At 34.8% G+C, this 72089-nt stretch overlaps 1 protein-coding gene across 1 annotated transcript; it reads right to left on the minus strand.

Annotated features, from left to right (window-relative positions):
- Positions 1-10210: 10210 nt before the first annotated feature.
- On the minus strand, positions 10211-34683 carry LOC132304948 (carbonic anhydrase 2-like). The gene is made up of 10 exons (XM_059802645.1): positions 34544-34683; positions 34429-34455; positions 13322-13390; positions 12652-12783; positions 12483-12531; positions 11973-12089; positions 11785-11838; positions 11557-11633; positions 11333-11438; positions 10211-10399 (listed from the first exon to the last, which is right to left on the minus strand). Exons 1-10 carry the CDS (start codon positions 34681-34683, stop codon positions 10211-10213), a joined length of 960 nt encoding a protein of 319 aa, XP_059658628.1.
- Between the last annotated feature and the right edge of the window lie 37406 nt (positions 34684-72089).

Genomic DNA, 72089 nt, shown 5'->3' on the forward strand with positions numbered 1-72089 from the left:
AAAATATAATTACACAAAGTACCACAAAAGCGTAAATGTTTCCGAAGAAACAATGCATCCATACCCCTACAGGAAAAGTAAAAACGTAGCATACTTTTCTACAAAAGTAAGACTATGCATTTCATGGAATTAAAATAATGTAAATGCACGTGAAGTCGGAAGTCAAATCCGAGCACAAAATCGAAGTCAAAACCCTACCTCAGGTCTCCAAAACACTAAGGTTACTCGAAAAAAAAAAAATGCCAAAAAAAAGGAAAAAAAGAAAATAACTAGGTCATTACAAATTCTATATGAAAGATAAAAACTTTATTAGGTTTGGTTTTGGTCAGAGATGATCTGTTTATTAGTTTTTAGAGGCTTGGAAGAGAGAGCTTGCTCGTTGGTTTGACCCACTTCATTTTTATCTTTCAGGTTACTAGAGGTTTAAGTCTCAAGTTTGATAATCCACAGCTGGGAGACTTGTCTATTCTTTCTATTTATTTCAATGTAGGACATTATTACTCTATTTAAATGTAGTATTTGTTTATGGATTTTCTGGATGGTAACCTTTGGTTAAGGGGTTCTTGAATTAAGGAATTCCCGATTTGTAACTGTTGGAGGTTTATTAATTAATGAAAGTATTATTTATTAGTTTTCTTTTGCGTATTATTTATTCTTTTATTTCATTTTGTAATCTGAACTTGTTTGAAATACTTTAATTGTTTTGCAATCCCCTGATTTTGTGCATGGATTTGATCAACCCGTGTTCTGAAATTAGGGGGTATCACAATACCAATTAGAGATAACACCACTGTTGGGATTTAAATACCCTGGCATAGCAAATTCCTATCTGGATTATAGTGACATATGTTCTTGACGTTTCTAAAATATTTATGCTTTATACAATTGGTGAATTCAATGTATTATGTTTCGATTCATTATAGAATTGATAGTGTCCACTTGATTATAAGAGATATTTATATATGTATGTGATGGCGATCAATACATGAATATAAATAGTAATCATAAATTGTTCATAGTCGGTAATTATGGATGGACTCATAATTACTTAAGACTTAAACTGGATCTACGTTAGGTTAAGATATATTGCGAGAGCCGTCGTATGCAATTGCTCCCTATCACTGTCATGGCATTTGACTCTTAAGCATGAGAAAATTATAAACTTTTCTATTAATTAATAATTACTTTGATTTGTTCGGCGGATACTTCGGGATCCTTAGACCGACACTTTGGGTAGTTATGTAATTAATAGTTAGAGGGTTATATTTTCAATATTTGCATCATTACTACTTGTATTTATTTTGTATTGATTATGGTTGATCACAAAGTAAATTCAAAGGCTTTCGTGTGTTTTTAGACAAAATGATTTATTATATATTTATTTATTTAAATTATTATTTTTGTCAAACAAATATTTATTGTGATCGAGCCAGATATAATCAAAGATACCAAAATAAATATATTAATTAAGTAGTCGGATTGATGGCTTTATTTATCCGATAATTAATTATGTATAAAGGGGTCAAAGTGCAACATTGACTTAGAGGTTATTTATTATTTAATTGGAATTCAATTAATTTCTTTTAGTGGAGTAGAAATTAATTTATGAATTAATTGAATTGGGTCCATGAACCGGGCCAATTATTAATTCATTATAGCCAATAAAATAATAAGCCCAAAAGATTCTCACTCATAGCCCAACTTGATATTAGAATCATATTAGATTTAAGACATGTGAATTAGAGATTGAGAAGGAGTTATTATTTCCTTTTCTTTATCTTTATGTTGCCTATATATATACATGGTCTATGTATATTTTAGGAGTGATTTTTATGAGAAGAAAAAAGGAATATATTTTCTCTCTCTAGAATATTAGGGTTTATGTTCTCATCTAATGGAGGCTCCCACAAACCTAGTTTCCAAGGTCTTTCATGGAGGCTTATGAGTGATTCTTAAAGGCAAAACAATTACCAAGAAGATGGAGATCCAAGGAGAAGGCATCTTGCTTGGGGATCTACAATAAGTGAGAACATTCACTTTAGAGGAAAGATTTAAAGGTTTACTCAGACCTTTGATGTAACTATTCAATCTGTTAATTGAATGATACATCATGTTTTATTTTTGTATAATACTTGTCTCTATGTGATGAATCAAGATCTATGAATCAAAATCTCTCGAAAAGTTTTAAAACTTGCACGTTTCCCAACAGTGGTATCAGAGCATGGTTTGATTCATTACGAGAGATCATATTTTTATCAAAATTCATCATTCATGGATCCAATTTTAATATGCATATATTTATTTATTGATGTATGAATTAATATATTAATATATATTGATACATGATGATGTATGTATAATTATGAATGGATGATGATGTGTGATTGGGCCATGGATAAAGCTTATAGGTTTTCGAATGTAATTTTATCTTTGGATGAATGTAATTAAGGCTTTGATTTAGCCGTTTGAAAGTTCAATGATATAATTTAATTTTTTCCATTGTATTTCAAATTGTAAATATTTTCAAAGGCATGTAATATTCATCAAAGGATGCTATGAAGCTTCAAAAAGGTCCGAAAGGGTTAAATTATGTTTCAATAATTTTCTGGAATTTTTCAGAATTTTTCTGGAATTTTTTGGGCTTAAATTTAATTTTTTGGAATTTTTAAATATTTTTCTGGAATTATCGGCGATTTCCGATGACCGGAGTATGGCCGGTGGCAAGGGACGGTGCCGGAAGGTGGACGGATGATCCGGTGTGGTGCGGTACATATGAGCGCGCATCAATAATCGTCAGATCAAAGATCAGCGTGGGAAAGATCCAGTGGAGCGCGACTGGAAGGTGCTCCATGCACCACCAGTAGTAAGGCGCGTGCATGACATGCGCCGGAACCAAGTTAGCCATCAGGCTCGTGAAAAGCACGCGTTGACCAAGTCAGCTGCCTCAAGGCACGTGAGGAACACGCGCCAATTCATTGTGGCGCGTCATGGTGCGTGGAACGCGCTGCGCACTCCCACACGCGCGTGAGGGCGCGTGAAAGACACTCTCAACTCCCTCTAGCACGTGCAAGCGCGTGGGAGCGCGTGGCATGAGCTGGGAACCTTCCAAGGCGTGTGGCTTCTCGTGCATTACCTTCCGGGCGCGTTCGAAGCGTTATTTTATCTCTTCAGACGCGTACCAACCTCCTGCGGGTGTTTGAAAGCCGACGAAGGACCCTCGCACAATACTTAGAGCAATTGAATGTTAAAAGCTGATTCCATTGGCTATTTTATTTGCTTTATCTGTTATTTATTGATGTATGTGATGCATGGAATATATAATCATTGATTAATTATTATTCATGCATTGGATCCATGATTTTTATCTAAATGGCTTGATTTATATTAATTAAATTATGAAGATAAATTGGATTAGATTGTTAATTAATTTGAGGGCATTTATTGGGAAACGAAAAATTATTTTTGCAAATTATTTTTGCCTCAAATTAAATATTAATGAATCATTTAAAATTCATATATTTTCTAAATTTAATTGCATTAAAATCAAGGCATTTTGCATGCATTAAATCATAAATAGAAAACCTTAATTATATATTGTTAAAAATTGAGTGGGAGCGGGAATTTTTATACATTACCCCATGACCTTCGTTATTAAAACCATTGTAATTAGATCTTCAAAAATAAGGCCCCACGCATGATTTGAAGAGTCTTAATATTACAAGAATGGTTGTCTCATAAAAATAAAAATATTAAATGTTCATTGTAATTGGATCTTTAAAAATAAGGCCCTACGCATGATTTAAAGAGTCTAAATTATAATGACAAGATATTTAATCTTTTATTTTTCATTAGAGCTTTAATAACGTTATACACTCAATCTAAAATCAATAGTGTTAACTCCCCAACAGAGTGGTCTACACTAGGTGATTTTAGAAAGGCTAAACCAAATCGGGAATCATTTCATATAGATAGACAAGACATTGTCTTAAGAGATATGAAAATGATAGGATTTGCCCGCCAATAGTAATAATGAACTTCGCCAACCGAATAAGTTATTGGCGTATTGGTTATCTGATTTTTCATGCAGTGGTTAAGCGACCCACATATTTATTTTAATGGAAGTGCTCGCCTAATAGCAAATAAATCTCAACAATAGTAATAATGAACTCCTCTAACAGGATAAGTTATTGACATATTGTTTGTGTGATTTATTATGCTACGAAGTTGAGGGACCCGCATTAATTAAAAGGGATTGTTTCACCAATAATGATAATGATCTTTTATTTGAGATTTATTATATTATGTGGTTAACAAACTCATTTTAATTTTAAATATGCATGATAGTATTAATAATTCACCTTGCATATTGTATGAATGCATTTATATTCAGATTCATTATGCCTAATCCATTTTATCTGCTTGCTAACATATTCAATGTATGTGGACCTCATTTATAATGACAGAAAAAGGAACTTAGATATTTTATTCACAACGTAGTGGTACAAAATGTATTTATTACTCCTAAACCTAATCCTTTTACTTTAAGATACCCAAGAGAATATTAATACTTTTAATAAGTGAAATAAGGCAAATAATATGACTTGGTGCAATATTTTAGAGTTTATCTCGAATACGCTCCAAAGCTAACATTTACATTTTTTTATTTTCTTCAAGCATCATGTTAAATGTCAATAACATGTTTTGGTGAGATTAGATAGAGAGTATGCCAGAGTACTTTATCAAACTTGAATACCATTAAGATAACTTAAGGAACTCCAGTATGAGATCAAATTTTGAAAAATGATTGTTTATTATTTAAAAATTAGCTGGAAATCAATAGGCCTGACTTGGGTGGTAAGTTTCAAATTGACATGATTATTGGCTTGTTACCAAGTTGGTTCGGCTCTTTCAGAGTAAACTAAATAAGGAATCAGTTTGAGTTCACACTCGTTGATATTCTTATAGAATTGGTAACAGATGAAGGGATAATCAAAAGTATGGGTGTTCCTATCAATCTAACCTAGTCTATACCATCTTCTTTTAGGACCAAGTGGAAGGGCAAAGTAAAGAAGAAGGATGATAATAGGACTAGGCTAGCACAAAACATGGGTATTCAAAAAGGTTAAAAGGAATAAGGTAGTGTATGTTGAGGGCGAAGAAAACTGTTTCTTTTGTCACTAACTAAGACACTAAAGGACGAACTGTCTAAGCAATGACGTGGCATAGGAAAATGTATATTTAATCATTGAGCCATGTTATGTGATTGTATCTATTAATTCTTGATGGATAGATTCTGGAGCCACTAAACATGTTTGCAATTTGTTGCAAGGATTTCAGGAATCCAGAAGCCTCAATGATATGGATAGATATTTGTCTTTTGACCTGATGTCGAGGTTGTAGCTAAGTCAGTGGGAGTATTACATCTGAAATAAGAGAGTACGAGGATATTAGTATTAGAGAACTATCTTTATGCACAGAAGTTAGACGCTGTCTAATTCTTATGTCACTTGTGGTTTATAAAAAAACTAGATTATTATTTTGTAAAACTGGTTTTATAAAATTGAATAGATATGCGATTGCTTCTAGTGCATTGAAAGATAGTTAATGTACTATAATCACAAACTCTTAAGATTTGCAGGATATGGAAACTAATGTTGCATCTTCTAGATTGAATGTTAAGAGAAAAAATTGTTATTCCTGACTCATTGTATTTTTAGTGTCTATTTTTGGGTTATAATCAGTCAAAATGAGATTCAAAGATTGGTCAAAGAAGGTTTATTACCTAGTGAGGCAGAGGAGCCTAAACCAAACCTGTGAATATTGTTTTGAAGGATAGATAACTCTAAGGGCTTAATCAGCCAAATGAAATAGACATAAAGAACAATTGGAGTCGGTACACACAGACACGTGTAGTCTTATGAACATCCAAGCAAGTTTACTCACGTTTTGGATAAATTTATCTGATGCGACACGAGTCTTAAACTTTTGGTACATTTTGAAAGTGTCAAGACTGATGTGGAGCACAGATTAGGTAAACTTATCAAAACAATCCGATCTGATCGTGGATATGAGTATTTCTTAGGATAGTGCAAAGACTATATGGTCAATGAAGGTGTGGTGTACCAGGTTTTTCGCAATTGACACTAAATGGATTTAGGTGTCAAAAAGGAATAACAGAATTCCGCTTAACATGGTTAGATTTATGATCTATTATGCTACATTATCTCTTTCATTTTAGAGTTTAGCTTTGACGATATCAATTCACAGTATGAATTGCATTCCAGCTTAGTCTGTCTCAAGGATACCGTTGAGCTATGTTTTTGACTAAATCTTAGTTTGAATCACATGCATATATGGGGTAGTCTTGCACATGTGCGCTTGATATGGACAGGTAAGTTGGAAATAGATCATACGCATGATAGATTTGATAGCTACTCTAAAAGTCACTAGGACGGATTATTTTATGATCTCAATGATAAAAGTTGATTGTTTACACTCACTGTTTATCTATAGGAGAAACATATTATGAATCACATACCTAGTAGCATAGTGTTAGAGAATTTGGTATGAGTACCAGATGTACCATATATGAACACACTTATTATAGAGATTAAGAATTATAGATGAATTCCGTATTCATGCGTCAACATCATCTAGTACACAGATTCCTGCATCGGTACATTGATGTAGTGGGAGGATTATCATCCAATCCGATAGAATCATGTTTTTAGGTAAGACCATTATGAACATCCCTATTAAACATGAGTTGGACCAAGTAAGCTACACGGAAGCGTGAACCGATATGGATACAAATCGTTTTGGTGAGATGCTATGAAATCCAAGTTGGAATCTATGCATTCTAATAAAATCTGGAATCTTGTAGAACTTTCTAGTAGGGTGATACCTATGGAAGGCAAGTTAATCTACAAAAGAATATCAGAGGATTTCTTAGTAATTAAATCACGAGTGTATAAGGGAATGTCATTATTTTTCCTAATTCTATATATTGATGACATCCTACTCATTTAAAATGATGTGAAAGTTTTGTCATCAGTAAAGAGGTAGTTGTTCAATTATTTTGAAATGAATGATTTTAAAGATGTAAGCTATATTCCTAAAATCAAGCTTTTGCAAGATCAGGTTAAAAGGAAAATAGGCCTATCTTAATAATCCTACATTGATAAAATTTTGACCAGGTTTGATATGCATAACTCAAAGAATGAGTTCTTGCTTTATTGATATGGATTGCTCTCTCTAGTAAGTAGTTTTCCAAGACTAGCAGAGGAGATTGAGCAAATGAGACTGGAACTATATGCTTTGGCATATGGGAGTCTCATATATGCCATGGTCTATACCAAACAGGACATCCGCTACATAGTAGGGATAGTCAGTAGATATCAGTCCAATTCTGGACTAGATAACTGGTCTGTTGTGAAAAATATCATTAAGTACCTTAGGAGAACTAATGATCTCATATTCATTTATGGATATGATGATATGGTCTTAGCCAGGTATGATAGTTCTATTTTCCAATCAGAAGTAGATACTATGAGGTTCATGACTTAGTGTATGTTCACTCAATGGAGGGGAAATCAGTTAGTAGATTGTTAAACAGATTTCAACTGCTGACTCAAACCTGAAGGTGGAGTGCAATGTAGCCTTAAAGGCAGCAATGGAAGCCTTTTGGTTTGATCTCACTGATTTAGAGGTTGTGGAGCATACTAGCCTAGCTATCGAGCTATATTGTGACAATAGTGCAGAAGTAGTCCAAACCAATGACCCAAGGTTCCATAGAGGAACAAGGTACACTAAGAGGAAAGTACCATGTCTTACATGATATTTTCCGGCAAGAAAATGTACTTGTGGCTAGAACGTTGCATTGGAACACAACTTTGTTGATCTATTAACAAAGATATCATTGATCAATAATTTTAATCGTCATCTGGATAACATTGGAGTTAGATGCAATTTGAATTAGCTATGAGGGCAAGTGGGAGCTGTTGGGATTTATATGCCCTGGCATAGCAAATTCCTATTTGGATTATAGTGACATATGTTCCTGACGTTTTTAAAATATTTATGCTTTATACAATTGGTGAATTCAATGTATTATGTTTCGATTCATTATAGAATTGATAGTCTCCACTTGATTACAAGAGATATTTATATATGTATGTGATGGCGATCAATACATGAATATAAATAGTAATCATAAATTATTCATATTCGATAATTATGGATGGACTCATAATTAATTAAGATTTAAATTGGATCTGCGTTAGGTTGAGCTATATTGCGAGAGCCGTCGTATGCAATTGCTCCCTATCACCGTCATGGCATTTGACTCTTAAATATGAGAAAATTATAAACTTTTTTATTAATTAATAATTACTTTGATTTGTTCGGCGGATACTTCGGGATCCTTAGACCGACATTTTGGGTAGTTATGTAATTAATAGTCAGAGGGTTATATTTTCAATATTTGCATCATTACTACTTGTATTTATTTTGTATTGATTATGGTTGATCACAAAGTAAATTCGAAGGCCTTCGTGTGTTTTTAGACAAAATGATTTATTATATATTTATTTATTTAAATTATTATTTTTGTCAAACAAATGTTTATTGTGATTGAGCCAGATATAATCAAAGGTACCAAAATAAATATATTAATTAAGTAGTCGGATTGATGGTTTTATTTATCCGATAATTAATTATGTATAAAGGGGTCAAAGTGCAACATTGATTTAGAGGTTATTTATTATTTAATTAGAGTTCAATTAATTTTTTTTAGTGGAGTAGAAATTAATTTATAAATTAATTGAACTGGGTCCATGGACCGGGCCAATTATTAATTCATTATAGCCAATAAAATAATAAGCCCAAAGGATTCTCACTCATAGCCCAACTTGATATTAGAATCCTATTAGATTTGAGACATGTGAATTAGAGATTGAGAAGGAGTTATTGTTTCTTTTCTTTATCTTTATGTTGCCTATATACATACATGGTCTATGTATATTTTAGGAGTGATTTTTATGAGAAGGAAAAAGGAATATATTTTCTCTCTCTAGAATATTAGGGTTTATGTTCTCATCTAATGGAGGCTCCCACAAGTCTAGTTTTCTAAGGTCTTTCATGGAGGCTTATGAGTGATTCCTAAAGGCAAAACAATTACCAAGAAGATGGAGATCCAAGGAGAAGGCATCTTGCTAGGGGATCTACAATAAGTGAGAACATTCACTTTACAGGAAAGATTTAAAGGTTTATTCAGACCTTTGACGTAAGTATTCAATCTGTTAATTGAATGATACATCATGTTTTATTTTTGTATAAAACTTGTCTCTATGTGATTAATCAAGATCTATGAATCAAAATTCCTCGAAAAGTTTTTAAAACTTGCACGTTTCCCAACAACCACCACATATTAGCACTTTACCTTTCCCTTACCCAGACGATGTGTAATTGTGCACCCGTAACTCGCCCAATATGGTAGTCTGCCAGTATTTTGCATCAGCTCACGACACACCTGCCCACAAGGTCGCCACAAAACTTGTGCTTTAACTTCATATTCATTAATGTTGAGTTCCTTAACAGTGAAAATAGACACTATGAACCTTCCTATATACCTGAGTATAGATGTTTATCTGAAATGAAACACATTCGAATTTTAATTTGTCAATGTCCTACGTTAATTAGATTCTAATTCTTCAATAAGGGAAAATGAAACACATTCGAATTTTAATTTGTCAATGTCCTACGTTAATTAGATTCTAATTCTTCAATAAGGAAAACATCGACCTTATCTCTTGCATGTGCTTAAGAAATATAATTATTGGAATGAAAATTCCAATAACCATTCGTGTATAATCAACATTCTTTTATAAATATATTTTTAGATGTCTATGCTTCTTAACCTAGTATTTCAAATTCAGTATGATCATAAAGACTTAATTATATATTATCTTATCCCCAAAGGAAGTTAATACACAACAGTTGCTTTTAAGCTACAATGAAATACCAAAATATGGTAAAAGCACACCAGAGGTGCTCTATCTTATTTAACATGGATTATTGCTCATAGCAACACACTCATAGCAACACACAACACACATATTTAGAGAGAGAAAGTAGGAAACTATATATATATATATATATATATATATATGTATATATATATATATATGTCTTGACATATAATGTTCAAAACTCAAATTTCCAGAGGCGAGTTGAAGCCGAAGTCGAGAGTGGGTTTGAAGCCGAAGTCGAGACCCCAGAGGCTAAAAGTTCCGTTGTCAAAGTCGTAATGTCCACCCATCAATTGTAGAGTTTTGTTAGCTACTCCATCTCTCACATATGGATAAGTTAATAGGTTCACCAATGACAAATTCACTGCCTCCTGCATAATTGACATTTACAGATAATTTGTATTTTTAGTATTAAATATCATCAACTCCTCTGAAATTTAGTTGTGCAATTGGGTTTATGAATGCTGTGTGAAAAAGGTTTATAGATAAATAAGATATATATTTTTTTAAAGTAATGCCTCCTAAGAGATCTATCTCATGGGAAGAGCTATGAATTCTCCTTTTTTTTAACTTGCATGTAGTATATAATTTATTTGATTTTTTACACATCTCAAAAACTGTTCAATTGCAAATGACTCGATAACCCAGTGAGTTAATGCGTTCGGTGAATTTTGAAGTGTCACTCTATATTTACTAATCTAACTTAAAACTCTTCAGTCTAGTGATTAAATCGGAAGAATTCATGACTCTTCATATGAGAGAGACCTCTTAGAAATATTACTTTTTTTGTTTAATCAAAAACATATTTAGTAACATTTGTCACGTTTTGAACTAAACAAAATAATGCTCACACATATTTTTTTTTTTTTTTTTTGGCTACCATAGCTAAATAATTGTAGCCAGATTTTTTGAAATAAAATCGTAGCCAGATTTTTTGAAATAAAATCAGTATAACGTAATTATCAAAACATTTTTCTTTTTATTTTTTGGCATTGATAAATTGTGCAAACAAACATATTTCTATTTCAAAATCAATCACAATAAAATAAATTACATTTTCTTTAAATGTAATTGAAAACAAAAAAACGAAAAGCCAAATCAACCCAAACTATGTTTAAGGGTACCGAATGAGCGTCTTGGATTTTGAATTTAAAAAAATTTGGTTGAAATTGTAAACTAAATTTCCTCCAAAATATTGATTCTATATTCTTACTCGCAACATTAATATTCATTAAGGAGAATGTCTATAAAGTATAACAAAATGGGTGCCAAAGGGGGTAAGAAGGTCAAAATTGGGAGATTACCTTTTCACAAATATGGCATTGGTCGTCAAATGATAAATCGCCGGACTCTGATATCACCTTGGCCTTAGCCGGTAAGCCAATTTTGACCCAGTCATTTATGAAGTCACTACACATCACAATAGATTATTGCCTAAAAAAATGTTGAACATGAATAAAGTTACAACAATTTAATGGTGAAAGATATATGTATTTTTAAAGCCACGTCAATGTGTGACAAGCCTTACTTAGAGGTTGTTTCATCAGACATAAGACCCTTAATTCCACCACAATGACTGTGCCCTATGACCAGAATAATCTCCACCTATAAATTTTTTCAATATATTAATAGACTTGGACATTCCCCAAGAATAAATGTGAAAATAAACTAAAAATGGTTTTCTTTTTTTTTTTTTTTTTTTTTTTTTGGAAAATAGAGTTTGGAAAATAAAATTAAAAAATGAATAAAATATGACCTGAAGAGACGTGAGTGCATATTCGATGATTGCACCAACTCCACAATATCTAACCTGTGTAGTAGATATTAAACATTTCCACATTATCAGTGTGTGAAATAAGACCATGCAAAGTAAATCAAGCAGGACTAAAAAAATATATCGTTGAATTATCTTTAATAATCTGGTTTAAGGGGTGTTTGAAAAACCTGGTTAAATTCAGGGACCAAATTAGCAATGCTTCGGGACATGAAGGCTTCCCCTGGCCGAAAGTTTAGGATTCGAGATGGGCAGACTCGAGAGTCTGAGCATGCAAACACTAAAAACTGCATAAAAAATTTATACCAAATTTCAAAAAATTAGTCACTAAAAATACATATTGTTAACAATCATGTAGATGTAGAAAAGAATAAGTCACTCCACCTCTAATTATTAAGGTAGCCCTGAGATTTGAACTCTAATCTTATCTACTTTTAAAGCATAATTTGAAAGAGTGTAATTTTAGTACTTAAATTTTCAAACACATATTGGCGGTATGATGTTTAGAATATTAGAATTGACAAGGCTCCAAAAAATAATAATAATAATGGTTATAACACTGGGGCTCTTCACTTAAAAAAAAAAAAAAAAAAAAAAAAAAAAAAAAAAAAAAAAAAAAAAAAAAATAATAATAATAATGGTGACAAAATAAATAAATAAATAAATAAAATTATTATTACCTTGGGGTCCTGGGCTTCTGCAAGTTGACTGTAATATTTTGGATCTTGGCTGAAAAACTCACCCAGATCCACATCAATAGGTAAAAGTAAAACAATTTATCGAAAGTAAAGTCATAGCATTAAAAAATAATAATTAATTCTAGTAGCCATAACCCTTTTGTTAACATACTCGAATTCGTTGGTCTTGAATTGCATAAACCCTTTTTTAATCCTCTCAATTGGATCAAACGAGTCCAAAGTGGCCTCATTCAAAGTGGTTATCCATTTCCCAGCTTTGGTCTCATCCAAGTATTCTTCCTCTCTGCATTCAAAAAAATTAGAAGGTCTAAGGCCGTTTTTCGTATTGTGAGAGAGAAATGGTATTAATCTTAAATTGCATAAAAAAATAATAAAAAAAAAACACCTTAAATTGAATTTGAAAAATATTATAGAGAGAATGAGAAAAGAAATAAGGAGTATTATAAAGGGTTTATGCAAAAACATGTATGTGTGTAGGGTCAAACTAATAATATTACAAATTAGGAGGAGTATTTTCTAAAAAGTAGGGGATGTTAACATCAAAAATTATAGAAAAATGTGTTTGGCTAAGAGTTTTTGAAAAATTATTCTAAAAGGGGTTTACTTTAAGATCATTCTCAAATCCTTTAATTCTCCTCTTTCTTCTTTTTTTTTTTTTTTAACAAATAAAAAAATAATATTTTCTTTCAAATCGTTTCATTTCTTTTCCTTTTATTTCGACAATCTACACTAATCCATCCGAATATAATAATTAGACCTATATACAGAAAAATTTGATTAAGTATTTATGATTGTTAAATGAAATGACAACTAAAGAAAACCTGATAAGGTGATTCATTTGTGCAACAGCCACCTCACTTGAATCCTCAGACATTGTATGTTCCTTATATCTGCAAATTTTCATAATCAAGAGAAACTATATTAAGGTGAAATTCTAGATTAGGGTTTGGAATTTTCCTTATTAAGTGGAATTTAGTGAAAGCACTCTGACTAAATTCTTTGGCTTGCCTTATAGAAAAATACAATAATTTTTATTTTATATTTTCCTAAAGAACTGCCCTTTTAACAATCAAAAGAAATGACTAACCGAAAACAAGACTAAATAATTATGTTGAATAAAATATTAATCCTTCACAAATTTACTATTAATGCTGTAATTATTATAAGGAAATGAATTAAAATTCAAAAGATTTTGATACAATTAGCCATATAAAGTATAGTAATTTAATAACATATTGAAATTAATATCGTAGATAGCATACTCGTGAAAGAATTTGAAATCAAAGCTTATGAAGAACTCATCTTTTCTAGGATTGCCATTTATAGGTCCAAGTATGCATGGTACCATAACAACAGCACTGAAACACAGTAAGGAAAATTCCAAAATAGACAATAAAATATTATTGTCTATTGAAAAACAGGAAAATTCCGAGACACCGATTCAACCGACACTTAAAAATGGCCAATAAAATATGTGGTGTATGTAGGCCATGTGGTGGGCACAAATACATGCTCACATGGAATCTTCCATTGCACTTATAGAGTCCCGATGGGCATAAAAGTTAAAAGTCTCTGTGCTCGCGTTTGGCATGCATTTTATTTTTACTGTTTTATTTTTAAAATATTATAATGTTAATTTTAACAATTATAGTATGTTTGGTGTCACCTTATTTTATTTTACACAGTATTAATATATTTCGTGAACAGTGATCCAAAATCAAAAAATTAAAAAATTATTTTGATAACTGTCCATGGCCCAAAACTATAATTATGTATGTTTTTGTTTCTGACATTTCCACAGCAAAATATTATTCCCAAACGTTCTTTCGATTTTTTTTTCCTAAACACTCGTACAACAAAAATACTATTTCGATTTTATCCAAAAACAAAATACCTAAAACAAAATGCATGCTAAATGAGTCATAAGTCACATTTTCATTGCTCATTTGAATCTCTATAAATGTTTCATATCAAAGTTTGTAGAAAAAATTTGCTGACAATTATTGCTTCTGTGATAATAATAAAAATTTAAAAAGAAAAAGAGAAAGAAAATTATTGGTGGTGTGCAGTGCAATGAGAGAGTAGGGCAGCCCTGGGCCTAGACGGTCGAGGCAGTTCCCTAGACCTCGAATTTGAAAGGTCCTCAAATTTAGGATATGGGCAAAAAAAAAAAATATAAATAAATAAAAAAGTTACGAACAAGCTTAAAAGGCCCAAACACACTAATCAACCAAATCAAAATCAAACACACATTTATTTGATATCGCTATTCAGTACTTAACACAGAACACGGTAAGCTATTTTTTAAAATTAGTGTGTTTGATTTACCACTTAAACTATTATGCACTAGTTTAAACACAGACAAAAATTTTAAGCCACACGGTCTTGCTTAACGCTTATTGCAAAAGACGATAAATGATTTCAATGTTACCATCAAATATTATATTTTTAGGTTCTCCATCACTTGTTCACTCTTAAATTAAACTTATTGAAGTACTTTCTATTTCAACTTTGCATTTCTATTCCCTCTTTAGGTTCCGATAGATTTTTATTTTTAGTTTACTCCAATTTCTCAAATGTTTCATTGACTTAAAATATAGATAATATTTAACAATATATATATATAATCATGCAATGAAACCCTCACACCATTGTTATAATACAAATATCTACTATATAAATAAAAATCGAATGATTTGTGCGTGAAATCTAATCTCCTCCTAAATATTTCATTTTCATAAGTTATTCATTTTATATGTTGATTTTGAATTTTTATACTCAGTTTTGAGATTAATATCCATTGTTAAATTAATATATTTTATTGGTGAAATTCATTATCTTATCCATATGTTTATGTTTTAATACAGCATATTTTATAATAATATTATATATAGAAGATATTGAAGGCAAAAATGTAATATATACAATATTCAGATTTTAGTTTTTGCATTTAATAAATAATCTTAATGAATTCAGCACTTAAAATTAATACAATATCAAACAAGTTTACCGATTAATATATTCAGTATTTAAAATTTCAACGCTTAAAATTAGTATTTGAAACTTTTCGTGCTTAATTTTCAGTTTTATCAAACGGCACCTTACTCTCCTCTTTTATTCTCTTTCGTGAACTAGCCCTAGACATTCGGATTCAGCTTCAAATATCAAAGCGAAAGTTTGCCGATTCACTCCTCCTTCAACAGCTCCAAAGCTCGCTCAATCACAACTCAAAGTCAAACTGTCAAAGGTGTGCTTCCTTTTTTCCAACTTTTCTCTCTGTTTAGTATATATATTTTTTGCTGTTCAATAACAATATAACTTCATTTTCTTGAAGTTTATTTTGCAGAATCTGGAGTTGTATGAAGTTCATACTATGACTTTGAGTTGTAGGAATCTAGAGTTTGATTAAATAATTTGTTTTAATATTCTGAAGTATAATTTTGTTGTTGTTCTGTCTCTGATCTTCTTCCTTAGTGATTCTATTTCTTGTGTTTATGTTCTATTCGTTACAGGTTGTGAGTTTTTTTAAACGTTTTTTGTTGTCCTTTTCAAACTGATTGTGAATTTTTTTTTTTTGTTTTTTTTTTTTTAATTATTATTTTTTTTATCTCTCAACGTTTTTGACATTTTTCTGTTGTATAATTTCTATTTCTGCATTTTTATGACAGTTTTGTCCGCTAGAAATTTTGAATTTTGGCATAAAAAAAAAATGAAAGGAAGAAGAAGAATTGATTCAATTTTAAAAAAGAGCTTTTCATAAGTTTTTGAGCAATACAAACAAAAAGAGTTTAGTTGAACATTTAATTTTTGTGACTAAGTTATTTTGAATATTTTCTTTTAATTTTTTGATTTAAATTATATTGTGCCCTTTATAAAGCACGAAGATCGAGTTTTATTTTGTATATGTTCAGTATTAATATATTTTATGTGCTAATTGTCTCATTTTAATAAAAATTTCGCACTCTTATAATTTTTTTGCACTTGCGAAACCTTACGTATAAATGGCGTGCCATTTAAAAATTTGTTTAGGACCTCTCAAAAATTGAGAATCTCCAGGCCGCCCCTCTTAGAGAGGATTGAGTCCTCTACATAAGTGAAGGTCGGAGATCATTCACATATGGTATGGTCTCAAAAACAAAGTAGAACTCACCCCATATGTAAGTACTGATCTCCACCCAACCTTGTGCATATATAATATGTAGTACCGTGGTGTGCCCATTAGAGGATCTGTGCCAGAGGGCGAAGCCAATTAATGCCTAGTGGGGCATGTGACGTCTGGCTTGGCTCGGCCACTATAATATATATTGTATATATATATATATATATTTTACATTATATATGAAAAATTTATATAATGCCCCCTAAAGTTTTTTTATTTTTTTAAATTGATCTCCTAATTTTTTATTTTTTATTTTTACTCTTTTATCCTTTAAATTCGTTTAATTTCCTTACAAAAAATTAAAATTTCTTTTTCAAATCAAACTCCTTTTTTTTTTTTTTTTTTTTTTGCCCTTTCTAAGTTCTTTTATTTTTCTTATATTTGTTAGATATTTATTTGTCAAATAAATAATTTTTTTTTATACTACTCATTAATTATCATATTATTTTGCAATAACTTTTTTCTATTTGCCTCATGATTTGAAGAATCCATATTTGTTATCTTCACTAATTTTAATTAATTAATTAATTGTTATTTTTAACATTGTGTTGTGCCCCTGAATTGAATTTCTGACTCCTATTTGATGCAAGAACATCTAAAAAGAAAAACGTAGTGTTATGAGGTGAGAAAAAACTCCCTTTTTTTCTGAATTATTATTATTATTATTATTTATTATTATTTTTTTCACTTGAGTCTCTTTATAGGAATTTACTCACTCTTCATTTTTCCTGGATAATGTAATAATATATTGGAGTAATTACATATCTGATAAGATTTTAATAATAGACGATTTTCTCATGCATTTTTTTTTTTTATGTTCATGTAATTTTCTTACTAAACAATTAGTATTGTAAACTTGTTTGATTTTAAAAAGCGTAAATTTTTTAATTCAACTTTGTTTCAAGGCACAAAAAATAAATACCATCACAATCACTAAAACCATGAAGTGGCAATTACTAGTATTGTACAGAAAAATAATTAGTTCTCTCTCTCGTAAAATTTACCTGTGTCACTACTGATTATTGACATAATTTTTAAAACTCCTTAAGAACGTAAAACATAAAGAAAAAAAAAAAAATAGTAGGATAATATATGACATGGTGGTTGATGGAATTTTAGATAGGTGTGGTATATGATTTATATATTTAACCGACATATAGATATAGAATATATATATATATACACACACACACACAGAAGTCACAGGTTAAATTCGAATTGACTACCTCAGTTAAAGTCGAACACAAAACTTCACGTGCTTGGAGTTCCTTTGTCCAGCTTGCCGGTTTGGACTTTAATAACTTTATAATTATTTTTTAGTGTATAAAGTGCTCTTGTAATGTGAAGAAACTAGGACACATACAAAAATACAAGATACATATTTTTAATGCCCACCTCACCTCAGTACAAGTTGAAGAACTCAACACTAAAAGAAGCCATTAAAATTTAAATAGCACAAGATTTTATCTGTCAAAATGTAAAACTTGATTTAACCAAACGAATCATTTCAATCTACGAGTACGATGCTTGAATAATTAATAAATTAAATTAAATTAAATTGTTGGATTAGTACACCACTACAAGTCTACACCCTCAAGGAGATGCTTTGAATAATTTTAGGGTTGAGGTTTCTGATTATATATATATATATATATAAATTTGAATAATTTTAGGGTTGAGGTTTCTGATTATATATATATATATATATATATATAGGGGAGAATGACAGCGCGCAAGGCAATGCACATGAGATACTCCTCAAGATTTTATTCTAGGTTATCTAACAATACTTTTTTTTTTTTTTTTTAAATTCAAAAACCATTTTCAACATGTTACAACATAAGTTGTACTCCAATTAAAAAGTGTGGGTTAGGTGCAAAAACAAGATTTTTGTTATATATATATATATACATATAGTGGGGCTCCGAACTATTTTACTACTGACTATATATATATATATATGCAAATTGTCGGCACGCAATTTGAAAAAGTAATGATGGCACCAGAATTATTTTCACGAAGGAATCAAATGTAATTGGTGCATATGACTGGCTTAGTCGGCATCATCTCCCATAAATAGGAGTGATGTTGTATTATGTTAAAATAACTTCAACTAATGCTGCGATTGGTGTACGTGCAAGAATGAAATAGAATGCAAGTATGAATGGAATGCAAGTAGGAATAGAATGGAATGACCATTCTCAATCTATTGTTTGATTGTAAATATAAAATTTGTATGAATGAAATAATAATAACCATTATAGTATTTGATTGGACCAATTTTAATTTTAGAATGGAATAATTTTCTAATTGAGTTCTCCAAAATATCACTGTTAGTAAAAAATAAAATAAATTAACAAAATGACATTCTTCTATAATTTCTTAAAAATAAATGGTGGTAGTGGCGGTGGTGGATGGTGGTGGAGGTGGAAAGCAGTAATGGTGTAGGTGGTGGTGTTGGAAGGCGATGGCGATGGCAATGGTGGAAGGCGGCGGTGTTGGTGAAAGGTAGCAATGGTGGAAGACGGTGGCAAGAGTGTTGGTGGTGGTGGAAGGAGATAGTGGTGTAGGTGGCGGTGATGGAAGCTAATGGAGGTGACTATGGTGGTGATGGAAGACAGTGGAGGTGGTGGTGGTGGAAGGTGGTGGAAGGCGTTGACGGTGGTGGTACACCACATTTCACGCCTCGAATATGCTTTTACAACAACAATATCGAAAGCGTAGATTTAAAAAATATTCAGAGCTAATAACATGTTTTCGTGTGTCTGAGCAAAATAACGAGTTTTTGTTAAGAAACCACTAGTCTCGTCTAACTAGATTGACACTGATTCCTAAAACATATGTTGCCTCTTTTCGTGGACGTGGGTGTGGTAGTGAATATGGTCGTGGTGGTTGAAATGACAATGAATATGGTCGTGATAATCGAAATGATCATAATGGTGAATACGATCGTGGAAGAAATCATTCCTATTACCATGAAGGTTATCAATTCTCAAATTTTAACAATCATAGATTCATACCATATTCCCAGAAAAGGGATTATATTGAAAAGGGGAAAGGTATGGCCCAAACTTCAAAGACAGATGCAAATATTTGTTATCGGTGTGGAATGACAGGGCACTGGCAAAGTATATGTCGTATGCCTAAACACTTGGCTGATCTATACTAAGCCTCATTGAAGGAAAAAGGGAAAAGATATAAATGAATTTCACCGATTTCAATGAGCCAGTGGATATCACAAATTTGGATGTGTTTGATTTTTTTGAGGATTGTGATGAAAAAATTAACCACTTGATTGGTGATGGAAATGTCCACATCAATTAAACTCTGGTTATTGTCGAATACCAAAGCACAAAAGTGTGGTGTAGTGTGGCCAAGTTTGAATTTATAGAATACCATTACCACTACTAATTATTAATGTAGCTAGAGTAAGTAGGGATCATCCCAAGGGATATGAACGGTACTTTGGAATCAATGTTGGAGTAGTAGGTCGAATGATCAAAAGAGAGTTTGTTGGTTGAATTATACTACAATTTAAAATAAATAAATGGAATGTAAAACAACTATAACTGATGAGCACTGAATAGTGCGCTTTTAAACCCTTTAAGCTTGAGTGTTCTAGGACTTTTATCTATTTTATTTTCTCATTTTAGTACTTATTTGTGTTTTTGTCTATTTCAGGTCAATAATGTTAAAATGGGCTAAAAATGGTTTCTTAAGGCTTTTTTGGAGTCAATCTAAGTCTTAGTGAGGATCCGGAACAAAAGGAAGCTGATTTGGAGCAAAAGGAGGCTAATGTTGAAAAACTGCCAAATTGGATCGATCCAACTTTTTCTAAGATCGATCGTTTTTTTTGAGATCGATCGATCGAAAATAAAAGTTGGATCGATCGAACTTTTCTCTGATCGATCGAAGAAAAAGTCTAATTGATTGAACTTTTGCTGGCAGCGAGCTGTCTTATTCCCGCGCGAGCCCAAAACTCCCACCTACCACATAGTACGGGATTAGATATTTTTGGAGCTATATTCTTGACTTAGTGACTAAGAAAAGAACAATCTATAAAGGGAAGTGACCCATTTTGTAAAGAAGCTTTTATCATTTTATTTTTTTACATTGTAATTTATATTTCTCGCTCTAGAAAAGTTATAGATTAGGGTTAGAAGAAAAGAGGGAAGTGGGGGCACATCTCAAAAACCCATCTCTAGACCCACTCTCTCTCTATCTCTAGAGCTTCAAAGAAAAAGAAGAAGAAGAGGAAGAAGAAGATGGAGCCATATTTGGAGCTTGCCCTTGAGGGTTTCATGACCACATCTATCTCCTCTATGATTGGCTAGATCTAAACTTAGGGCTTGGATGAGCCCTAAGTTTTGTGTAATCTAAACTCTTGTATTTCTATTTTTGGGGATTTATATATGTTGTTGTGATTAGTGTTCTAACCTTGTGAATTTAATGAATCTTGGTATATTTCTATGATTTCTATAGTTTAATTCTTCCTATTAATTCTCTAGTTTATTTACATATCTATGTATGATTAAATTAGGAATTATTTCTTACATAATTCATATGGATCAATTCTTTCTATTAATTCTCTATTTGATTACATGTTGTCTTATGTGTGATTATTTGGGAATTGATCTCTACACTAGATTCTCTATGTTGGTTGCATGTCTATGTGTGATTAATTAAGAATTTAGTGATGGCTAAGCATGAATTTTCATTGAATGGGTTTGTTAATTAATTTGATGGATTATTCTTTTGCTTGATGGGTTGTTCTACAATTTAATTCATGTTTGTAGGTAGGTAGACAATCTATACATGATTTGATATTCCATGGCTTATTATTGCAAATTCCATGATTCTCTAGGTTGATGTGTGCTACAATTGTGACTAGTTTGATGGGTCATGCTTCGATTTGATTGGTTGTTCTACACTTAGTTTATTTGTTGGTTAGGTAGACAATTCATACATGAATTTGATGGTCCATGCTTAATATTGCAATTGGTAGTTGCATTTTGTTCACAACAATATATTCCCCATTAACGGAAAGCAAGTGGTTAATTACACGAGCTTAGTGGGGATTCTAACACCCTAAGACCTCTCTTCATATCTCTTAAATCCCTATCTCAACTTAGTTTATTTTAATTGCATTTTAATTTCCTTGTATCTTAGTTTAATCAACCAATCTCTCTCTTTGCAATCATTTGGTACATTATAGTTGAAGTTAAATTCCAACACGTATAATCCCTTGGGATGATCCCTACTTACTCTTGGTACATTAATAGTAGTGTTGGTAGTGGTTTTTATAAATTTAAATTTGACCTAAAAGACTTTTCTTGAACCGTACATTCACTACATTATTTTGGCGTTCACAAGCGGCTATCGTCAATAACAAATAAGGTGTAGAGAATGAGAGAGGATTCTTGGGACATAGAGCTCACCACTAAGCATTGCCTTCCTAGACATTTGATATTTGATAGATCAGGAGGATTGTGTGTTGTAAATGAAAGTGTGTGCCATTAATTGAAATATTAAACATAGATGGCCAAGTAAGTATACATTGTCTAGTCAATCTAGTGAATAACACAACATATCAAATTAAGCCATTAATCCTTCTATAAGCCCACAATTAATGCACACTCAATAAATTAAAGAAAAATACTACTTGCATTCATAAGTATGGAACATCAAACAACAAGAATGGTGTAATGACCCAGAGTTTCACGGATATTTTTTTTCCGTTGTCTTTCCTTTCTGAGTTCAGTTTCTCTTCGCTTAGTGTCGTCTCGAGTGCTCTGGAGTGATTTCCGAGACTCTTTTATGTGGATCGACAATTTCCTTTGAGGACTGAGTTGTTTCCGCATTTTTTATTTTTCGACACTATTCACTTTTCGTCATTTTCCCTATTTCGTCATTTTCCCTATTTTGTCTTTTCCCCGTTTGACACTTTGTTGGCGTAACCACACTTATTGTGTTCGAAGTTGGTTTTTGACTTCATGTATCTCCATCTTAAGTGGTTTTCACGAAATACGTATCTTTACTTTCGCAAGAAAGTACTCTGGTTGCTCTCGATGTCCATAGGGGCATGGATGCAAAGTTCTTTGAAATTATTTTCTTTTCTTAGGGTGTTTTTTGTAAATATCTTTTGAAGATAATTTATTTTAGGGGTTTTTAAGAAAATATTTTTGGAAGATATTTTCATTCTGGGCCATAAGTGTAGTTTTCACTTTTTAGAGGGGCCATTGTGCAATTAATGAAAGTTATTACAAAATGTCTTGTTTTGAGCCTAGATCCTCGTATGGGATTCATTTTCACATTTCTTCAAGTTGTGTACTCTTGGAATTTCCTCCTGGTCGATGTTTTCCAGTTTCAGGGTTTCTGGCCCCAGTTTGCGCTAAACTTGTTTTGGATATAACTTTCTGCCCGGGACTTAGTTTTTGACGCCATTTCTTCCGTTGTTCATATTTTATCATTTTGAATCTTTTTCGTTCACAAATTTTTTCTATTTGAGCGCGTCTACTCAAATTTTACTTTTTCGGACCCAGCGAGGCCTGTTCGGGGCACTTTTTGAGATTTCTATAAAAGGGGGGTGAGAAATTTCATTTTTCATCTTTTCCCCTCTTCGTGCACGACCTGGAGCTCCCATGGCAGCCCAAGGGGTGCTGCCATCTTCTCTCTCCTCTTTTGGTTCACTTTTCCTTAATGAAAAGTCTTCGGCCTTAACGTTTGTTGTTCCCCTCGCCGTGCTCTACCTTTCCCCCTTATTAGAATTCAGTTTTGACCATTTCTTAAGTTTGGTTTTGAGGTCAAGTTATGATTTTGATGGGGCTTTCATGGGGGTTATGTTCACGGCGTTGTCCTCAACAAAACCTAGTAGTTTCGTCGGATTCGGAGCCGTTCCATTTTGATGGCTTTTGAGATTTTCGTCTCAAATTGACGTAGGGAATGTTTTAGGCTTTTGTGTGTGTTGTATTGAGTGTTTAGCATGATTATACAACTTATATATATTCCTTTGTATCAAATCTTGAAAGTTATTAATTTTTATTTCTTTGTATAAGATTTAAAATTCATAGTGATATATAACTTTGACTTGAATTGTGGCATGCTAGAAAATCTAGTTTTAATATGTTTGTTAATATATATTAAATTGGGATTAATTAAATAAGAATTACTCTTTTTAGTTAATATTTATCTTTTGTGAAAGATTAAAGTGCATGGCCGTACCTTGCATGAAATTAAGTTGTAGTATGCTTCTAAATTAGGTTTTGGCATGTTGTTTAACATACTTTAATTTGAGAGCATTTGGACAAGTATGAAAATCTAGAGATTTTAATTAAAATGATTAATTAAAATCTAATTAAGGGTTCCGTTGGCCTAATTGAGTGTTTAGCTTGATATTTGTAATAACTATGACTTATGTACTAGCATATGTTAATTTGAGACCATTTAGAGTTGTTTTAGAATTGAGAGATTTAATTATCATGATGTAATTAAATTCTACCTTGTTGCACTGTTGATTGAATCATGTAATTGACATTGATAATATGTTTAAGACATGATTTTAGGCTTATAATGGAATTATGAGTTTATGTTCCAATATTGAATTATATTATTGTAGCGCGTAACGAATCGCGGTCTGAAGATTCGACATGTGATGTTATAATAGCGCATAACGAATTGCGCTCTGAAGATTCGACATTGTCATCCTATAGTTGTTGTGGATTTAGAGCATGTGTTGTGTGGTTACAACCTACTTGTGCATGAAGGTAGTTTTGTGTACTGTTTAATACGTATATAAGTTGTTAACTTATTTATTTTGGAGTTGCTTGGGACATTGTTAAGCTGTGATGGCTAGGGTTTGGCTCTAGTACGAGGACAAGAGTCCTTTAAGTCAAAAGTTCGCGCGTTGGGTAGGCTGCTGGGGGTTAGTAGTTCCAAATTTGCCTTGTCTCGGCGGAAATCTGAGCTGTGATGTCCAAGTCTTCCACTATTTGATTTCGCATTCAATTCCAAGTTGACAACCAATGTTTAATTGTGACTTGTGGTTTTGGTAATTGGCGATTTGATGTTTTTAAGTACATCCATACTAATTTGATATATTTAGTTGATTTAACACTTTTAGATTGCTAGTTGATAACCTAGAGAATCTATGTCTTGATGTGTGGTATTAGATATTCTAATTTTACTAAATTGTTATATTTAGTTGATGTTGCATTTTAGACTTCAAGTTAATAACCTTGAGAACCACTATGTTGTTGCTTTATGTAAGCATACTCCTATGTTGTTGCTTTGTGTAAGCATGACCCTATGTTGTTAAAATTGCATGAATGAGGTGATTGATTCTAGAAATGATCTTAGGTAGCTAGGATGCTCCCTGAGTCTCACCTTGACATAGACGTTAGGTGGAATGAACCACAATAATTAATCATGTAACTTGTAAAACTTTAGGTCGATGCATGCTCATTTCCTACGAGTAGCTTTATGTTACTCACCCCTATGATACTGGGGCATATTTCAGGTACATGATACAAGATTGGAGATTGCAATTGCTTGGGTGATTTGTTGAGTTGAGCTTCTTTAGAAGCATTCTTGTTCACATGCAAGTGTTAGCATGTTCATGATTTGTCTATGAAATGTAATTTTTCTAACTTGGAGGTTTGACATGTCAAATGTTGTAAATGTATTGTAATGAAGCCATAGGCCATTGTAGCACATCTATTTTATCATATTACATACACTTGCATGCTCACTTTGGCAAACAATACCTTCCTTGATGAAACAAAAACCTAAAGTTAGATATTTTGAGTTTGACCCTATTCTGTTACAGGGGCATTTCGGGTATTTCACAATGAGTTTTTTTCATTTTTCTTCGCGAGTCACGTAGAAAACTTGATTTTGAGGGGTTTTTTTTTTTTTTTTTTTTTTGTGTTTTTCCAGAAAACATCATCTTGGCCCTCAAAATCCATATTTTTTCAGAAAATCCTTGCTACCAGGTTTTGCAAATTTTTAGTTCAAATGTAGTTGGTACTATTCATCGACTTTTTTTTTAAAATCGTCACGACCGATCCAAAACTTCCGGAGGTCTTGTGGGTGCATTTTAAGATTTCATTTTCAATTTAGACAATTTAAAAACCTCCCGAAGCCCTGTTTCCAAAACTTGGGTAGTAGCTCGGATTAGTTTTTTTCCTCTTGACCTGATTTTCTTGGCGGCATTCTGGGCATTCTACAATGCATTTTTTTTTTGTTTCCGTTTATGTACGGGGTAGAAAACTTGATTTTAGGAGGGGTTTATTCTTTGAGTTTTTCCAACAAAGTTCGTTTAGACGCCCGTTTTTACTCTCAGTTGCAGTAGTGGTGGGTTGTCCTCGTCGGGCCGCCACGACATCATTTTTGTTTTTGTTCTTTCTCCTTCGTCTGGACTCTGAATGATGAAATTCTTGAGTCCATTATGATTAATTTTTTATTGTCTCTCTAGTGGTATGCTCGATAGCACTTGAATCCACTTTTTATAAAATGACCATTTTGCCCCTAGGTTCTTTTTATCCGTTTTTGAAACGACACTTATGCATTTGTTTCCTTTGGGTTCTGTGACCTCATTGAGGATCACATTGGTGTCTTAGAGACGTATTGTATCTTTAGAGACCATTGTTCCACCTTTCGCTTCCGCATTTCGGATCCATTATCGGGTCATCTTTTGGTCATTACTGACGCACCGGGTTTACAAAACTTGGGCTGTCACAAATGGATTGTCCACCTATCTAAGAAAGTAAGGCAATTACACTATAACTAAGCTAATAACATGAAAATTAAACTAATTAAACTAAGGAGGTGGTACAATCCATTAAGAAATAAGTATGAACCATCAAATAAATCATAAGAGTAATCCATTAAGCACCATGCTTTAACCATCACTAGATTCATATTATCAACAAACATAGACATGCATCAATGTCACAAAATCTAGAAATAAGCATATGACCATTCATTCTAACATACATAGACATATGAATAGAAGTAAAAGATCAATTGGAAGTATAAAACTACACAAATCATGTAGAAACAAGATTTATATAATTATGAGGTCAAAACAAGAATTACAACACAAATCTTTCTAATTACAAATCATCAAGGTCTAAAAGGCATGCTTAGGGCTATCTCTAGCCCAAGAGAGTAGTTTAGCCACTCATTGATGTTGTCATACAACCCTCAAGGGCTCTCTCCATGGTAGAATTCATCATTCTCTTCTTGTGTTCTTGGTAGAAACCCTAGATGAGTGGAAGAACTTTCCCAAATTGTATATTTCTCTCTCTAATCTCTAGCCAATTCCTCTCTAACTAACCAACCTCCTTGCTAAAAATTAACCAAAATCCTTATATAGTAGCTTAAATGTCACACCCAATGGTCAGACCTCGTGTACTAGGACCTCCAAATGATTGCACTACGAGTATAACTTTTATTTGGCTTGAAATAAGTTTTTCACGCAATTTGAGGCAGTTCGATCGATCATATGGTTGCTCTGATTGATCGAAGCATGGCAGCGCACTTTTTTGGATTAGGACAAGGGTGAGATATTTTTGGGAAAAGGACAAAAGTTGTAAGTGTGGATAAGATCAAAAGGATTGATCGATCGAATGAGGTTGGATCGATTGAATATGGAATTTTCCTGAGGATAAGGATAAAAGGCTTGATCCATCATGGCAAGGTTGGAACGATCACAGTGTGATTGATCATAGCTCGGTCCGATCGATCGTAAAAGGATTTTTCACCACTTTGCTTCCACTTTACTCCTTTCTTCCACTAGGCTTGAGATTACTTCTTTTAATGCTCTAATTCAGTTGAATTGACTTATTTTAGGGATAAGTGTCTGAAAAGGGTAATAACATGAAATTAGACTAAAACAGAAAAATAAGATAGAATAAAGTCCTAGAACATTCAAGATTAAGGATTTAAATGCGCACTTTTCAGTGCTTATCACACCCCTAAACTTAAATATTGCTAATCCCTAGCAATGAACTACAAAGAAAAGAAAGAAATGAACAACTAAACAACTAGGAACTAAAAAGTAATAAATGGTACACGCCACTTTCGTAGGGAACACGATTGCATTTACCATATGCAATAAGCCTTTTAAACCCCTAGGTTACCCTTAGCGGATGAGTGAAGTCTCGTGAGGGTTTCCAGAAATGATACCCACAAACATCAAGCTCTTTCTCACTAAAGAGGCACCAATATTCCAAACAAGTATCGGGAGAAAACTACCTCAAGTATGCAATTTTTCAACCATTTCCAAGCAATCTCCAAAATTTTAACATCAAGTAAGCAAGTATAGTCCTCCACACATCAAGACAATGATCATGCAAATTAAAACAACTCTATAATCCTTTTTAAGTGAACCGGCATCAAATATATTGTTATCTAAGCCAACTAAAGAAATGATCACATCCGGCCTCAAACTAGCACACAAATCTAGTACTGATCATCAAGACAAAGAATAGATATTTTATTAAAGCTTTATTCAACTAGGTGCACTTATTCTTTTCCATTGATTATTTTTATTTTTATTTTTTCCTAACCTAGAGGATCAAAGATGGAAGCATAGTGCAATGTGCTGATCTATTAAGCTTTCTAGCGATCCATGAGGTCAAACGTTTGGTCAATGACTCCCAAACTGGACGGCTTTAGGGCATTAGGTGTTAAAACACCTCTAAGGACTTACAAGCTTAAATCAACTAGGCTACAAATCAAAACAATCTCCATTTAATCATTTCCCACTTCTCACCTTTTGTAACTTTTTTTTTTTAATATAGTTATTAACCTAGAGTTTGGACCCTCCACCTTTCGGTGCGAGAAATTCAGTGCTTGATGAGGCTAGAATCCTAGCTACTCAATGAAAAGGGTTTGTTATTCACCTTTGTCAAGAATGAAAGGTTTCAATGCACTACTAGCTCAATTGGGATATAACCAAATCAATAATCAACAAAACATGTACCCTACAAATGAATGCTAGTGTGCGCCTGTGCTAGTGTAGAATCCTAGATTGAATCTCAAAATAATCACAAAATCAGGGTGATGTGGACCACAAATGCAAGCAAGATATCAATCTTTTGAAAAATCTACTCCTAAATGGCATCCACAAAGTATACAGGGAGTATTAGACTCTCAAGTCACGTAATTTTTAAATTTTAAGCAATATAATCCTCAAAAGATCAAAATTATAGCTAACATGGACCAATCATAGTAAATCTCTCAAATACACAAGTCATACTTAAAATCTTGAATTGAATACAAAGAACACATATTACCCCCCCCCCCCCAAAAAAAAAAATAATAAATAAATTGCACAATGTCCTCAATGTATAATAAGAACAAAAGAAAGAGGAAAGAGTATACCAGTGTAGCTATGACGATGAATGGTCGGGACACAAGTATCCAAAGTGGGTGGTATAACGCTCTCAAAGTTAGGATTAACTGTGGTCCTAAAAAGATGGCACTAGGATAAACTCTCATCAAATAACAAAATGTGTAACGACCCGGTCATTTTCCTTCCTTTCCTTTTTTCCTAAAATTTTACGGATAAATTTTTTCCGTTTAAATTTCTTTTCTGAGCTCTATTTCTTGTCGCTTAGTGTCATCTCGAGTACTCAGAAATGGTTTCTGAGACTCTTTTCCGTTGATTGACAACTTCCTTTGAGGACCAAGTCATTTCTGCATTTTCACTTTTCGGACACTATGCGCTATTTCGTCCTTTTCCCTATTATGTCTGTTCCCCGTTTGTTAGTTTTTGGCACAACCTCACTTTTCATGCTCGGAGTTGGTTTTTGACTTCACGTGCCTTCATCTTCAGCGGTTTTCTCAAAATACGTATCTTTACTTTTGCAAGAAAGTACTCTGGTTGCTCCCGGTGTTCGTAGGGGCATGGATGCACAATTCTTCAAAATCTTTTTCATTTCTTGGGGAATTTTTCATAAATATCTTTTGAAGATATTTTATTTCAGGGGTATCTAAGAAAATATTTTCATTCTCGGGCATTAGTGCAGTTAACCCTTTTTGTATGGGCCATTGTGCAATTAACGAAAATTATTGTAAAAATATCTCGTCTAAAGCTTGGATCCTCGTACAGGATTCATTATCATATTTTGTCAAGTCGTGTACTCTTAGAATTCCGTTCTGGTTGTTTTTCTCTAGTTTCAGAGTTTCTGACTCCCGGTTGCCGTCGAACTTGTTCGGGGCATATCTTTCTGTTCGGTACTCAGTTTTTGACGCCGTTTCTTTCGTTGTTCATGTTTTCTCATTTCTAATCTTTTTCATTCATAGAGTTTTTCCGTTTGAGCACATTTTCTCAAAATCCACTTTTCCAGACCCAAAGGGGCCCTTTCGAGGCACTTTTTGAGATTTTCTATAAATAAGGGGTCTTAAGAAGAAAAGTCAGATTTTCTTTTCTCTCTCCTCTCTCTTGGCCTGCAGCCATGGTTGCCAAGGGGCTGCCATGCTTCTCCTTCTTTTTTTGGCCACTTCCCTCGAGTGAAAACTCTTCGACCTTAACGTTTAATGCTTATCTTGACGACGCACACCTTTCACCCTTATTGGAATCCATTTCTGACCACATTTGAGTTTGGGTTTCAAGTTCAAGTTTGGATTTTCATGGGGCTTCTTGGGGATTCTTGTTCACCGTGTTGTCTCCAACAAAACCCTTCGGTATCGTCGGATTCGGAGCACTTTTATTTCGGTGGGCCATTGAGATTTTCATCTCAAATCGAGATAGGGGGTGTTATAATTTACTTTCTTGTTATATTGCATGCTTATGATGTATATACAACTCATATACATACTTGGATATCAAATCTAGAATTTTTATTTGTTTAATTTTCATGTATGAGATTTGATTTTCCCGATAGGTTATAGCATGTTTTAAACTTGTGGCATGATAGAATATTATCCCTTGATATGGTCATTGAAATATATTAAATTTAGAGTATTTGGACAAGGAATAAAGATTTTATTTAATATTTATCTTGAATAAATATTTAATTCATGTGGCCTTAACTAGCTTGTCGGTGTATGTTAGCATATTAAATTAGGCTCTGGCATACTCTTCAGCATATGTGAATTTGAGAATATTTGATGATGTTTTAAAATCTAGAGACAAATGATTAATTTGATTAATTAATTTATTCCGAGTGCACTATTCACTCCATTGGATTTCTGACTTGATAATCTTGGTATACATGCCATTTGGTTTCACATATATTAAATCTAGAATATTTGATTAAGTTTTGAAACCTTTCAATTATTATTTTTTTAGTATTAAAGTTTAATACTCATGACCGTACATTGCATGAAAATCACTTGTATCGTGTTGGTAAATCAAGTCTTGACATGTTGTATAACATATATTAATTTGAGATCATTTAGATAAATTTCAAAACCTAGAGATTTTAATTAAATGAAATAATTAAAATCCATTCAATAGCTTCTTGGTCTTGGTTAAGTTTCTAACTTGGAATTCATGCTTTTCTTGACAAGTTCCTCACATGTATCAATTAAGAATAATCTGATAAGTCTTGAGACTTACATTTACTTATTTCCTTTGTATGGAATTTAAATCACATGGTCGTGTCTCGTATGAAATGAACTTGTAACTTGATGTTGGACCTGTATTTCATGAAGCTTTTAGCTTTTCATCATGTATCTAGACCCCTTGTATCTTGATCTCATTAAGGTAGTTAATGGACTAGCATGGTTGTCTTAGAATGATTTAAGTTACTCATGTGTTGTTAAATAAGTAATTGAATTATGTGTCTTATACTTGTGGTGTATGTACTTCAATGGATTTCTTATGCTATATATCTTGGTTCTAATCTATATAGATGCATACTATGTTTTCTTGACATTTCACATGCCATTATAGTTGATGAACTTAGGGCATGACTTGTGTATTCCAAAATCTTGGTTGTGCATGAAACGTGGTTAATACATTTCTTGTATTTTAATAAAATCTTGACTTGTACAACTTGTTGATTTTGGGACTTAGGATATCAATCAAGAATTGTCATGGCTAGGACTTGGCTCTAGTACAGGGGAAGGTACCCTTGGGTTGATAGCTCTAAAGTGATCCCAAGAATAGGGGAAGGTACCCTTGGGTTGATAACCCTAAAGTGATCCCAAGACTAGGGGAAGGTACCCTTGGGTTGATAACCCTAAATTGATCCTAAGAGTACGGTTTTAATTCGGGCGATATCCAAGTTTCCACATTGTTTGATTTCACTCTTTAGATTTCAAATGTTGCATTCCTCGAATTTTTAAAACTCCTTCGTGTTATAGGAAATGTTCCATCCTTGTTTAATCGCATAGATATTATGCCTTGTTCTTGATTTTGTGTGTTACTTCTATTGTGTTAATTGGAATGCTCCAATCATGTTAATTGCATTGATAATGTAATTCTTGTCAACTTATATCCATGTATACTTCTTGTTTTGTTAAATTGGAATGTTCTAATCATGCAAATTGCCTTGACAATTTGATCTTTATATTCTAGTACCTTTTTGTTGTGTTGTGTAGACTATTTTAACCCTTGCTTAATTGTATTGATAATTCAATTCATGTAAATCTATGTTCAAGCACCCTTCTTGTCGTGTTCTTTGGATTATTCCAAATCTTGATTCGTCTCATATATGTTTATATATTATGATTCTTATTGATTTATACCCTACAGTAGCTTAGGATGATTCTTGAGTCTCACCTTGACATAGACGTTAGGTGGAATGACCCTTTTGAACTATTACATGTTAGTCTAAAAATCTGTAAGAAATCGAGTTGACGCATACTCATTCTTTACGAGTAAACTTGTTTACTCACCCCGAAGTTATCGGGGGTTTTATCAGGTACAGATGTCGTGGTGTAGGATGCACAATATCCTGGGATCGTTTCGATGGATTGAAGTTCATTTGAGTGTCTTCTTGTTCACATGCAAGTGTTAGCATGCTTAAGTTCACTTTTTGAGTTGTATTGTGTAATTAGGTCGAAATGTCGTTTTTTGCCTTTGACTTGTAATATCTGCTTAAGTACACTTTTTGATACTCATTCCATGTATATGATATGTGGCCAAGGGCCGAACTTCATTTGAAATCCATGTATATTGAAAAATGTAGAATTTTGCCCTTAATGAGAAAAGTATGAAAATTAGGGTTTTAATATGTCATTTTTGCACCGGAGTGTGCATTGTGTATGAAATTCATTATTTACCATCCATTTACCATGTATGAGGTGTGGCCAAGGGCCAAACACCATTTTGTTTCCACTTTTGTATTTTAGGGGTTCATTTTCAAATCGGGTGGTGTAACGTGTGTTACGGCACATCCACTAGGACCTATTTTATATGTATGAAGTGTGGCCAAGGGCCAAACGGTCATTTGAAACCATTTCCTAATTTTAGTTTTCACTTTTCTCATTTCAAGTTAATTTTCGCCTTTTTGGCCGTTGGAGGGTCGGATTTTGACTCAGCCATTTACGTTTGTATGAATGATCGTTTCCATGAAAAACCCTTTCGTTTGTGTTTTGAGCCTCCTACGGATTCATTTCACATTTTTGTTGAAAAACTCGGCCCAAGGGCATTTTAGGGAATTTCTTAGGGAAATAAATTCCATTCTTAACTTTTTCACATAGAAAATGTGATTTTAAGGGGAGTTTCTTCACGACATTTTTCCGAAAAATGTCATCTTGACCTCAAAAATTGCACTCTGAACTCAATTTTTTGCATTTTCATTGTTTCTGCTGTTTAAGTTCAACTCTGGTCAAGTCGAACCGGTTCAAGAATAGTTGAACCGGTTCAAGGTGTCAGCTTGGTTCAGCTTGGGTATACTACCAATGTTGAACTGGTTCAAGAATGTTGAATTGGTTCAAGTCCTCCAGGGTTTTCAGTTTTGGACTTCCAACTTCAATCTGACGTAACTTCTTCGTTTCAACTCGGAATTAGTCCATTCATGAGTCTAAACTGACCGCGTCGAAGTAATATTTCCAATGGTACCAATTTCAGCTTTAGATTCTTCTCCTAGATCAAGATATCCTCATTTTAGTGAAAGGGTGTCAGATTTGGTTCGAACCGGGATAGGGTTCATCTGGGATTTCTCTTCCTTTGGCCTTGGGACTTAATGTGAAGTTACCGAAGGATGGTTTTCTATGTTTTAATCTAATTTGACTTGTTGAAAGTTAAATTCCTTCCTCTTTGGGTAAGATGACCATTTTACCCTTGGTCATTCTTTCGGTGGGGTTTTGATGCCCTTGTCTTCATTTTGTTTCCATTGAGCCTCGAAACTCTTTCAAAGTCCACTCCTGTGTCTTAGGGATAACGTACATCTCTAAGGACTTGTCTTTATTTTGCTTCCGCACTTTATTCATTTGGGTTCCGTGACCTCATAGGAGGTTATCTTAGGGTCTCAAAGGTGTGTTGTGCCTTGGGAGACCGTTGTTTCATTCTTTGCTTTCACATCTGGATCCGTTAACGGGTCAACCTTCAGTTCATCACTGACCCACTGGGTTAAATAAAAACACTGGTCGTTACAAAATGGGATAAATTATGGTGCACAGTGGACATGCTAATGTAAGTGGGACAGTAAATAAAAGAGAGAGAGGAATAAGGATGGTCCTGAAAAATATGGGTTGCATTCTCCACTGAAGTTACTGTAATGCACCTGATAATGGAGTCAACATAAACAAAAATATCAACATGAGATCAAAACATCCAAAATATCCAAAAATAAAGAAAGTATAATGTACATCACAGGTAACAAGCCAACAGACTGGCTGCAAAAATGCAATAATAGTATCATAAAGTAACATTCTAAAAACATAACTATAAAGATGAGATATAAAGAGAGGTCAGGCAGAAGACGACGGTCTGGCAGGGAGTGAACCCCAAATCTGACTGGATATGTCTCGTAGTGTAGTCATAACATTTGTGCGGAGGGTGGCCATATCTGCCCTGAAGGAAAGGACTGCGTCTTGTAATGCCTGGAAACGTTCCTCTTGCATGTCTGACTGAGCTTGAGCATCAAGAATGAATGGATCATCCCGATGGTGCAATCTTGAGTCATTAGAAGATTGATACTTGTCCTGGCTCTAGGAGTGGTGACTCTGCTCCTGAGAAGGGTGTGGAGATCCCACTGGAGGCTCCTGCTCCAAGTTAATACCAACTCTCGCTGTTGCTGCCTCTGCCACTGCTGCTGCGGCTACTGCTGCTGCTGCCTCCTCCTCCTCTGCTTCTACATCCTCCACTTCCTGGGCTGCCTCAATATTTAGACTCTTGATAAGAGCATTGTAGCTCTTATTCCAGTCCTTCTTCCTGTAATGGCAAGCGCCAGCCTCGGGTACCTCCTCTTAGTCAAATGGGTAGTGCTGGTCCCGGAGGATTTGTGTAATCAAGTGAGAATAAGGGAGGAACTTGGGCCGCTGCGGGTTACTCTTGCTGATGAACTCATCATACAGCTTCATTATGACACTCCAATAGAGTGTAGGAACTGAAAACCAATGCCCTGTATCGATGGCATATAAAGCTGCAAGGAAATCTGCCTACTATTGGGTCTTGTGCCCAGCTATATATATATTTCAGTATAAAACCAAATTAAAGAACCACATGCAGTCAGGCAGGTATGTCCGAGTGGCATAAGTGTCGGCGGTAGTGATGGTTCCATGAAGAGCTGTGGCTATGTCGGCATCTGATGGCCTCTGCAAAGTCGGGTAATCAATACCCGGAGGATATATATGTGGGCACTGAGATGCTGTCGATAGTGTCTCGATAGTGATATGGATAAGATGCCCATATATGGTGGTCCGTAGCTCTGCCAGGTTACTCAGAGCTAGCCTGAGGTTTTGGTAGAACAGGCGAATGAGCCTCGGGTAGACCAGGTTGGTCACGGGGGCCAAGATGGGAGAAAGGCGACGATGGTAGATCTCGTCGTACGACCACTTGGTCGTGGCCACCCATGCAAAGAAATCCTCATTAAATATAGACTTATATGCCATTGAAAGGCGCATAAACTTTAGAGTAACCCTGTCTCAGAAAATCCCAGGCTGTGCCGATAGAGGCACGGGAATAGGTGAAGGAGGTGGTGTGGGCTCACCCTCTTGAGATAAAGAAGTGGAATACTCTGAATGTGCAGGAGTTGGCTCCTCTGGCTCCTCAATTCGCTTCCTCACCTGGTGCTCATAAGTCCGGTTAGTTGTGGTCTTGAACCTAGTCATGGCCTGCAAAAAGAAAGAATACTTGCAATTGTAGTTAGTAACAGGAAATAGTATATGAGATACAAAAATGAAAGCACACAAGATAGAAACATGTTTGTCAGATTAAGATAGACAACACGATGCTTAAATGAAACAATTATCACAGTATAGAAGCACATGAATATATCTATGCAAGTGGTCATACAAGCCAAGTATATACAATGAATGAATAAAGGGTATACTCTAATACATTAAGTATGGTAAAACATGCTAGACTTGACAAGTAAAGAATGCAACCAACGTGGAAAACATAGGCATTGGGCATAGATATGATACATAAAACACATGAGAGGGTATAGGAGTATCAATATGCAAAATAGTGTAGTTCGAACGATCATGGAAAAATGTGATCGATCCATGTTGGATCGATCATGACATGCATTGGATCAATCATGCTCTGAATGATTAGAGCACTGATGTGATTGATCGAACATGCTGAGAAATGAAAAGTCATCCATTCGTGACGTGAAAGATACGGGGCGAATCCCAATAGTCACTTCAAGGCTCATGACCCCCTATACACCTCAATAATGCAAATATGGTCACTTAAAACGGCACGTGACACCCGATTCAAATTCAAAAATAAAAATGATATATACACAAATATACATATGTATACACATGCTTACAATTCCAAAAATGGAAACAAAATCAACCTTAAAAGCTTTGAATCTAAACATGGCATCAAGATAACACATGAAACAACATAAAAATGACAAAGGAAGCTTGAACTTACTAAAATCCAAGAAGAGAGATGAAGAGAGAAGAGAGACGAGATCAGAAATAGAGGAGATGGATTTTTGGAGTCGTTGAAATCTTGCCGGAGATGGGGAAGATGACTGGAAAGCTTCGGGGGAGAAAGAAGGGCTTTGGATCGATGAAATGAACGATCCAAATGACCCTTGGGTCTATTTTTAAAAACTGTTCCCGACATATGTGATCGATCACATGGCTCAATCGATCGAACCTAGATCGATCATGAAGGTGCTCAGATCAATCGGACCTACAAAATGACAAAATATTTTTGAATTTTTTTTTAAAATTTTTGAAAATTTTAAAATATATATATATATATATATATATATATATATATAATTTGAATTTTGAAATTTGAATTTTAAAAAGTCAAAATCAAAAGAATGAACTCAGAATGATCAAAGAATGATCGATCGGAACGCGATCGATCCAAGACCCGAAAACCTACAGGCGCATTCGAACGATGGGATAAAGAGATAAAATTTTCAGAGCTTCAAAAATTTTCTAAGTATGGAAATGAGATCGATCACAGGGTTAACTGGATCGATCAAAATGCCCTAGGAACAATCGAATAGAAAGTTTGAACGATAAACGAAAACTTGAAATATGCAGAGAATCTCGAACGATGGAACAGAAAGATGAAAATATGCAGAGATGATGTTCGATCGATCGAATATTTCTTGTGATCGAGCGACCATGCACTAAATGCCTAATTTAGAGATGAAAGTACATGCATTCTCTATCAAAGTCTCAAACAACATATATAATCCCAGATTGTATCTAGACGACGCAAAAAAAGAAAATAAAAGAGAAATAAGGGAGGACTATGATTGAAAAACCTTACGACGCACTAGTGTTTAACGTCTTTAGCAAGACGTTGGGCTCTTTTAGCCTGGATCAAAGATCTTAGTATGCATCCTCTCCTTGATGGGGTGAATGGAACTTTGAACCCCACCCAACAAACTATCCCCAAAGGAATTTGTTGGATTTGGTTTAAATGAAATTGATGGCCCTTTATCAACAAAACTTTTGGGCTTCCATGCCCTTTCAACATTAGGTTTGAATACACTTTGTTTTGAAACCTTTTTAGAAGACAACTCATTTGAAGTTTCAATACCAAGCAAAGACTTATTTTTTTCATTTCCAAAACATTTTTCAACAACACATATCTCCTTATGTTTGTCCATTGAATTCGGGGTTGGATTAAAAATGTTCAACTTCACTTTCATGTGACCAAATGAAATCTTCATTATCCCCGTCCTACAATTAATGTTGGCATTAGCAGTAGCCAAGAAAGGACGGCTAAGGATAACGGGAATTTGGCTCTTAGGATTTGGGACCAGCTTCGTGTCAATGACAACGAAATCGACCGGGTAGAAAAACTTGTCAATTTTAATCAATACATCTTCAATGATACCCCGGGGCTTCTTAATTGATCGGTCGGCTAGTTGCAAAACTACTGACGTTGGTTTCAAATCACCTAAACCCAATTGAACATAAACCAAATAAGGGGGAAGATTCACACTCGCTCCTAAATCAAGAAGAGCCCGATTGATAACATGATCACCAATAGTGCATAAAGTAGTTGGTGAACCGGGGTCTTTAAATTTTGGGAGAGTAGTGTGTTGCAAGATTAAGCTTACTTGTTTGGTTAAAATAACTTTTTTAGGTGCTTGACTCTTGTTCTTCCTCTTAAGGGTGCAAAGGTCTTTCAAGAATTTGGCATAGGCTGGAATTTGTCAAATTGCATCTAAGAGAGGAAGATTGATTTTAACTTTCCTAAACACATCAATTATTTCATTTGCCTTGCTTTGTTGCTTTTCAAGAGAGGTGGATGCTTTTAAAGCATCCGAAAATGGAGCCTTAGGCTTAAAAAAAATTTCAAAATCATTTTTAGAAATATTTTCAATAATGGATTCTTTCACATGCAATGAAGGAGGAATAGGATGTGAGACGGGGCCGGTGTCAACTTTGGGTTACATTGGTTCACTCTCTTCATTGGAAACACCAACTTGGTTGTCAACAACTCTTCCACTTCTCAAAGTGGTCACTACATTCAAATGTTTAAGGTTATGACCTTCCAAAGAGGAATTAGTCTCCACAACAAATTGTTGCTTGGGGGGGGGGGGGGGGGGGTGGATTCAAAAGCATTTTTCCTTTTTCCCTAACATTCAACGTACTAGCTATTTGCCTGACTTGGGTTTCTAGCTTTGCAATCGATTGGGAATGTGAATGAAGCAATTGGGTATTTGCTTCCAAAGTACCCAAAGCGGTTAGAACTTTTTCTTCAAATGCGGGACTTTTTGAATTTACTTGAGAATATAATGATTGGTTTGGAAAATGAGAGTTTGAAAATTGGTTTCCATTTAGTGCTTGATAAGATGAACGATAACCTTGGGAACCTTAGCCTTGCATTGGGGGCGGAACATACTTGCTTTGGAAACCACTTTGGGGAGGATTTGAGCCTTCCCCTTGACTTTTCCAAGAGAAGTTTGGATGGTTTCTCCACCTGGCATTATAGTGAGTGCCATAGGGATTATTCCCTTGGTTGACAAAAGCGGCATTCACTTATTCATGGTGTTCACTTTGCGCATGTCCATGAGAACAGTTGGAAGTAGAATGTAAAACACTAGAACAAGTCATGCATGATTCATTGGAAGGATGATGAGTATGATTAGGGGAGGAAGACAATTGCTTCACCGAATTTTGGTTGATCAAAAATTGATCAAACCTTTGGGATAAAGACTTTACTTCGGTGGCTATAGCATTAGAATTATCAATTTGATATAAGCCGACATTCTTCCTTCCACCTATATTTCTACCATTTTTGGATGATAAATATCAATGCATTGAATTCTCACTCATGCTCTCATATAAGCACCATACATCATCTTCATGCCTATCAAGATAAGAACCACCCATAGAGGCATCAACCATTCCTTTATAATTATACGACAAACTTTCAAAGAAGAATTGAACTAATTGCCATTTAGGGATGTCATGGTGTGGACACTTCCTAAGCAGATCATTCAATCGCTCCCATGCCTCATGAAACAATTCCCCATCCCCTTGTGAGAATTCACGAATTAAAGTTCTCATTAAATTGGTCTTTGACACCGGATAGTACTTTTTAAAGAACTCTTATTGCATTTCTGCCTAAGAAGTTATCGAAAAAGGCCTCAGATTGTTAATTCAGTATTTTGCTTTATCTTTAAGGGTGAAAGGGAAGAGTTTAAGCCTTAAAACTTCTTCTGGCATGTCTGTGTATTTCACGGTGGAATACACTTCAAGAAACTCATTCAAATACTTATAAGGTTCTTCACTTGGTAGCCTATGGTAATTGGGAAGCATTTGGATTGTTTGTGGTTTAATCTCATAATCGTGTTCTCTAAATGGAGGTAATTGAATGCATGTTGGTGCATTATACTCAGTTGGCACATAATGGTCTCTTAAAGCAAGAGGAGGATTCATAACCGGTGGCTCTACATGAGCAACATGATTTGCTTGAACAACGGGAGGTGGAGGTGGAACAAAAATTTGCCGAGGCATTCCCAATGGAACTTGGACTTGTTGTTGTGGAATGAAGGGTCTAGGCATGCCTAATGGTACTTGAATATTGTCATAATGTTGATGCATATTAGGGTGAAGAATGCCTTGTTGGTCGATGTGACCAAGGTCCTCCACATGGTCCTCATTATGTTCCTCTATTGATGAAATGGAGACACTAGAATTACCTCTTCCCCTAGGATTACAAACAATTGATTCAAGATTCAAATTTAATGGGAATATGGCAGGATTCAATGACCTACAACCATGCATGCACAATCAAGACAAACAACAACTAGTAAGTAGCAAGAATCAATCACTTCTCCTCCGCAACAAGTCAATTAACAAACCTCCATATACATTGATCCCATACTCCCATGCTTTCAACAATATGCAAGAAAAATAAATTACCTCCTCGTAGGCCGACAATCTATCTAAAAAATAAATTGCCACCACACAGGCCGACGATTTAACTAGAGAGAGAGAGTTAGAAAAGCTCACAAAGGGTCCTTAAGCAATTTCAAATTATTTTTCAGTTTTTTTTTGCCTTGCCTTGCTTTGTAAATTTTTATTTATTTTTATTTTTTAGCTTCTTATGCTTTAGAATCTTTTTACTTCACTTCCCTTGGCTCAATGTACCTAGCTAATCAAGAACAAACATAATAAGAAAACAAAGTAAAACAAAATAAAGACATGATTAAAAGAGTACTAATTCCTAATTGATTCCAAAATACGGCGTTGTCAATCCCCGGCAACGGTGCCAAAACTTGGTGGTTGTCGAATACCAAAGCATAAAAGTGTGGTGTAGTGTGGCCAAGTTTGAATTTATAGAATGCCACTATCACTACTAAATATTAATGTAGCTAGAGTAAGTAGGGATCGTCCCAAGGGATATGAACGGTACTTTGGAATCAATGTTGGATTAGTAGGTCGAATGATCAAAAGAGAGTTTTTTAGTTGAATTATACTACAATTTAAATTAAAGAAATGCAATGTAAAACAACTATAATAAATTAGGTGTAGAGAATGAGAGAGGATTCTTGGGATATAGAGCTCACAACTAAGCATTGCCTTCATAGACGTTCGATATTTGATGGATTAGGGGATTGTGTGATGCAAATGAAAGTGTGTGGCATTAATTGAAATATTAAACATGGATGGCCAAGTAAGCATATATTGTCTAGTCAATCTAATGAATAGTACAACATATCAAATTAAGCCATTAATCCTTCCATAAGCCCACAATTAATGCACACTCAATAAATTAGAGAAAAATACTACTTGCATTCATAAGCATGCAACATCAAACAACAAGAATGGATTGTCCACCTATCTAAAAAGTAAGGTAATTACACTATAACTAAGCTAATGACATGAAAATTAAACTAATTAAACTAAGGAGGTGGTACAATTCATCAAGAAATATGTATGAACCATCAAATAAACCATAAGAGTAATCCATTAAGCACCATGCTTTAACCATCACAACATTTATAATATCAACACACATAGACATGCATCAATGTCACAAAATCTAGAAATACGTACATAACCATTTATTCTAACATACATAGACATATAAATAGAAGTAAAAGATCAATTGGAAGTATAAAACTACACAAATCATGTAGAAACAAGATTTATATAAATATGAGGTCAAAACAAGAATTACAACACAAATCCCACTAATTACAAATTGTCAATGTCTAGGAGGCATGCTTAGGGCTATCTCTAGCCCCAAGAGAGTAGTTTAGCCACTCATTGACGTTATCATCCAACCCTCAAGGGCTATCTCCATGGTAGAATTCATCATTCTCTTCTTGTGTTCTTGGTAGAAACCCTAGATGAGTGGAAGAACTTTTCCAAATTGTATGTTTCTCTCTTTAATCTCTAGCCAATTCCTCTCTGACTAACCAACCTCCTTGCTAAAAATTAGCAAAAATCCTTATATAGGTAGCTCAAATGTCACACCCAATGGTCAAACCTCGTGCACTAGGACCTCCAAATGATTGCACCACGAGCACAACTTTTATTTGGCTTGAAATATGTTTTTCACGTAATTTGAGGCAGTTTGATCGATCACGTGGTTGCTCTGATAGATCGAAGCATGGCGGCGCACTTTTTTGGATAAGGACAAGGTTGAGATATTTTTGGGAAAAGGACAAAAGCGGTAGGTGAGGATAAGATCAAAAGGTTCAATCGATCGAATGAAAGGTTGGATTGATCGAATAGGGAATTTTTCATAGGATAAGGAAAAAATGCTTGATCCATCATGGCAAGGTTGGAACGATCATAGTGTGATTGATCATAGCTCGGTCCGATCGATCGTAGATGGATTTTTCACCACTTTGCTTCCAATTTGCTCCTTTCTTCCACTAGGCTTGAGATTGCTACCAACGGGCCAGTGGCCTAGCGGTATCAGTCTCTTACTTCCTAAAGGGAGGTTAGGGATTCAAGTCTCATAAGAGACAAGTGAATGTGAGTACCAACTAAAAAAAAAAAATAATAATATAAGGCTTGAGATTGCTTCTTTTAATGCTCTAATTTAGCTGAATTGACTTATTTTGGGGATAAGTGTTTGAAAAGGAAAATAACACGAAATTAGACTAAAATGGGAAAATAAGATAGAATAAGGTCCTAGAACATTTAAGATTAAGGGGTTTAAATACGCACTTTTCAGTACTTATCAAACTCTACTTTCTTTTATCATATCATCATTAGTCTGTTTATTTATTTATTTATTTTTATTTTTATTGTTGTGCTTGTACTAAAGTTTCTTTAGTTACCTTTGAATTAAAAGTTTCTTTTGTTATCCTTGTATTAAAATTTCTGTTATCGTAATAAAATTTAAAAATTAACTTTCCATAATATATATAGGCATTGGTTAATGGCGATAATATATGCCTTACAGATAGTAGAACAACACACACAATTCTTCAAGATAAAAAATATTTTTCCCTCTTAACATTGACTGAGGCTAGTGTTAGTATAATATCAGGTCCCACAAGTTTGATTGAAGGCTCCAAAAAAGCTAATATTGTTTTACTACTTGGGACAGTAATATACATTGATAATGCCTTATATTCTACTAGATTTTGAAGAAATTTGTTGAGCTTTAAAGACTTACGTCAAAATGGGTATTATATTGAGACCACGAATGAAGGAAATATGGAATATCTCTACATTATTTTTAAAAAGCATTGATAAGTGCTCAAATGTGATGCATTTTAGCACCTAAGCTAGATTATTTTAGTCCATTCATCTTTCTTACTTTTCTGTTTTAGTTTTAATTTGTATTTTTGTCTATTTCAGGCCAATAAGGTTCAAACAGGCTAAAAAGAGCTTTTTAGCTCAGTTTTAGAGTTAAAAAGAAAATTCAAATAAAGTCAGAAAAATTGTATTGTTCAAGATTCAATCGATCGAAGGAATCCTGGATCTATCGAAGACATCTACAATCAATCAAAATTAAGGCGGTGCCAGCTTAATGGATAAGGTTGCCAGTTGTCCAAAATATTTTTACCACGTCATCTTCGATCGATAAGTGTTCGATCAACCAAAGACAACTTTGATCAATCGAAGCCCCTTGATGGCAGTGAGCTGTCTAACTCCCGAGCGCGCCCGAACTCCACCAACTTTTGTAGCTGCAAGTTTGCACCAATCAAATGCCTTATTTTTGACTTGTTGCCTACTCAAAGAGGAATGTATTTAAATTAAATGAACCAATTTGTACAGGGTTGGTAATTTTGAGTAGAAAGAATTGTTTTAGCCTAGATGTTTTTTCCTTTCTGTAGAACTAGAGTTTTCGGGGGTAAAGCAAAGAAAAAGAAGATAGTGCCTACATTGATGATAGCCCTTGAGGGTTGGATGACACTAACCATGAGTGGCTAAATCCCTCTATTGGGGCTAGAAATAGCCCCTAGGCTTGCTTCCTAAACTTAGTATTCTGTAGTTTTTGGGGATTTATGTTGTAAATAATGTTTTGACCATGATTATATATAGATCTTAAATTTTTACATGATTTATATGGATTAATTCTTCCAATTGACTTTTTATTTCTATCCATATGTCTATATATGCTAGAATGAATCGTCATGTGCTTACACTATGTTTTACGAGTTTAATGCATGTCTATGTGTGTTGGAATTATAAATCTAGTGATGGTGCTTAATTGATTACTCTTGTGGTTTGTTTGATGGATTATACTTAATTCTTAATGGATTATGTTACCTCCTTAGCTTAATTAGTTTAATTTCCTTGTCATTAGTCTAGTTATAGTGTAATTGCTTTAAATTCCTAGATAGGTAAACAATCCATTCTTGTTGTTTGATAATCCATGCTTATGAGTGCAAGTAGTATATTTCTCTAAATTTTTGTGTGTGTATTAATTGTGGGTTTAATGAATGGTTATTAGCTTAGTTTGATAGGTTGTGCTGCTCACTAGATTGATTAGACAATTTATGCTTAGTTTGCCACCCATGCTTAATATTTCCATTAATGGCACACTGTGATGTTTTGAATTTTCACAACCTGGATATGTCAATGAGACCCAAAAGTTGACCCAATAACGGATCCGGAATGCAGAAGCAAAAATAAAACAAAAAGTCGGTGAAAAGAAAATAAATGCAGAAATAAAACAGTGAAAGTAGACCAAGTATGCCCCCAAGGGCAAAATGCGTAAGCGAAGTTTTAAATATAAACAAGTTTAGCCCTAGGGGAAAAATCATAATTTTTAAAAAATTAAGGGTGCTACAGAGCACACCATTGGATAGATGGCGAAAAATTAACGAAGTTCAAAAAAAAGTTCACCCAATTCGGAGTCCGGACGAATAATTTATGATAAAATGGAGGAAAATGGTCAAAAGAAGCAACACAAGACCATCTAATAGATTAAATGCCAAAACAATTAGTTGGAAAATCTATGGAAGACCATCTAATCGATTAGATGATTTATCTAATCGATTAGATGGGGCTGAATGCTAGAAAATGTTAAAGAAAAACGTTGTTTTGAGGGCCAACATGGACTTTTTTTGGAAAAAAACGAAAAAGAAACCTCCCTCAAAATAATTTTTCCAAGCTGATCATGTTGAAATAAAAATTTATTTTTGAATTGAAATGCCCAAAGTACCCTTGAGTTCAGTTTTGAAGAAAAATGTCAAAATGCAACTTTGCTTCAAGTGTTCAAATGACCAAATATGAAGTTGTGGACTAAAACGAATGTGCACGCAAATGTAATAAGTGTTTTGAAGTTTGTGCGAATAGTCTATGATCCCCAATTATGCCCGATGTAAAATCCGACCTATTAAACCTAAAAAATACAAGAAAATAGAAATTTTAAGCCTACCATCAATCATAACATACAACCATGATATTTTGTGCTACATGATCATTCTAGCAAGTATAATATACATAATAAAATGCGTCCTAATAGCCCATGGCCTTAAAATACACCATATGCAAAATATGACATGTCCAAGCCCTAAAATACCAATTTAAAACATGTTATCTTATGTGTGTTTTTATTTATCAAAAATAAAATACCACTCGTAATAGAATGAATCCTTATAGGATAGGACTATATTGAGGGTGTCGAACCTCAAGGACTGTGGTGGTTCATCGAGTATTCAATTAATCACTATTTTAATTTAGGAGGAAGATTTGATTTGTTGTGTTGTGAAACAATTCAATAACAGAAAATAAAATAAACAGAATAAAATGAATGAGATCAAGAGAAAAAATACTTAGGGATTGACTTCACTACGAACCTCATACTATGGTCCACTGTTTAACCTTGGGATTTCAACAATTATGTATAATATGGAATTAAACTCAATAACATTCATTTAATTCAGATTTAAAGAAAGATGTTTCATGAATTTCAGTTAATAATAACTTATCTTTGGTTGGCACGAATTATTTACCTACCTACTTCTAACTAATTTTGCAGTATAACTCGTCTTCCCTAGGCATAGATTATGAAAACATTCATTCAAGAAAAATGTTTAAACACTATTACATAATCTCCATTCTTATGTCCAATAGGGCTCTGCTAGATATCATCCAATAAGAATGGGTTGAGAATAATTTATGAGAAGGTATATCTAAGACAAGGTAATAACTAGTCAAAAACTATTAATTCATTAAACACTAATTGAGTTGGCTCAATTGCCCAAAATCATGCAATCAAAATACATAATATATTAAATTCCCAAAGTACTAAACAATCAAACCATAGTATTCGGATTCGAGCTACATCAATGCCCTAAGATAGGAATTAGCTACTCATAACGACGCAAGATATCATCTGTGTTGTTGTGGTCTTCATCGCCATGGACCACTAAAACTCCTTTGGGATCTTCTTCTTCAAAACCCTAAAAGCTGCCGTGAGAGAGATATATGAGACAACGGATGATTTTTTGTGGCCTTATCCTCTTCTTTTATAGTGGAGAACAAGTTCCAATCCCCTTTGGATTGGTTTTACGGCTGGGCCCATAAAAAAATAAAGAAATATGATTTTTGGTGATTCCCGCAAGTATTTATGACTTCAAGGACATCCAGGATCGTGCTCTAGAGTCCCAGGCTCGAGCTTTTAGGTTCAGGCTCGAGCATCACCTACCAACAACTTTATCCGACTTTGTAATGCGATTTTGACCCATTTAGAGTCGAATCTTGAGATGGCTATTAGAGTAAAAATGTCGGGCTTCGAGTTTTCTTTCCAGAGCCACTAAGTTTGCTTAATTTGAAGTTCTAAGTCAAAAGTTATGGCCAAAATACTAAAGCGGGTTCAGAGTTTTCAGCCATGCTTGAGCCCAAAATGTTGGTGCTCGATCCTTCTAATTCGGGCTCGAGCCTTAAAGCTCAGGCTCGAGTTCTGGGAGCAACAATTGTCCAGAATGCCTTTTTATTGATGGTGCTCGATCCTCTCTTCATGCTGCTTAATCCTAAGGTGTTGGGCTCAGGCTTTAGGTGTTAGTGCTCGATCCTTGAGGTTAGGCACGAGGTCTGGGAGATTGGAAATCAACTCTTTAAATTCCGACGCCTTGTGCTCGGGCTTAAGGTTCAAGGCTCGAGCACCCTATGGTCAGGCTTGAGCACCCTTTATTCAGGCTCGAGCTTCAATGCCTTGGTCGAATTTCTTGTTTCGTGCTCGAGCCTTAGAATTGAGGCTTGAGCTTCTGAACTTCAACTCTTCCAAAATTCAGCATTTTGACTCTCGGCTTGCTTCGGATGACCGGCAACGACGTGGTAAACTTCATTATCAATCTTTTCATCATAAAAGCCCGATTTAACTGCTTCTTTGGGAAAACACCTAAAAATATGAAATAAACATAAATCAGTATAAAATAGGATAGATATATCACGTTAGGTCTTAACATATGCGTATTTAGGGGCTTGAATATGTAATATTCAGTGCTCATCACACCCCCAAACTTACATATTGCTAGTCTCTTAGCAATATAGAGCTAAAAAACCACTTTCGTGGGAATCACGGTTGCATTTAGCCTATGCAACACGTCTTTAAACCCCTAGGTTACCTCTAGTGGAGGAGTTGTAGTCTCGTGAAAGTTTCCAGTAAAGATATCCATAAACTTCTCAAATCAGTGCCTTAATTGCATGATAAGCTCATTCAAACTTGTTTTCATATCATAATGTCTCAGCAATGCACCAATCAGTCAACTACAACAAGTATAACAAGTTATATTAATCAAGAAAAATTTCAAACCTTCAATCTCAATTTAGTAACCATAGTCCCCACATGTCAGTGTAATCATTTATTCAACAATCTCAATCCCCAAAATCCTTTTTATAGTGAACTCACAATTTTAAACATGTGGCTTACTATCCATATTTATATTCATTCCAAAATATCCCTTAATTTACAGACAAACTTTTCAAATTCCAATTCCTAAGGTATTTTTTTTTTAATTTTCATCAGGTATGCATTTTTCAAAAAGGATACTGTAATACCCCTAATTTTAAAAGGACAGTCCTGAAATTTAATTTAATCATTTATTGTATTTTTATTAAATTAATTGATTATTTGTTTGTTTTAATTAATTAATTATTTGCCTATTTGATTTATTTTATTTTTAATTCAATTAATTGTGTTTTTCTTTCCTTAATTGTTTTAAATTGTGTTTTCTTTAATTAATTGCTTAAATTGTATTTTGGTTTGTTTCATTAATTTAATTGTATCTCTCAAGTTTAATTAATTATGTGCTTATGTGAATTCACTGTTTTGGTAATTAGGGTTTCATGTTTTACATCGTGTCTAGGATTGGAGCCAACATATAATTGGTTTAGGATTTACTTTAGGGTTTGGTTTAGGATTTAAATTAGGGTTTCAATTAAAACCTATAAATACATAAATATAGGTCTGCCAAGGGTTTTGTTAACCCTATTCACGTAATAGAGAGTTGTGAGAGATAGAGAAACAGAGAGTGAGTCTGACTAATATACAAAGAGGCTCAAGGAGGAAGGAGTGGAGTGCTTTTGGGTTGAACCAAGAGCACCGGAGGTGGTGACCGGCAGCCTAGGACGTTGACGGGAAATCCAGAGATGTTGGTTTACCATTTCAAAATCTAAAACTGCAGGCAAGTCACTGTTCTTACTCTTTCCCTTTTATTCGTGTTCTGTGCATGTTTAGTTAGACTCCAGGAATTAATCAAACATTAAAATAGATTTTGTGACGACCCTGGTTTTTAGGCCAGCGTGTCCCGTGATGAACTGTAAGGATTATCCGATAACGGATCCGAATGCGGAAGCGAAAACAGAAAACAAGACTCTAAAAAGTCAAAGTGACCTTCCATGAGGTCGTGGAACTCAACAAGAACTGATGCGGAAGCAAAAGATCGAAAATATGACAAATAAGCCCCCAGGGGCAAAATAGTCATTTCTGAAAATTATAGATTCGGGTGCCACCGAGCACACCATTGGAAGGACAACGAAAAACTAATCAAGATGGACTCAAGAATCACATGATTCGGAGTCCGAACGAAGGAGAAACGGCATGACGAAGAAAAACGAGCACTTAAAGCAAAAAGGATAAATTGGTAATTATCCAGGAAGAACCGGGTGCAACTGAGCACACCGTTGGAAAGACAGCGAAAAATTAGTCAAGTTCAAAAAAAAATTCACTTGAATCGGAGTCCGGACAAAGGAGAAAAGCCTAAAAGAAGAATTGACGTCGCGGTGGCCCGACGAGGGGCCATGGCGCACACGGTGCCCAAGCGCAAGCCCACCGGCGTGCACGCCAGCGCCCAAAGACATGGCTGGTGGCAGCCCTTGGCTGCTGCTACATTTTTTTTTATCTGCCCAGAACTGAGGCTTGAAACGGAGGTCAAGACGAGTGTTTCTGGAAAAACATGAAGAAGAAACCCCTCCTAAAATCGAGTTTTCTACCCGATTTCGAGGACGGAATCGAAAAAGACTCAATGCGAAATCTCCAAAATGCCCCTAGATCAGAACTGAACAAGAGGGTCATAAAGTTGCTAAATGAAAACTGGAAGCTGAAACTTCACGAGGGATTTCTGTTACCAAGACGACATTTTCTGGAAAAACACGAAGAAGAAACCCCCCCTAAAATCATGTTTTCTATTCAACCATGTCAAAAGAAGAAAACAAAACGGATGTGAAAGGTCCATAATGCCCCTAGATCAGAATATGCAAAAAAAATGCAAAATGAATTCACAAGAGCCTCAAAACACAAACGATGAGGTTTTGCCAAGAAACGACTATGCACGCAAATGTAACTTACCTATTTAGACACACTACAATGGTCCATGGCTTAAAAATATAGCCGATCCAAAATTCGACTCCCCAACGGGCAAAAAGGCAAAAATGGAACTTGGAACGAAAACTCGAAATCCAAAAATACAAAACGGGATCAAATGACCGTTTGGCCCTTGGCCACACTTCAAACATGATTAATAAGACCCTATGAAAGAATGAAAATGGAATTCCCACACCCGATGCAACCTTGGTGAAGCAATGACTTTCGATTTTTCAAGATTTTCACAATATTTCATGAAGTTAAAAAGTTGTATAGAATACAATACACATGTCATTGGCCTCCGGCCTTATCTCATACATGTCAACTACATTGAAAGGAGTGCACTTATGTACACATTACATACATGGAATCAAATATACATATTTTGACATATAAGTCTACAAAATGACATTTCATGCTAACATTTGCATGAAATGGAAACTTGAAAGCTACACGACATCCGAGGAATGCTAGGCTTCACGAACCAAGTCTTCGTACCTGAAATATGCCCCAGTATCGTAGGGGTGAGTAACATAAAGCTACTCGTAGGAGATGAGCATACATTGACCTGGCATTTTACATATTTATCACCTTAAGGTGAAACATGTTAAAGGGGCTCATGCCACCTAACGTCTATGTCCAAGTAAGACTCGGGGAACATCCTAAGCTACCTTAGAGTCTAAGCAACAAGAATCATGATATACATACGTGTATGAAATGAATTATGGTTGGGATAATCTAAAGAACACGACAAGAAGAATGCTTGAGTATATATTGACATGAATTGCATTTTTAATACAATTGAACTAGGTCTAGAGTAATCCATACAACATAACAAAAGCATATTTGAATACAAGTTAACAAGAATCACATTATCCATGCAATTCAACAACAAAAGAGCATGTTATACAATGCAACAAGGTTTAAGTTCTCAAAGCCATCAACTTAGAATCTAGAGCACAAAATAACAGTAGTGGTTTATGCCACCTAACGTCTATGTTATAAATGAATCAATAGGATTAATCCTAAGCTTTATTAGAACGTCAAAACACAATTTTCAATATCGATGCAATTTAACTAACATTGGAACTTCCAATACAACGCATAAAGCACAATTTCGCAAAGTTAACATCCTGTAACTTAAAATGGAAAGGCAAATAAGAAACAACAAGTTACAACATCATCTAGTTATCAACTTGAAAATGAAATGCAAAATCAAACAAAGTGGATATTCGGACGTCATGCCGGATCAGATCGACAACATAGTTACTTTAGGGTTACTAGCCCATAGGTAACCTCCCTATGTGCGCACTAGACTATATATAGAGGAACTATCCCCCGTACTAGAACCACGTCCTAGCCATAGTTAAACAACGATATCCCCAAGTTTCCAAAATCAACAAGTTGTGCAACAATGCATACATCAACAGGAATATGCAAGATAATTAACTATCTACTAAGCACAACCAAATTTGGAAACCTATACAATATATGCTCTAAATCCACAACTAATATGATATGATGAATGTCGAATCTTCAGTGTGCGATTCGTTACACGTTATGCATGAAAGATGTTAAACACGAAGTGTGCAAATCATTACACAAGGCAGCAAATATTTTCAATAAGGAAAACATATTCTTATGAATACAAACATAGCAACTATGTTATCTAATGTTCAAAACATAACCAAATGAATATACAACAAGTCCAAGTTCATGATTTGAATATAGAAACCACTTCTAAAACACAACTAGATCATGGAGCAAATTGATAGAATTTAAATAGATAAACACAATTAAATTCCCTAGATTTTCGATTCAATTTCAATTAACCTCAATTTAATACATGTTAAAGGGCACGGCAAGGTCATCACCTATATCCATTCTAAAACTCAATTAGGTTGTTAGAACAACAAAGTAGAACTTTAATTAAATCTTGCTAATTTAAATCCCAAGGTTCTAAAACAACTTCAGATAGTCCCAATTTAATATATACTAGTAAACAAGTCATGGCCAATACAAATATCAAGTTAAAACCTTAATTAAGCTATTGGGACCACAAAATAGATTTTAATTAATTCTTTCAATTAAGATCTCCAGATTTTCAAACTTAACCAAATGCTCTCAAATTAACCTATGTTGGAAAGCATGCCAAAAACTAATATAATATCACATTACAAGTTTATTTCATTCAATTTAAGACCATGTGAATTAAAATTTCACTAAAATTAAATATAAATTAAAAGTTGCAATTCTCATGCAATTAATCCCAATTTAATATATGTGAACAACTATACCTAAACTTAATTTTCTAGCATGCCACAATTCAATTCCATGTTGTATATCACCATGAGGATTAAATCTTAAACAAGGAAATTAATTAAATGAAAGGTTTCAAAACCTCACCGAATATTCTAAATCAAATATATATGAAGCTATATGGCATGTAGATCAAGAATATCAAGTCGGAATTCAAATGGAGTGAATAGTGCACTCGGGGCAAATTAATTAATAATTACTAATTTTCAAAGCACCTCCAATTACTTTCAAATTCAACTATGTTGAAGAGCATGCTAAGGCCTAATATAATATGCTAACACATATTAATTTCAAACTAGTTAAGGCCATGTGAATTAATCTTTCACCTAAGATAAATATTAAATAAAATCTTTAATACTTATTCAAATGTTCCAATTTTAATACACGACAATTAGCATATCAAGGAGCAATATAAAATCATACTACATGTTTAAACCAAGTCATGAGCAACCGGGAAAATTAGATCCCGTACAAGAAAAATAAATAATAAAATCTCTAGATTTTATATTTAATCATACAAACAAGTATTATAAGCATCACAAGCATGCTATATAACAAGAATTTAAACCTAGAACATCTCCTACCTCAATTTATGCCATCAAAATGAAACGGCTCCAAATCTGACGAAACTATTAGGGTTTGTCGGGGACAACGCCGTGAACATAACCCCCATGAAAGCCCCATCAAAATCATAACTTGGCCACAAAACCAAACTCAAGAAATGGTCAAAACTGAATTCTAATAAGGGGGAAAGGTAGAGCACGGCGAGGGGAACAATAAACGTTACGGCCGAAGACTTTCCATCAAGGAAAAGTGAACCAAAAGAGGAGAGAGAAAATGGCAGCACCCCTTGGGCTGCCATGGGAGCTCCAGGTTGTGCATGAAGAGGGGAGAAGATGAAAAATGAAATATCTCACCCCCCTTTTATAGAAATCTCAAAAAGTGCCCCGAACGGGCCCTGCCGGGTCCGAAAAAGTAAAATTTGAGCAGATGCGCTCAAATGGCAAAACTTTGTGAATGAAAAAGATTTAAAATGATAAAATATGGACAACGGAAGAAACGGTGTCAGAAACTGAGTCCCGAGCAGAAAGTTATGCCCAAAACAAATTTGGCGAAAACTGGGCCAGAAACCCAGAAACTGGAAAACATCGACCAGGAGGAAATTCCAGGAGTACACAGCTCGACGAAATGTGAAAATGAATCCCGTACGAGGATCCAGGCTCAAAACAAGACATTTTGCGATAACTTTCATTAATTGCACAATGGCCCCTCCAAAAAGTGAAAATGCACTTATGGCCCAAAATGAAAATATCTTCCTAAAATATTTTCTTAAAAACCCCTAAAATAAAATATCTTCAAAAAATATTTACGAAAAACACCCCAAGAAAAGAAAATAATTTTAAAGAACTTTGCATCCATGCCCCTATGGACATCGGGAGCAACCAGAGTACTTTCTTGCAAAAGTAAAGATACGTATTTCGAGAAAACCACTCAAGGTGAAGGCACGTGAAGTCAAAAACCAACTCCGAGCATGAGAAGTGAGGTTGTGGCAACAATGTGACATATAGGGAAAAGACAGAATAGGGAAAAAGACGAAACAGGGAAAAGGACGAAAGGCGCATAGTGTCCAAAAAGTGAAAATGCAGAAATGACTCGGTCCTCAAGGGAAGTTGTCAATTCACATGAAAGAGTCTCAGAAACCAATTCTGAGCACTCGAGATGACTCTTTGCGACACGAAACAGAGCTCAGAAAAGAAAATTAAACGAAAAAAATTCATTCGTAAAATTTCAAGAAAAAAGAAAGGGAGACAAATGACCGGGTCATTACAACCTACCCTCCTTAAAGGAATTTCGTCCCCAAAATTAGGAACATACCAGAGAGGACAGAATAATGACCGAACAAAAGGTCAAATCAAAGGACAGCTCACAACGCACTGAAGGACAAATCCTGAAGTCTACAGATCAATTGAAGGAACGCGAAACCAAGAACTGAGGCAACACCTCATACAAATCGGCACGTTAACTCAACGTCAACTATCGAGAGAATCCCAAGACAACGAAACGTTGAAACATGATAGAAGAAGAGAGTGACAAGGCAGTACGAATAGTGACCAGAACCCGCCCACACTTACTCGTCAGCAAGGTAGCATGACAGTATAAGGCACTAGTTCGTAACATGCCCCAGAAGGGAACTTTTTGATACCAATGACATCAATGTCGAAAATGGTCATTACCAAAGGCACTACGGAAACTAGGCATCTGCAAGAGTTAGGGTAGCTAATCCCAAAACTCTGACAACAATGACACTGGCACCATTACGCTTAAGGCCTTAGATATAGAAGGCACGAAGAAAAAAGAAATAAAACGGTGCCTCCCTGGCCCACGTCTCAATCCACCAGACAAGGAAAAAAAAATGAATCGCAGTCCTCTACGCTCGCATAAGCCTTACTCGCATCAATCGACAGAACAGACAAGAAGCTTCCCGACATGGGTCCTTACAGAATGAATTTCTCCTATCCGAGGAAGAAACTCGGGAAACAAGAATGCATCCAAGGGATATGACAGATCCTACAAGACGATACCAAAACCAAACATAAAAGTAAACAGTTAGCATGCATCATAGCAATGTACTATCTACTCAAGGTGCCATATAAGCAAACAGACATGTTATCAAATGAAAACATGTTATCAAGGGCATATATACATATAAAGTATGCTTAACAAATAATAGATGTCTCAAAACACCTAAGCATGTGAACATGTTATCATACAAGACATGTTATCAAACAAAGCATGTTATCAAGATATAAATGACACATCAAAGAAAAACAATGTGAGCATGATATGCACCCAAACCCGTCGTCCAAGGTATTCGAACCCGGACGCTCTGATACCACCTATGACGACCCTGGTTTTTAGGCCAGCGTGTCTTGTGATGAACCGTAAGGATGATCCGATAACGGATCCGAATGCGGAAGCGAAAACAGAAAACAAGACTCTAAGAAGTCAAAGTGACCTTCCATGAGGTCGTGGAACTCAACAAGAACTGATACGGAAGCAAAAGATCGAAAATATGACAAATAAGCCCACAGGGGCAAAATAGTCATTTCTGAAAACTGTAGATTTGGGTGCCACCGAGCACACCACTGGAAGGACAACGAAAAACTAATCAAGATGGACTCAAGAATCGCATGATTCGGAGTCCGAACGAAGGAGAAATGGCATGACGAAGAAAAACGAGTACTTAAAGCAAAAAGGGTAAACTGGTAATTATCTAAGAAGAATCGGGTGCAATTGAGCACACCATTGGAAACACAGCGAAAAATTAGTCAAGTTAAAAAAAAAATTCACTTGAATCGGAATCCGGACGAAGGAGAAAAGCTTAAAAGAAGAATTGACGTCGCGGCAGCCCGACGAGGGGCCATGGCGGAAACGGCGCCCATGCGTGAGCCCACCGGCGCGCACGCCGGCGCCCAAAGACATGGCTGGTGGCAGCCTTTGGCTGCTGCTATATTTTTTTTTGATCTGCCCAGAACTGAGGCTTGAAACGGAGGTCAAGACGAGTTTTTCTGAAAAAACACGAAGAAGAAACCCCCCCTAAAATCGAGTTTTATATTCATCCATGTCAAAAGAAGAAAACAAAACTAATGTGAAAGGTCCATAATGCCCCTAGATCAGAATATGCAAAAAAAATGCGAAATGAATTCACAAGAGGCTCAAAACACAAACGATGAGGTTTTGCTCGGAAACGACTATGCACGTAAACGTAACTTACCTATTTAGACGCGCTACAATGGTCCATGGCTTAAAAATATAGCCGATGCAAAATCCGACCCCCCAACGGGCAAAAAGGCAAAAATAGAACTTGGAATGAAAACTCAAAATTCAAAAATACAAAACGGGATCAAATGACCGTTTCGCCCTTGGCCACACTTCAAACATGGTTAATAAGACCCTATGAAAGAATGAAAATGGAATTCTCACACCCGATGCAACCAGGGTGAAGCAATGACTTGCGATTTTTCAAGATTTTCACAATATTTCATGAAGTTAAAAAGTTGTGTAGAATATAATACACATGTCATTGGCCTCCGGCCTCATCTCATACATGTCAAATACATTGAAAGGAGTGCACTTATGTACACATTACATACATGGAATCAAATATACATATTTTGACATATAAGTCTACAAAATGACATTTCATGATAACATTTGCATGAAATGGAAACTTGAAAGCTACACGACATCCGAGGAATACTAGGCTTCATGAACCAAGTCTTCGTACCTGAAATATGCCCCAGTATCGTAGGGGTGAGTAACATAAAGCTACTCGTAGGAGATGAGCATGCATTGACCTAGCATTTTACATATTTATCACCTTAAGGTGAAACATGTTAAAGGGGCTCATGCCACCTAACGTCTATGTCCAAGTGAGACTCGGGGAGCATCCTAAGCTACCTTAGAGTCTAAGCAACAAGAATCATGATATACATACGTGTATGAAACGAATCATGGTTGGGATAATCTAAAGAACACGACAAGAAGAATGCTTGAGTATATATTGACATGAATTGCATTTTCAATACAATTGAACTAGGTCTAGAGTAATCCATACAACATAACAAAAGCATATTTGAATACAAGTTAACAAGAATCACATTATCCATGCAATTCAACAACAAAAGAGCATGTTATACAATGCAACAAGGTTTAAGTTCTCAAAGCCATCAACTTAGAATCTAAAGCATAAAATAACAGTAGTGGTTCATGCCACCTAACGTCTATGTTATAAATGAATCAATAGGATCAATCCTAAGCTTTATTAGAACGTCAAAACACGATTTTCAATATCGATGCAATTTAACTAACATTGGAACTTCCAATACAACGCATAAAGCACAATTTCACAAAGTTAACATCTTGTAACTTAAAATGGAACGACAAATAAGAAACAACAAGTTACAACATCATCTAGTTATCAACTTGAAAATGAAATGCGAAATTAAACAAAGTGGATACTCAGACGTCACGCCGGATCAGACTGACAACATAGTTACTTTAGGGTTACTAGCCCATAGGTAACCTCCCTATGTGCGCACTAGACTATATATAGAGGGACTATCCCCCGTACTAGAACCACGTCCTAGCCAAAGTCAAACAACGACATCCCCAAGTTTCCAAAATCAACAAGTTGTGCAACAACGCATATATCAACAGGAATATGCAAGATAATCAACTATCTACTAAGCACAACCAAATTTGGAAACCTATACACTACATGCTCGAAATCCACAACTAATATGATATGATGAATGAAGAATCTTCAGTGTGCGATTCGTTACACGCTATGCATGAAAGATGTTAAACACGAAGTGTGTAAATCATTACACAAGGCAACAAATATATTCAATAAGAAAAACATATTCTCATGAATACAAACATAGCAACTATGTTATCCAATGTTCAAAACATAACCAAATGAATATACAACAAGTCCAAGTCCATGATTTGAATATTGAAACTACTTCTAAAACACAACTAGATCATAGAGCAAATTGATAGAATTTAAATAGATAAACACAATTAAATTCTCTAGATTTCTGATTCAATTTCAATTAACCTCAATTTAATACATGTTAAAGGGCATGGCAAGGTCATCACCTATATCCATTCTAAAACTCAATTAGGTTGTTAGAATAACAAAGTGGAACTTTAATTAAATCATGCTAATTTAAATCCCAAGGTTCTAAAACAACTTCAGATAGTCCCAATTTAATATATACTAGCAAAAAAGTGATGGCCAATACAAATATCAAGTTAAAACCTTAATTAAGCTATTGGGACCACAAAATAGATTTTAATTAAGATCTCTAGATTTTCAAACTTAACCAAATGCTCTCAAATTAACCTATGTTGGAAAGCATGCCAAAAACTAATGTAATATCACATTACAAGTTTATTTCATTCATTTTAAGACCATGTGAATTAAACTTTCACTAAAGTTAAATATAAATTAAAAGTTGCAATTCTCATGCAATTAATCCCAATTTAATATATGTGAACAACTATAACTAAGCTTAATTTTCTAGCATACCACAATTCAATTCCAAGTTGTATATCACCATGAGGATTAAATCTTAAACAAGGAAATTAATTAAATGAAAGGTTTCAAAACCTCACCGAATATTCTAAATCAAATATATGTGAAGCTATATGGCATGTAGATCAAGAATATCAAGTCGGAATTCAAATGGAGTGAATAGTGCACTCGGGGCAAATTAATTAATCAAATTAATTAATAATTACTAATTTTCAAAACACCTCCAACTACTTTCAAATTCAACTATCTTGAAGAGCATGTTAAGGCCTAATATAATATGCTAACACATATTAATTTCAAGCTAGTTAAGGCCATGTGAATTAATCTCTCACCTAAGATAAATATTAAATAAAATCTTTAATACTTATTCAAATGTTCCAATTTTAATACACGACAATGAGCATATCAAGGGGCAATATAAAATCATGCTACCTATTTAAATCAAGTCATGAGCAACTAGGAAAATTAGATCCCGTACAAGAAAAATAAATAATAAAATCTCTAGATTTTATATTTAATCATGCAAACAAGTAGTATAAGCATCACAAGCATGCTATATAACAAGAATTTAAACCTATAACATCTCCTACCTCAATTTATGCCATCAAAATGAAAGACGAAACTATTAGGGTTTGTCGGGGACAACGCCGTGAACATAACCCCCATGAAAGCCCCATCAAAATCATAACTTGGCCTCAAAACCAAACTCAAGAAATGGTCAAAACTGAATTCTAATAAGGGGAAAGGTAGAGCACGGCGAGGGGAACAATAAACGTTAAGGCCGAAGACTTTCCATCAAGGAAAAGTGAACCAAAAGAGGAGAGAGAAGATGGCAGCACCCCTTGGGCTGCCATGGGAGCTCCAAGTCATGCATGAAGAGGGGAGAAGATGAAAAATGAAATATCTCACCCCCTTTTTATAGAAATCTCAAAAAGTGCCCCGAACAGGCCCCGTCAGGTCCGAAAAAGTAAAATTTAAGCAGACGCACTCAAATGGCAAAATTTTGTGATCAAAAAAGATTTGAAATGATAAAATATGAACAACGGAAGAAACGGCGTCAAAAACTGAGTCCCGAGCAGAAAGTTATGCCCAAAACAAGTTTGCAAAAAACCGGGGCCAGAAACCCAGAAACTGAAAAACATCGACCAGGAGGAAATTCCAAGAGTACACAACTCGACGAAATGTAAAAATGAATCCCGTACGAGAATCCAGGCTCAAAATAAGACATTTTGCAATAACTTTCATTAATTGCACAATGGCCCCTCCAAAAAGTGAAAACTGCACTTATGGCCCAGAATGAAAATATCTTCCTAAAATATTTTCTTAAAAACCCCTGAAATAAAATATCTTCAAAATATATTTACGATAAACACCCCAAGAAAAGAAAATAATTTCAAAGAACTTTGCATCCACGCCCCTATGGACACCGGGAGCAACCAGAGTACTTTCTTGCAAAAGTAAAGATATGTATTTCAAGGAAACCACTCAAGATGAAGGCACGTGAAGTCAAAAACCAACTCTGAGCATGAGAAGTGAGGTTGTGCCAACAATGTGACATATGGGGAAATTGCATACTGTATGATTTTTATGCGTTAATTGGACTGTACAGTGTATTAGGACTTTGTCTAACTTATTTTAAATGTTGTATGGGCTGTTATAGACCTATAATAACATGGGAAAATAATAACTCAAAAATGGATTAAAGGATGGACTGTATAAGTTAAGAAAACTTAGGGGTTGCACACTGTTGAACAAGTTTTATTGGCATTGAAACTTAACAAGGATGTGTATATGATTTAATTATAAAAATAAATCATATTTCCATAGTATTATAAGTATAGTGAATTAACTAAAAATTCCCTATGCTTACCTTGGGTTTAATTAATGCTCAAATTTCTACTAAATGTATCAATTCGTGAACTATATTAGAGGATTTGCTAGGATTATATATCTGAGCTTGGCAAGGGGGTTGTGTATGATTTAAATATATATATAAATCATAATTCTATAGTATTTGAAGTATAGGGAATTAACTGAATTTTCCTATGCTTAGCTTGGGTGTAGTTGATACTTAAATTTCTATTAACTGTATCAATTCTTGGATTATGATGGAGAATATGAATGCTTAAATTTATTGTAGCACTTTACATTATTGGAATTAGATTTTAGGGCCGTACTGAATGCCTATTATTTATGTATATGCATTAAATTTATCTTGTGCATATTGTGGAATGTGGTTGATGACTATTTAATATGGTATGGTCAATTGTGTTAACTGGAGGATTGTATGTACCGGTATGGGACGGTGACATACTAGGTATGGATTAGTTAAAACACTAATCGTACCTAATTTGGAATGAGTTGGATTAACCGTAAAAAGGTTAAGTCCTATTTACATGGATATATATATATATGAACCGGTTTGGGACGGTATCATATTAGGGATGGCTTAGTTCAAAATACTAAGACCTACCTATATTGGGAATGGATTATTTCAAAACAGTAAGTCCTACCCAAATTGGATTAAGGTATGGATTAACCATAAAGGTTAAGTGTATCACCTACATATGTCATATCAATTGTGAATTTAAAGACTTACTATGGTTTCAGGATGGAGTGTTTACATATATCAGACCACTACATAGATTGCTGATATTTTGTATTAGGAGTACAGACTTTATATATATATTTTATGTGCCATGGTATGAGCTTGAGTCTCAAGACCATGGTTATGGCGCGTATATCGCCTAGGATGGATAACTGGACATAGGTGTTGTTCCTTGGTAGGTCTAGGTACTCATGCCCACCTTAAGGTGCGTATTTGCATGTTGCCATCTATTCAGGCTGAGACAGACCTATTGGACTAGCGAGCGTCCTATAATGTGTACTCTATATGTATGTATGGACTATCTAGATATTGTTGAGTCTTTCTAGGATGTATCTGCGTATCTGATTACTGTTTGGATTGTAGTAGATTAGGACTTGCATGTGGGCCTAACCCACTCCTTTATTTTTTAGGTGCTCGGCAGTTCCAGAATTAGAGGTTGATCGTGCAGAGTAGATAGAGACTTCCATTCCACCGACTGCGTAGGACCACTCTCTATGTTTAGCTTTATGTTTTATTTCCAGTTTGAGACTTTTTATTAGGGGTCCTCTGGAAGGATTCCCGAGTTGTATGGATTAGTGGTTTGGATTATCGGATTTAAAATATTTGTAATTCAAGGTTTATTAATTTTAGTTTCTTCCACATGTTTAATTTTATTTCTTATTTCACTTTGTATTCCGTGTTCGATTTAACATATTAATTGTTTGATATCCCTCGAGTTTAGCCTAGGCCTGATTAATCCGTGTCTTGGATCCGAGGGGTATCACAGTTAGTATTAGAGTACTCTAGGTTCAAGTGTCTCTAGGATGTTTCGTATTAAGACTTCCGCATAGTGTTATCTTTTGATTAGAGCTTAAGTTTAGGATTCGTTGAATTCCTTTACGGTTCGTTTAGAAAGTACTGATGTCAATCTTATTCTGAAATTTCAGAATGTTTGGCACTAGGAGAAGGATGTGGTCCACGATGAGAGCAAAGAGGGACCAAAAGAAGAGGAAGGTTACTTCAACGATTCCTCTGTGAAGGCCGACTAAGAAGGCAAAGTTGGAGACCAAGGACTTATATCCAGTCAGTGTTGTCTCAGAGTATAAGTCAAGGAAGGTTTCTTGTGTGCGGGATTGGCCACCATATTGTGGACCCAACACAACTTCGATGGTGCTCGAAGCTGAGCCAAGCGGAGAGGAAGACCTCGAAGAAGATCAGGATGGAGATGATACCGGAGCGTCTAAGATGGAGGTTACCAGGGTTCAAGAGTAAATGCTCTTCTAGGAGTGATATGATTTTCATTACTAGTTAGAATGGGAGTATTATTTAATGAGTAGTACTGTTTAACTGTCATACACTAGTATGTTCAAGAATATTTTATGATTATTCTTTTGACAGTTTATGATTTAAAGAGGTTTTTTAATAAAGTAAACTAGTGGTTTTGGCTATCTCTGTTGTGGATTATGATGGTATTGTTGGATTTATACACCTATGGTTTATTTAAACTATATGAATTGTGTATGATGTGATAATAACGGAAAGTCACAGTAGAGTGATTTATTTTGAGCAAGCACACAAAGCTTTGCTTATAAGTTCGTTGTGTTAAAACGGAATGATTACCAAGAAGTTTATAAAAGAACTTGTGTAATCAAAATGGTAGGTTTGGTTTCGAAGGCAGAATTCCCAGGATGGAACAATAAATCTACAAGTGGGTAGATGTCTGAATATTGTGTATATGTTCCGTATTGTGCTCTACGAGTATTTAACATTTTGGGTTGGGATAGTTTGGTTGGGACACTAAATTTTTGTAGGTTTAGATTTCTAACCAGTCTTTTGGTTATGGACATGCACCCATATGATATGATGCATGGGATGGATTAGTTATCGCATTACCATGCCAAGTTAACTGGTATGATAGGTCTATTGTGTTCACCATACCTAATCAGGATTTGTACGTTGTAGCTATGTCACGTTCTAATGGAGGTACTAGCACTTACTTGTTCCATATGGAGGAGGAAATGGAGGAGGAAGTTACTATATCATTGGATTGGATATCAATTGTATAGGACTTTCTGGATGTATTTCAGGAGATTCTAGGGTTGCCACCTAGTTGCGTGATCGACTTTGTGATTGACTTAGCTCCGGGCACTATGCCTATTGCTAGGGCACCATACAAGATGGCACCAGTGGAAATGTGTGAGCTGAGGGATCAGATATAATAATTACTCAGCCAGGGTTTTATCTATAGAAGTACTTCACCCTGGGGAGCACCGGTTCTATTTGTGAAGAAGAAGGATGGTTCACTTCGCCTGTATATAGATTACAGGGAGTTGAACAAGGTTACTATTCGTAACAAGTACCCTTTACCTAGGATCGATGATTTATTTGATCAATTGAGGGGAGCCACTTACTTCTCTAAGATTGATCTGCGTTTTGGGTATCATCAGCTGAGAGTTAGGGAGCAGGATGTCCCTAAGACAACGTTTCTCATGCGATATGGTTCTTATGAGTTTCGTGTCATGCCATTCGAGACGACGAATGCACCAGCAGTTTTTATGGACTTAATGAACAGAGTCTTCAGGGCTTATTTGGATTAGTTTTTCATTATTTTCATTGATGATATCTTGATCTACTCTAAGTCTGAGGATGACCATGCTAGACATCTTCGGATAATGTTGCAGACACTTCGTTAGCACCAGCTGTATGCCAAGTTCGAGAAGTGTGAATTTTGGCAACGGGAGGTAAAGTTTCTGGGTCACGTAGTGTCAGAGAGGGGGATAACAGTAGATCCAGCTAAGGTTTCAGTCGTGGTTGAGTGGGGATAGCCTACTTCACCTACCAAGATTCTGAGTTTCCTCGGTTTGGCAGGATATTATCGGAGGTTCATCTAGGGGTTTTCCAAGATAGCGGGACCACTCACTCATCTGACCAAGAAGGGTGTATAGTTCGTGTGGGATGAGCACTATTAGCGAGCTTTTGATGAGCTGAAAAGAAAGTTAACTTCTGCACCGGTTCTGGCTACTCCACAAAGCGGGATCGAGTATCTTGTTTACACGGATGCTTCGTTGCAGGGTCTTGGCTGTGTTTTGATGCAGGATATGAAGCAGTAGTTTTGGTGGGCAGGTATGAAGAGGGATATTATTTTATTTGTCTCTCAGTGTAGTACTTGTCAGATGGTCAACATTGATCATCAGAGGCCGTCAGGAGCTTTACGGCCACTACTGATACCGGAATGGAAATAGAAGGGCATCTCTATGGATTTGTGAAGCTTGCTTTTATTAGGGATCGCATACGTACTGCTCAAAGTAGGCAGAAGAGTTATGCTGATCAGCGTACTCGTACTTTGGAGTTTAGGGTTGGAGATCAGGTTCTACTCAAGGTGTTGCCTATGAAAGGTGTTATGCGCTTTGGGAAGAAAGGGAAGTTGTCACCGCGGTTTGTCGGTTCATTCATGATCACGGGTCGCGTTGGAGCTGTTGCTTGTAGGTTGGCACTTCCGGATACTTTGGATCGCATTCACAATGTGTTCCATGTTTCCATATTACGCAAATTTCTCCGAGATGAGGATAGGTATCAATGTATTGATGTTGGGGAAATTGAGTTACAGCAGGATGCACCTATTTGGAGTCACCGTGTCGTAATGTTGACCATCGGGATCTAATCCTTCATAACAAGGTTATCCCTTTGGTGCGTGTTCAGTGGAGTCATTACAATGAGGCTGAGTCCACTTAGGAACGGGAGGATGTCATTCGCTTGCAGTTTCCTAAATTACGGGAATAAGGTAAGAGCGAATTCCATGGACGGAATTCCTTTTGTTAGTGGGGAAGAATGTAATACCCCTAATTTTAAAAGGACAGTCCTGGAATTTAATTTAATTATTTATTGTATTTTTATTAAATTAATTGACTATTTGTTTGTTTTAATTAATTAATTATTTGCTTATTTGATTTATTTTATTTTTAATTCAATTAATTGTGTTTTTCTTTCCTTAATCGTTTTAAATTGTGTTTTCTTTAATTAATTACTTAAATTGTATTTTGGTTTGTTCCATTAATTTAATTGTATTTCTCAAGTTTAATTAATTACGTGCTTATGTGAATTCACTGTTTTGGTAATTAGGGTTTCATGTTTTACATCGTGTCTAGGATTGGAGCCGACATATAATTGGTTTAGGATTTACTTTAGGGTTTGGTTTAGGATTTAAATTATGGTTTTAATTAAAACCTATAAATGCATAAGTATAGGTCTGCCAAGGGTTTTGTTAACCCTATTCACGTAACAGAGAGTTGTGAGAGACAGAGAAACACAGAGTGAGTCTGACTAATATACAGAGAGGCTTAAGGAGGAAGGAGTGGAGTGCTTTTGGGTTGAACCAAGAGCACTGGAGGTGGTGACCGGCAGCGTAGGACGTTGACGGGAAATCTAGAGACGTTGGTTTACAGTTTCAAAATCTGAAACTGCAGGCAAGTTACTGTTCTTACTCTTTCCCTTTAATTCGTGTTCTGCGCATGTCGAGTTAGACTCTAGGAATTAATCAAACATTAAAATAGATTCAATGAATGTTACAATTCATCTTGTATGCATGTTGAATTAGTATTTTGTTTTCATTGAATTAATATGTTTGATGTTACTTAAAAGTTTTAACAGAAATCTTGTTGCCGATTATTTTAGCACTTGTGTTAAATTCCTGTTGTGATTGGATATCTATGTTTTAGTATTAGTTTGAGACATTTAAATGAACCCTAGAATAAGTTTTTTAAAACAATAATGAAGATCACCAAATAAATCTGTTGTGGGTTGCTTAAAATCACGGACTAAGTTTCTGTGATCGATGCTTCAAAACCTAGGGTAAGTAGTTGTTATATTTGGATATCAGAGATTTAAAATCAACCTTGGACTGAGTTTTAAGCCTAGAACAAGGATTAAAATCAGTATTTAAGTTCAAAAAAGGAATCTGTTTGGAATTGCTTAAAAATTTCTAACTGGACATTCTATTGTCGTTGTTTCAAACGGTGTGTTCAATTCATGTCGTGGTTGTGTACCATTGATTTAGGGTTAATCTAGAACATTAATGGAACCCTAAAACAAGTATTAAAATATTTACAGAGGCCTAAGTATCGCCGGATACGAGGAAGGTGAAGTAGGAAAAAGTAGAATGCGCCGGAAAGGAAGAGAGTAGACTCTCAAAATGAGAGAGCCAGCTCTCTCACACAAAAAGCCGGCTCTAAGGAGCATGGAGCCGGCTCCATGCTGCAAAGAGCAGGCTCCCCTAGTTAGGGAGCCGGCTCTAACATAAAAGGAGCAGGCTCTAACATAAAAGGAGCCGGCTCTAACATAAAAGGAGCAGGCTCTAAATTTTTGGAGCCTGTTCTTTCCCAGAAATTGTATACTGTATGATTTTTATGCGTTAATTGGACTGTACAGTGCATTAGGACTTCGTCTAACTTATTTTAAATGTTGTATGGGCTGTTATAGACCTATAATAACATGGGAAAATAATAACTCAAAAATGGATTAAAGGATGGACTGTATAAGTTAAGAAAACTTAGGGGTTGCACACTGTTGAACAAGTTTTATTGGCACTGAAACTTAACAAGGATTGTGTATATGATTTAATTATAAAAATAAATCATATTTCCATAGTATTATAAGTATAGTGAATTAACTAAAAATTCCCTATGCTTACCTTGGGTTTAATTGATGCTCAAATTTCTATTAACTGTATCTATTCGTGAATTATATTGGAGGATTTGCTAGGTTTATATATCTGAGCTTGGCAAGGGGGTTGTGTATGATTTAAATATATATATAAATTATAATTCTATAGTATTTGAAGTATAGGGAATTAACTGAATTTTCCTATGCTTAGCTTGGGTGTAGTTGATACTTAAATTTTTATTAACTGTATCAATTCTTGGATTATGATGGAGAATGTGAATGCTTAAATTTATTGTAGCACTTTACATTATTGGAATTGGATTTTAGGGCCGTACTGAATGCCTATTATTTATGTATATGCATTTAATTTATCTTGTGCATATTGTGGAATGTGGTTGATGACTATTTAATATGGTATGGTCAACTGTGTTAACTGGAGGATTGTATGTACCGGTATGCGACGGTGACATACTAGGTATGGATTAATTAAAACACTAATCGTACCTAATTTGGAATGAGTTGGATTAACCATAAAAAGGTCAAGTCCTACTTATATGGATATATATACATGAACCGGTATGGGACGGTGTCATATTAGGGATGGCTTAATTCAAAATACTAAGACCTACCTATATTGGGAATGGATTATTTCAAAACACTAAGTCCTACCCAAATTGTATTAAGGTATGGATTAACCACAAAGGTTAAGTCCATCACCTACATATGTCATATCAATTGTGAATTGAAAGACTTACTACGATTTCAGGATGGAGTGTTTACATATATCAGACCACTACATAGATTGCTGATATTTTGTATTGGGAGTACGGACTTTATATATATATTTTATGTGCCATGGTATTAGCCTGAGTCTGAGGACCATGGTTAGGGCGCGTATATCACCTAGGATGGATAACTGGACATATATGTTGTTCCCTGGTAGGTCTAGGTACTCATGCCCACCTCAGGGTGCGTATTTGCATGTTGCCTTCTATTCAGGCTGAGACAGACCTATTAGACTAGCGAGCGTCCTATAGTGTGTACTATATATACATGTATGGACTACTCTAGATATTGTTGAGTCTTTCTAGGATGTATCTGCGTATCAGATTACTGTTTGGATCGTAGTAAATCAGGACTTGCATGTGGGCCTAACCCACTCCTCTATTTTTCAGGTGCTCGGCAGTTCCAGAATTAGAGGTTGATCGTGCAGAGCAGATAGAGACTTCCATTCCACCAACTGTGTAGGACCACTCTCTATGTTTAGCTTTATGTTTTATTTCCAGTTCGAGACTTTTTATTAGGGGTCCTCTGGAAGGATTCCCGAGTTATATGGATTGGTGGTTTAGATTATCGGATTTAAAATATTTATAATTCAAGGTTTATTAATTTTAGTTTCTTCCAGCAGTTTAATTTTATTTCTTATTTCACTTTGTATTACGTGTTCGATTTAACATATTAATTATTTGATATCCCTTGGGTTTGGGCCTGGGCCTGATCAACCCGTGTCTCGGATCTGAGGGGTATCACAGATACTGCGCAATGCTCAGGTCTATTAAGCTTTCTAAATCACCCATGTAACGAACTTTCGGCCAATGAATCCCAAACCAGATGGTTTTAAGGCGTTAAGTGATAAAGCATCCCTCTGGACCTAATTGTTCAAGTAATCTAGGCAACCTAAACCCCTTATGTAACAAGCTTTCAGCCAATGACTCCCAAACCAGATGGTCTTTGGGTATTAGGTGTAGAAACACCCCTAAGGACTTAATTGCTCAAGCAATCTAGGTACAGACTTGAACTTGACCCTTTTCTACTTAATTTTTTTTTTTTTTTTTTCACTTTTCTCTTCTTCTTCTTCTTCTTCTTTTTATTTTATTTTTTATTTTTATTATTATTATTTTTTTTCACATTGGTGAAGAATCTTTTTTCGTTTATTGCATGCATACCAATTCTTTCTTTCTTTCTATTTTTTTTATATCTTGGTTATCAAAATCATCAAATTCACCTGCTCATCTCAGTTTAACCCAAAACAAAACAAGACTTCCAGTTTATACCTCACAGAATTCATGCAAGTGTGAATATGTGAAAAGTGAAATATTTTAGAGATCTCAATCATCAAACAATAATCATCCTGACCAAGTGGACCACAGGCCACCAACTGATTTCAGAAAAAATTCAAAAATTCCTTTTCAACATAAATTTGGCATACAAGCCATCTTTAACCAACATTAGACTAAATAGAGATATCACAACAATCAACAGACTCAAAATCACGCCTAAGTAGTTAAATTGCATCCTCTTGTACACAATATATCATTAACAAAATTTTAAAAGGCAGTGCCTTACCCCCAAACTTAAGATGCACATTATCCTCAATGTGTGAAAATAGATATAGAGTTAGAACAATATTACCAGAATACGCAGAACCAACAAATGTTATGAAATAGAGCACAGAGGATGAAATCGTCACCTCACCCCCAAACTTAGTCCTTTATACCTGACAAAATAATCACACTCCACAACACATATCAGAGTATCAAGTATATGTAGTAAAACAGATATATCACTATCATGCACAAGACATTTTTTTTTTTCTATTTTTAAAATTATTTTTTTTAAAACAAAACTAACCTAAGCTAACCTAATCTAAAAATAAAAGAAAAATACACAAATAAATTAACCTAATTTTTATTTTTATTTTTTTTTATCAAAACAAACCTAAACTAACCTAATTTAAAAATAAAAGAAAAATAAACAAAAAAACTAAAAAACATAAAAAAACTGGAAAGAATAAAAATAAACTATGGTACAAACATACAAATGCTAAGTTTAACGTCGATAACTCGACAGCATGCTAAGTTTAACGTCGCTAGCTTGACTACACACCACTCCTTAGCCTGTATCTAACAACTCAACTGTAATACCCCTAATTTTACAAGGATAGTCTCGGCATGTTAATATTTATTTTATTGCTTTTTTATTTTTTAATTGTTAATTTAATTTGTTTAATCGTTTATTTGCATTTATTATTTGATATTTGATTTATTTGAATTATTTAATTATTGTGTGTTATTTTCTTTAATTGCTTAGTTGTATATTTTATTTGGAATTCACCTATTTTAATGAGATTAAATTAGTTGTATTTTATGTTGGTTTTCTATAATTAAATTAATTGTAATTGGTTAGTAACTTATATACGTGAATGGGTTTGCCTTACGGTTTAGTTAATGTTTAAATTAGGTTTTAGTTTTCTTTTAGGATTCATGTGGAGGCCGACTAGAATGTAATTAGGGTTTTCAATCTCTAATTCTAAGTGGACTAAGGTTTAGAGACGTCTATATATATATATACTATCATATGGGTTCTGTCTAGGGTTTACGACTAAAACCACGAACAGAGAATATTGAGAGGCAGAGAGGGATTTTGAGAGGTAGACAGAGAGGTTCAAGGAGGACGGGATGGAGTGCTTTTGGGTTGAACCAAGAGCAACAGAGGAGTGAAACAGCAGACTGGGAAGTGGTCGGAAATTACAGAGATGGTGGTTTAGAGTTTCAAAACTGAAACTGAAGGTAAGTCTTTATTCTACTCTTTCCCTTAAACTTGTGATCTATGCATGTCTAGGTAGGCTTCAGGGATTAAACTAATGTTAAAACACATCTTTATTGCATGTTTAAACAGTGTTTAATTTCACTGAATTAATCTGTTATGAGTTGTTTAAATTTTTAATTAAATTCCTACCGCCGTTGTTTTTAAAAGTTGTGTTCAATTCATATCATGGTCATATATTAATGGTTTAGGATTAATTTGGACTAAGATTGAACCCTAGAACAAGTAATAAAAATAGTACAATGGCTCTGAACTTCATCGGAGGCGAAGAAGATGAACAGGTTAGGCGTTACGGCTCTCAGAGGAGGAGAGCCGGCTCACCACAAGGGTGGAGCCGGCTCTACAGGGGGAGAGCCAGCTCCCACAAGGGTGAAGCCGGCTCCAACAAGGGGAGAGGTAGCTCCCTTGTTTGGGGGAGGCGGCTCCCTCTTCTTTCTTTGGTTTTGGGTTCGGTTTGGCCTGTAGGGAGCTTTCTATGTTGTTTCAAGGGCTGTGGATGAGGTATATAACTGTTACAGATATGTAAAAACTACTGGGAAGCATGTTTATATTAAGATATTGAAGACTGAAATAACATAAGGATAAACAATGAACCTGTATATGGAAGGTTGGATAATTAACTTATATTGCCTACTGTTTTAGCATTTTGGTTTCTCTGTATGATCTAAAATTGTTAATCATGTCTCAGCTGTGTTGTAAGCATATAGTTGTTTATCTAAACAAAAAACTATGTATACTTAGAGGGGATTAACTGATTTTTAAATCTACTGTATATTGCATCAGTTATAGCACTGTTTGGAGGAGTTAATTTCTTAGTCTTACTTTATCAATTTAAAGGACTGGAATAGAATTTCTAAATCTTATATTGGATGCATAATTTGGTTATACACATGTTAGACTGTACTTATGCTTATTTTGGAGTATGGTTGATGAGTGTTTCTTACTGTTTTGTCAACTATGTTGGCTGGAGGATTGTATGCACTGGTATGGGACGGTGGCATACTAGGTAAGGATTAATTCAAACATTAAGTCCACAAAGGTTAAGACCTACTCATATTTGTGTCATATCAATAAATAATTGAATGACCTACTTTGGTTTCTGGATGGATTGTTATACATATATCAGGCCACTACACTAGATGGATGATATTTTGTATTCGGAGTATACGGACTTTATATATATATATCATTATGGTGCCATGGTATGAGCTTGAGTCTCAGGACCATGGTTAGGGTGCGTATACCACCTAGGATGGATAACTGGACATAGGTGTTGTTCCTTGGTAAGTCTAGGTACACATGACCACATTATGTGCGATTTGCATGGTATCTCTACATAGGCTGAGACAGACCTATTGGACTAGTGAGTGTCATATAGTATGTAATTATACATATATGGACTACTCTAGCTATTTTTAAGCTATCTAGGATGTATCTGAGTATCAGGTTTCTGTATAGATCGTAGTAGGATAGGACTTGCATGTGGGCCTGACCTACTCTCTTATTTTTCAGGTGCTCGTCAATTCTAGGGTTAGAGCTTGGTCATGCAGAGCAAATACAGACATTCATTCCTCCAACTACGTAGGACTACTTCTTTATTTAGCTTTGGATTTTGATTACAGTTATTTCCTTTCTAGGTTGGGATTTTATTAAGGATCCACTTAAGGGATTCCTGAGTTGTTGAATTAATGGAGTTACTTTGGAGGTTTTGGATTAATGGATTTTAACATTATTATTTTGGGAATTTTTAATTAGAATTCTTTTCTACTTTATTATTTATTTCTTATTAATTTGGTTTGTATTCTGTGCTTAAT

This window comes from Cornus florida, unplaced genomic scaffold, assembly GCF_030987335.1.
Source record: "Cornus florida cultivar Cherokee Brave unplaced genomic scaffold, ASM3098733v1 CherokeeBrave_3.0.0_Hap2_Chr04, whole genome shotgun sequence".
Taxonomy (NCBI): domain Eukaryota; kingdom Viridiplantae; phylum Streptophyta; class Magnoliopsida; order Cornales; family Cornaceae; genus Cornus; species Cornus florida.

Bases quoted from the DNA above. Each gene is read 5' to 3' on its own strand.
- LOC132304948 (XM_059802645.1), bottom strand. From the start codon at position 34,683: ATGCAAGAGGAACGTTTCCAGGCATTACAAGACGCAGTCCTTTCCTTC. The intron at 34,456-34,543 runs GTCTTCTGCCTG...GCATTTTTGCAG, and splicing joins TCACTCCCTGCCAGACCGTC to CCAGTCTGTTGGCTTGTTAC. The intron at 12,532-12,651 runs GTATGTTAACAA...TGAGTTTTTCAG, and splicing joins TTCAAGACCAACGAATTCGA to CCAAGATCCAAAATATTACA.